The 72089-nt window shown below is 38.1% G+C and overlaps 1 long non-coding RNA gene and 1 pseudogene across 1 annotated transcript; one reads left to right on the top strand and one right to left on the bottom strand.

The window, feature by feature from the left end:
- Window positions 1–40198: 40198 nt before the first annotated feature.
- Window positions 40199–53350, bottom strand: LOC138425477 (uncharacterized). Its single transcript, XR_011251230.1, has 2 exons — window positions 53067–53350; window positions 40199–42653 (listed from the first exon to the last, which is right to left on the bottom strand). It is a non-coding gene; the product is annotated as an uncharacterized lncRNA (long non-coding RNA).
- Window positions 42833–44611, top strand: LOC138425892 (regulator of nonsense transcripts 3B pseudogene; annotated as a pseudogene).
- Window positions 53351–72089: the final 18739 nt, after the last annotated feature.

Here is a 72089-nt window from a genome sequence, read left to right as displayed (position 1 = left end):
CACCTGCCCATGCAGGAGACATAAGAAATGCGGGTTCTATCGCTGGATCAGGAAGATCCTTTAGAGGAGGACATGGCAACCCATTCCAGTATCCTGGCCTAAAGAATCCCCATGGACAGAGGAGCCTGATGGCTACAGTCCATAGGATCGCAGAGAGTCAAACACGATTGAAGTGACTTAGCATGCATGCATTCACAATTTTCCACAACAGGATTTCCAATACTAATTTCTTTCTCTGATTGCTGTAGGACTGGGATTTTGTTAGGATCAAAAAATTACTAGTCTCCCATTTCACAGAGACTATCTTGCTTTCCAATCCTATTAATATATCTGTATCCTCTTGCATGTTTTCCTCCTGTTCTAACATCTTACAATGAGAAGTTCTTCCTTCATCCAAAATTCATCACTGCGCCTGAAACCTGGGGCTGTCAATGCCTTCCTTCATAACTCATTGACTATCTCTTCTCTCATCTAAAATAACAACTTCTCTATTTCTCTCTCCCCCCAGCTATCTCCTTCAGCATATAATCGTACTCAAACCACTTCCAAATTAAAATTTTGCTCTGATTTTTCTTTGTAACGAGCACACATTTCTCTCCTTTGAATTACAAAGCTATTAGAAAGAGTAATTTTAACTTGATACTTCCAACTCTAATCTTCTCTTATTTTCTCATTCGATGCAAGGTAATTTCTGCATCCATCATCCTATAGAATCTGACCTTGTCAAAATCATCAAAGATTCTAGCTGCTAAGTGCCACGGACACTTCAAAGTCATTATCTTGAACTTTCTGAGGTATTAATACTGTAAAACATTTCCCCATTTTAGAATCTCTTTCTAGTCTTCTAGTTCACCACTCTTTCCTGAATTTGCTCTTCTCTCTGACCACCTTGTTATAGTTTACTTTTTTTTTTTTTTCTGAGAAATTCGCAATAGGCATTTCAGGCACTCCAGGGCTTCCCTGGCAGTTCAGCTGGTAAAGAATCCACCTGCAATGCAGGAGACCCCAGTTCAAATCCTGGGTTGGGACTATCTGGTGGAGAAGGGATAGGCTACCCACCCCAGTATTCTTGGGCTTCCCTGGTGGCTCAGCTGGTAAAGAATCCACCTGCAATGTGAGAGATCTGGGTTCTATCCCTGAGTTGGGAAGGTCCCTTGAAGAAGGGAATGGCTACCCACTCCAGTATTCTGGCCTGGAGAATTCAATGGACTATGTAGTCCATGGGGTTGCAAAGAGTCAAACACGACTGAGTGACTTTCACTTCCACTCACTTTCAGTGTGATACAAATAGATTACAGTTGTGCCAGAGATAGTGATGCTACAGAATAAGAATCTCAAGGGAGCTGACTCTGGGCATGTGCCATGTAAACAATTGCTCCTTTTCACTGTAAGACATAATGTTGAAAAGTTTGACAATCAGTGATCCAAACTTTAAGAAGCTGCTGGTCATGAGGGTTTGAGTTCGGTCTTCTTTAAGATCCTCTCTTCATTCTGCTAACTCCTTCTCAGTGATCTTCCAACCCTAACATGTGGATGATTTCCATATGTAGTTGTGAGTCATGTTCCAGACATGCAGATTCAACTATTTCTTCTTCAAACTAATCTGCTGGTGTTTTAGGCATCTCAAATATTTTGAAATGTCCCAAACTGAACCCATTATACTTTCCCCCCAAGTAGATATTCAGCTAAATTTTGAATATTGAGCTTGACCCAATTCCCTAGCCAGTTGTCCAAAGATTGAGAATTATCCTTTCCACTGTTTCCTTTCTCTCCATCATATCTATTGGTCATTATATCCTAGTCATTTTTATTTCCTTAATAACTCTCACATCTAACCCTGCACATATTTTATGCCAATCTCTATATTACATATCTATCTATAATTTCCTACCATAGGCAAGCAAATATAAATTCCTTTTAATGAGGCACAAGACCCTTCCCAGTTGTATCCCCCATGAGTTCAATTTTATTTCTCATCACATCTATTCTTCTCTTATCTGTATCCACTCCCTAAATTCCAGCCACACACAACTTCTTGAAAGTTTCCTGGTATATCATGTTCACTCACTCTCACTTTTTGTCTTTTTGTATTATTTTTCACTTGTTAGATCATCTTTATCTTTCATGACTTACCTAGGCATTCTTCAGCTTGTCTTTCTTGACAAATTTTGTAAAGCCTTCAAAGTATGCTGAACTTCACTTAACCAAAGTATTTGACACCTTATCGTATAATTTCCATCTACTTTTATAGCTATTCAATTAATGATGAGATGCTTAATAGCATGAAAGTTATCCAATTCATCTTTATATCACTTTCCTTTACCACAATACCAAGCGTTATGGTTGAATTGCATCTCCATTCCCATCCCGAACTAAAAACCATGGTGATGTCCTCATCACCATACTCCTAATGTGGTGACTTAAAAGCATGCACAATATGAGAGTTGTGAGTCAGGTTTTATTTGGGGCAAAATGAGGACTATAGCCTGTGAGACAGAATGTCAGGTAGCTCTGAGAAACAGAGTCGGGGGGAAGGTCAGTGTATTTGTGATTTTGTTGAAGGGGTAGTACATGCAATTAAGCACATATTGTTTGCAGAAGTTTCTGCTATGCCTCTGAAGGTTACTGCTACTTATGAGGAACAGATATCACCATGAAGGATTTTAGTGCTTTTCTAGATATGAGGAGATACAAGAATTAGGGTAGATGGCAAGTGCCAATGGCAAATGCCAATTTGTAGTTGACATTTGTAAACAGAATCTTTGCATATTTAACCAAGTTAAGATGAGGTCATTAAGTGAAAGTGTGCTCAGTCGTGTCTGACTCTTTGCGACCCCATGGACTATAGCCTACCAGGTTCCTCTGTCCATGGGATTTCCCAGGCAGTAGTACTGGAGTGGATTGCCATTTCCTTCTCCAGGGGATATTCCCAACCCAGGGATCGAACCCAGGTCTCCCGCATTGTAGACAGATGCTTTACCACCTGAGCCACCAGGGAAGCTGAGGTCATTAAGGTGGGTGCTAATCCAGATATGACTGGATTATATTTCCCTTTGAAAGGGAGGAATGGACACTGGCACACAGAGAAGAAAGACTATGTGAAGACAAACAGAAAGAATGCCACGTAATGATGGAGACAGATCAGAGTGATGCCTCTGCAAGGCAAGGAATGTTAAAGGCTGCTGACAACCCAACAGAGCTAGAAGAGATAAGGAAGGATTCCCTTCAGGTCTCACAGGGAGCATAGAACTACCTACACTTTGATTTCAGAGTCCTGACCTCCAAAGTTCTGACATAGGAGGTTTCTGTATTTTTAAGTCTCCCAGTTAGTGGTACTTCCTAGTCATGGTAATAAAGATACAACACCAATATCCTGAATAAATTTGTGGGCAGCCTCTCCCCCAACACACACACAATATTCAGAAGTACTGAATGTTTGCAGCCTCTATTTCTGTAATTTGGTCAGAACATGCTATGACATTTTTTTTGGTAAAATGCAAGTGACAACCGTCATAATACTTTCCTGAAGAAACTGTTGCAATCAAATACATACAAAACACTTAAGCAGAATATGAATGCTCAAAAATAGTACTACTATTGCTATTACTATCTTCATTATTGCTAGTGTTATTGCTCCATATGGCACCTAGGAGGGCATATTCATCTTCAAATATTCAGGTCTGGGACACGGGTCCCCCAAGATCCCAGCCCTTGCACTCTCTGCATGCTTTCCTATGAGCTAATCCATCTTGAGACTTTCCTTCTGCCAGAGGCCAGGCACACGCTGTCAGCCACCCTTATGTTTGGCTTTGGATCACATTTTTCTTTTTTTTCTGTCAAGGAATAAGTCCTAAAATTGTATGTGAGGAATGGAAAACAAAACAAATACAGGATCCACCTGATATAAATGTTTGCTTTATAAATAGCTCCTCAAGAATGACTTGTTTCATTAAACAAAATTGTCAAGAAAAATCCAGATTTCAGGACATAAATAAGAGCTAGTTATTCACATCATATACACACATTCATTTTCTAGATTTTCCTTAACAAGATATAGCAGTTAATGTTGTATAAGTATGAGTCTTTTTAGAATTTCTTGGTCAGCTAACTCATCTACAGAGAGAGTACAGTGTGAACATTTATTCCAGGCCATAGATAACAATGCTGATGATCTTGCAGATTTCTCTCTCTCCTTAGAAGTATATCTCTTTCTTCCTTTTAGGATCCTATCTGGAGGTTCCCAACTGCTGCGATCTAATGCCTAATGATCTGAGGTGGAGCTGATGTAAGAGTAACAGAAATAGAGTGCACAATAAATGTAATGTGCTTCAATCATCCCGAAACCATCTCCCACTGCCACCCCACTCCACATACACAAGTGATGGAAAAACTTTCTTCCAGATAACTGGTCTCTGTTGTCAAAAAGGCTGGAGATTGTTGCTGTAGCCTGATACTCTTCTGGTCTCTAACTCCTCAGTAAATCCTGACTACAGGACTGACTCTAATGATATAAAATTCTAAGTTATGAATGACAAGTAAATTTAAAATTTTGGTCACTTCCATGAATGGTGAAGATGGGTGACCATCACATGGTTCATCAGATATCTTCACGCATGTCAGAAGTGGACATTAAGGTGACCTTGACATTAAGCTCACTTATATTGATAGCAATGAATGAAATGCTACCAAGGCAAATGACATCATCTTGGCTTGGAGCACTTTATACAGTTCTCCAAGACTCTATCAGACACAAGTGGATAATCCAATTCACTAATTTCTACATATTCTTGATGATTTGAAAGTGTTAAGAGAGGAATTTTATTTACTACCTGATATCAAGGCAACCCACTCCAGTGTGATTGCCTTGAGAATCCCAGGGATGGGGGAGCCTGGTGGGCTGCCGTCTATGGGGTCGCACAGAGTCGGACACGACTGAAGCGACTTAGGAGGAGGATCAAGGCTATGGTTTTTCCAGTAGTCATGTATGGATGTGGGAGTTGGACTGTGAAGAAAGCTGAGTGCTGAAGAATTGATGCTTTTGAACTGTGGTGTTGGAGAAGACTCTCGAGAGTCCCTTGGACTGCAAGGAGATCCAACCAGTCTATTCTAAAGGATATCAGTCCTGGCTGTTCTTTGGAAAGACTGATGCTAAAGCTGAAACTCCAGTACTTTGGCCACCTCATATGAAGAGTCGACTCATTAGAAAAGACTCTGATGCTGGGAGGGACTGGGGGGTAGGAGGAAAAGGGGACGACAGACGATGAGATGGCTGGATGGCATCACCGACTCGATGGGCATGAGTTTGGGTAAACTCTGGGAGTTGGTGATGGACAGGGAGGCCTGGCGTGCTGCAATTCGTGAGGCTACAGAGTCAGACACGACTGAGCGACTGAACTGAACTGAACTGATTTTCACTTTTTCACTTTCAGTAAAGCTAGAGAACAGGCAGGGATAAAAATGCTTTATAGACATAATTTAAGAGTCATAAAGAAAAACAAGAGAAAAAAATTTAAAAAAAGGCAAAAGAGAAAATCCTCACTGAAAAACAGATTAGAGGGTTGGCAGTAATTTGCTGAAGATATTCTGTGAGTTGGAGTAGCCTGGCTCTGGAACTATTCATGAAGTGTGGTGAAATCTTTTATATCAAATAAATATAGTTTGGTGGGGAAAAAAAGATAAAGAAAATAAGAGAAAACACCTTCCAGCTGGCTGGTTTTATTGGCAGCCTGCAAAGGGTAAATTGGTGGTGTATGAACCAGGAAAGAGTGTTTGTGAAAGGAAAGAGAAATGAAGTAAATGATTAGAAATTTCAAGTTGATCTCACACCATTCCCTTTCCTATATTCTCACCAGCACTCTTCCTTTTCAAGGTCTGTCTGAAATTATCAATAAGGCTGCCAAATGGGAGGGCACCTGTCCCCATATGCAGGATGATATTCTACTTTCTTTCTTTTCTTTTTTTTTTTGATATTCTACTTTCTTTGGGGTTGGATCTATATTATTTTATGGATAATTGAACTACTACATATCACTTCTACATATCATTATGCATCGTTCGACTGTTTTCCCACAAAAATATTAAATGAAGATGGTCATTTACAAACAATGCTGTGTATTGGCAAGAAGCTTACCTTTTGGAAGGGTCAGCTGAGCCACAAATTATCTTTTCTGGAAGAAAGGTAATGTCTTCAAGGGAGAAACATTCTATTTCCTGAAGACTATTCCAATCACTGAGAATATTGGATTGATAGCAGTAGCAATAATAATAGCAGATCCCTGAGGTTAACTGATTCATTGGGGAAGAAAATACCATAAATCCTTTCTATTTTTTACATATTTGTGTTATATTACCACCAATAAGATCACAGATATGTGATATTTTCTCTCTCCATATTTGCAACAGTAATGCTAAAGTTGTCATTCCAGTTCAATGTTTACATAAAATAAATACCCTCCAATGCTGGAGATAAGGGTTTCTGACTGAGGTGATGGAGTAGAGGTGGTACTGTTGACATGTTGGGTGGACAGTTTGGTACAACCCAGGAAAATCAGCATCCCTGACTCCTGCCCACAAAATGCCAGGAATATCCCTACCCTGATGCACTAGGGAAACCAAGCACAACCTCCCCTCCCAAAACACACACACACAAATGCACACACACATGCACGCACGCACACACACTTGCAACCATTCCCTGGGTAAACAGTGCTACTCTGGTTTAGGGGCACAGATCTGAAATTATTTTTTAAAAGTATATTTTCTTAAAAGAGGAAACAGAAGTATCAAGAAGAGTACATATCTTCCTTTGCCCACCTCAACGTTCTATCAGGCTAAGAAAAATCCCTGTTTCCTAGTATCAACCACTTTATCAGAACAGGACAATTTGTATAATATCTGACACAGATTATGTGTACAATGAGCACTGCATTTCTTTCCTCATGTTCCTTTTTCCAAGAAGAGGAAGTGAAGTAAGGAAACATTTCATGTTGAAACCTTTTGGTTATGACTTTGTTGCTCATTTGGAAAGGGTATGTCATTTTCTTACCCATTTGCTTATCAAAAGCAGGCTGTCCATTCTTGTTTTGTCATCTCGATGGACAAGGCATAATTTGTTTCATGTTCTTAGCACAGAGCCAGTCTTTTCTAGACAAGTTGCAGGCAAATTTCAACTGCAAGAGTTATCAGCTATTAAAAGAGGCCATGTACAGCAAGGCACCAGCTCTTTGCTGACTGATACTGCCTGCTATTTTATTTTTGGAAAGTAGCCTAAAGCTATTATGGCTCTGGGTTTTTGACAGGCATCATATATCAGTATTTCAGAAGAAAATTTAACTTCAAAAATCAAGTAGCCTGAGGGTTTGGAATCAAATTTAAATTTTTAATAAGTTGTCAAAATATACTTCGCAGTATTCATTTATAACTGGACTCAACCCTCTGCAAATTAATATGCAAACCTTCTCACTTCGCTTACAGTTTGTTATGCAAAAAAAAGTTAAAGGACCAGTTATCACGTACACTACTAAGAGAAGTAGGAGGTGCTATTTGTTTATATTTTGTGTGTTTGACAGGGACATACTAGCCTGAATATATTTCTGTCTAGAACTAAATTGGTGACTAATATCAGTTCTTTTGATTGACTTCAATTTGAATATGCAATTGAAGTTTTCAGATTCAGTTCAGCTCAGTTGCTTAATTGGGTCTGACTCTTTGGACTGACTCCATAGACTGCAGCACACCAGGCTTCCCTGTCCATCACCAGCCCCTGGAGCTTGCTCAAACTCATGTCCATTGAGTCAGTGATGCCATCCAACCATCTTATCCTCCGTTGTCCCCTTCTCCTCCTGCCTTCAATCTTCCCCAGTGTCGTTTCCAATGAGGCAGTTCTGATCAGGTGGCTAAAGCACTGGAGTTTCAGCTTCAGCATCAGTCCTTCCAATGAATATTCAGGACTGATTTCCTTTAAGATTGACTACAGTGATCTCCTTGCAGTGCATGGAACTCTCGAGTCTTCTCCAACACCGCAGTTCAAAAGCATCAGTTCTTTGATGCTCAGCTTTCTTTATAGTCCAGCTCTCACATCCATACATGACTACTGGAAAAACCATAGCTTTGACTATTGTTGGCAAAGTAATGTCTCTGCTTTTTAATATGTTGTCTAGGTTAGTCACAGTTTTTCTTCCAAGGAGCAAGTGTCTTTTATTTTCATGGCTGCAGTCACCATTTGTGGTGATTTTGGAGCCCTTCAAAATAAAGTCTGTCACTGTTTCCATTGTTCCCCCATCTATTTGCCATGAAGTGATAGGACTGGATGCCATGGTTTTAGCTTTCTGAACGTTGAATTTTAAGCCAACTTTTTCACTCTCCTCTTTCACTTTCATCAAGACGCTCTTTAGTTTTTCTTCACTTTCTGCAATAAGGGTGCTGTCATACTCATATCTGAGGTTATTGACATTTCTCCCAGCCATCTTGGTTCCAGCTTGTGCTTCATTCAGTCAGGTGTTTCACATGATGTGCTCTGCATAGAAGTTAAATAAGCAGGTTGACAATATATAGCCTTAAAGTACTCCTTTCCTCATTTGGAACCAGTCAGTTGTTCCATGTCCAGTTCTAACTGTAGCTTCTTGACCTGCATACAAATTTCTCAGAAGGCAGGTCAGGTGGTCTGGTATTCCCATCTCTTTCAGAATTTTCCACAGTTTGTTGTGATCTGCACCGTCAAAGGCTTTGGCATAGTCAACAAAGAATAAATAGATGTTTTTCTGGAACTCTCTTGCTTTTTTGATGATCCAACAGATAATGGCAATTTGATCTCAGGATGAACCCTACAATAAGGACTGTAACCACCCATGGATCACTGAGAAACCTATTTAGCATCTGAAAAGAGAATCTTATAGTTTAAGTGGTGATATCAATCAATGATTTAGTCGTCTACAAAGCAGGCATCAGAACGGATTATCTTATCTCTGTCATCTGATAATATGGTGAGCTAATTAAAATACTGATTATTTGGCTATTATTGACCTGGAAAGTAGGTCTGGGATAGAATGAAGGGATTATAGGTGGTTTGGATTTAGTTTAGGAGAAATGTATGTTGTCATCTCAGCATCTGTGATGACTAATGGTGTTAATGAAACAAGGGAGACTGCTTTTAATCAGATAGAGCTGGTTTTAAAGTCTTCATCTCCCTCTTATAAGTTATGTAACTTTGTATAGGACTTTTATTCTTTCTGTCAGTCTCTTTATATAAAAATTTCTAACATCAATCATGACAAAAATAATGAAGATAACAAAAATAATACCTGTCTTATTACACTGTGATGGGGATTAACAAAATGTATTGGAAATAAGCTCTGCAATTGTTTCTGCCTTGAATGGCCATTATTTTTTTCTTCTTTACTCATATTTGGGACCAAAAGCAAATAAGAGGCTCAAGTAAACCTTTAGAACTTATTTAGGCTATTCAGGCTAACAAGCATATGGGAAAAATACCCATGGAGTGATACTTGGCCAGTACAGGTTAGCCTGTATTCAACTTGCCAGAAAACAGAAAGTGGACATAAAGCCAACTTCTTTCTGACTTTCTAGAATAAAGCCTTCAAGGATATTTTCTAAGATTTCTAAAAGACTATCTAAAATGCATATTTAGCCTTTTACAGTTGTACTGTCAGAATGACAAATATATATGCAAAATATATGAGTATCTGAGAACTTCATAGCACTCAGAGCCCTTCCAGCTCTCTGAGATAGTTTGCAAAGGCACAATGAGATTTCAGTTATATTTTGAGAAGTGGTTAAATTTAGACGAAAAGCCTAGAATAAAGACATTTTAAGGAGTCCTAGATAATTCTAGTCCTAAACATGCAAATATTTAAGATCTATTCCAGGGATCACACAAATTGTTTGGAATGAGGTTCTAGAGTATTCCCATGAGAGAAAATGGAAAGATTATTTGGAAGTGGCTTTAGAAGTTTCAGATGCTCAATAAGCCCTGTATCTTCAAAGTTTTTGATAGTGATGAGAATGGAACATTCAAAAAACTCAGCAGTGATGCACTGAATGATGGGAAGGCAGAGAAGCTAGAGATAAGAGCTAAAGCACAATCTATTATGCATTATGAATAGCACATATTATTTTCTTTAAAACACAATACAAAATCAGAGAGTAGTAAGGAACAGATAACAAAATAAAATTGACAAAATGTTAATATAAACCAATACAGTATTATAAAGTAAAATAGAGTAACATAAAAAAATTTTAAAAAAATTAAAGCAAAAAAAATAAAGTTAGGTGATAGCTACTTTATGAAATTCCTCATAATAAAGGATTATAAATAAATATATAATATTAATATTTCTTAAACTTATTTGTGTATTGCCACTTTCAATAGCTGAAGAAAGCAGTTGATAATCTGTCCAGAAATCTGCATTCATTCAAAAATACTTATACACATACATTTGCAGAAGTTCATAGTTCTCTCTTCTCCCTTAACCTCTCTGTGAAGTCCATCCATGTGCCTCCTGAGTTCAACAGATTTCTTTTGTATATACAGAAATATCTCCAAGTCAAGACTCTTGGAGACTTTAGACTGGGACTTTGGATCTTCAAGTGCAGTTCATGGCTCTGATTCCTCAAACCTTGGCTTTAACTCAGTTCTGTTTTACTTTTCATTCTTTCCAAGCCCCATCTGTTCTTTGTCACACAGAACTTTTCAAGGGTGATAGTTTTTCTCTCATTCACATGCTGTTTAAAGAAAGACAGGGAGCCAAGACCAATTCAAAGAAAGAAGTGGTTTATGATACCATACCACAAGGTCACAGAAATGTTTATGATAACAGAGGCATTTTCTAAACTCTGGTGAAAGGAATTCAGTAGATCTCTCAACAGCTAATTGGTATTACACATATCCAAACTGATTACTATTCCATCAAATGGAAGGTATGTTGGTAAAATATAGGAAAGGAGGCAAAACACCCTATCAGTTAATAACTCATATTTTGAAGTGACAAGAACCAAAACTCAGTTACATACATTTCTTATCTTTGAAAAGATAAAATTACTTATTTTCATTAATCACTTATTACATGAAAATTACTTATTTCCATGAGCTTTCATTTTTTTCATCTGTAAACTATGTGACACATAACTCTCAAAAAGATTAAAGTGCAAAAGTATTGATAATACTTCCAATTAATAGTGACAATGAGCTGGTAATTTACAACCAGGGTTTAACCAAGTCTTTATGTAGTATTCAAGATTATATTATTTTATCTGAACAAAGCCCTGAAGCATATGATATCAAGCATTTCCAATGTGTTTCTGTAACATCACTCCTTTTCAGAACTCCTTAGGATCACTCCTTTCTGTACTTTTCTTTTTCCCCCTTTCTAAATACATACCCTGATTATCATCCTGGATCTTTGCAATCATCTTACTCTGTAAATGAATCTTCAGGATTCCATGCAATGTTATGGTTTTAATTACTACCCATACAAGGATGATTCCCAATTGGAAAAAAAAAAAAAACAAACCCACAGCTTCAACCCTTTATTATCCTCAAGCTCTAGATTTGGAAATGAAAATGTTGAGAAGTCAGCATTTCCAGAACTGAGCTTCTTTTCCTTATCTACTCCCATCCCTATAACTATTATTGCTCTTCAATTTTCCATCTCAGTTAAGGTTACTGCTAACCAATTTAGAAATCCTATAAATCTTCCTCCCTCACCATCCCAATTCAAACAACTCTTGAATCGTCTTAATTTTTTGTGCTTTCTTCCCTTGTTTTCCTCCCTGTTGCTACTTCCTCAATTCAGAAGTCATTGTCTTCCCATTAGATTTCAGAAATAACCTGCTGGCTGGCTTCCCAAACTCTTGTTTTCCCTTTTCCAGTTAGACATAGCTCCTCAAGAACAGTCAAAAAATATGTACTAGCTATGGCAAGCTGTATTATTTTTCCAGTTGGTGGAATTATTTATAATTATGGAAAAAAAAAAAAAAACCAGGTAGTTGAAACTAGAATCATCACAAAAAGCCTGGAGTATATTGTTGCTTATTTTTATGTAGAAAAGTTTTATCGATTTATCTACTAAAACCATTTTACATTTTATTTGTCCTTTTTAATATAATGCAGTCCAACTTTACAGGACCAAACAGGTTTTTAAACAGAAGATAATGGCTTTGTGTTTTGAAGTTTAAAAACCAGTGTCAGTGAAGAAAATAAGAACATGTGATGACTGATTTGTCTTGAGCTCTTGGGCCTAGATGAATTAATAATCAGAAAGATACCTTTTAAATAATGAATGGCTTTAAGCCAGCCCCTCATATAAAATTACTTTTATTGTTCTTTTCTATCTTCTAAGAGTCAAAAATAAGTTTGGCTGAATGTTAAGGAGCTGGAAAATGTCTGCCCAATGCAAAGTCCAGATAGTTTATAGGTTTTTCTGAGAAAGTTTATCACAACTGTTGTTTAGCCATTGTTATTGTTGTTTAGTTGATCAGTTGTGTCCAACTGTTTGCAACCTTGCAGACTGTAGCTCACCAGGTTCCTCTGTGGGATTTCTTGGCAAGGATACTGGGTTAAGTGGGTTGCCATTTCCTTCTTCAGGGTACCTTCCCAAGCCAGGGATCAAACCCACGTCTTCTGCTTGTCAGGCGGATTCTTTACTGATGAACCACTAAGGAAGCCCTCCACAACTACAGCATCCATGAAAGCAAACAAATAGTCTATCCTCACTATTGAAATAATTTTGAAATGAAGTATTTTGGAATTGTATGCTTCTTCCTCAGACCTGCCTTCAACAATTTAGTTAGGGAATATGATAATAAGAAATAGTGTCAGAAAAATTTGGACTTGAGAGAGACTTTCTGTTATTTACTTTAAAATATACCAAAATAAACTTAGAAGGGAAAAAATGTTCAATAATAAGAAATAAGAGAAAACATAGCTAGAAGAAAAGAAACCAGAGAGACATTAATATTTTGGGGAATTCAACATTCCCAATGCTCTGCTCTATATTTAGGTGAGATAAATGTATTCAGAAGGGGGAAAAAAAAGGACATTCTGGACTTTTTTAAAAGGCTAAATAGAGCTATTTAAAGAACCATTTCATCAACGGGCTAGTTCCCAACCAATCTGGTTCTTCTGAGACAAGCTGCTGGTCAAAACATTTCATCAGCAGCTAATCAAGAGAGCTAATGGTCTATGTAGTTAGGCACTTCATGACCTGGGGTTGTTTAAATTAATCTTATGTAACTGATGGCTGTCAACTTTCATCTAGCTTGTGGGTTAAGAACAAAAATAAGAAACTAAAAGTTAAAAATTCTTAACTTGCAATACTATGCCACTTTGCTTTCTAGGGTATTTTAAATACTAGCTTTTCAAGAATTTAGAAGAGGAGATTCAACTGACTCATTCTTCAGTTCAACTTTTCCAACAATTTTAATGGATTATTTCTGTAGCATTGTGTTCTGAGGTATAATAATCTGAATACATATTTAAAATGAACACAAAAGTTGACACACATATTTATTGGAGTCAAAGTCAAGTTTAAGAAACATTATAGCTAAAGAGACTGTTGGGTAAATTAGATGACCAAGGTCATTTCCTAAAGGACACATCCAGGATCGGAAGTTACAAAGTGTGACTTTAGTTCTTTACTCTGTTTCTGAGTACTGTGAGTTACATTAAGCCATTTAAACTCTATTTTCTTATTAAATTTGTTGAATGAAATAAGCTGTAAAGTCCATTCAAGCTTGATGATTCTTCAATCAACTATTAAATAGACCCTAATTATGAGTACACAAATGATTTACATTTCAAGAAATTTGCATCCCTTACCCAAGGATCAGAACCCAATTTACATTTGTCAGATATACTTCTGTCTGAGGCAGACCGTTTCATATAGGTTGGCATTTTTCTGGTTTTCCATTAGGAAAATACAGGATATGTTTAGCCTAAAACTAAAACTTAGCTCTAGAACAAAGCTTTTCACAAAGGATACAATAGGCATTAATATATGCTATTGAATTAATGAATATACATGATATACTTCATGATATACATGAAGTAACAACTGTTTTGAATCATCAATATTATTAGTTTAATCCTCCAATGCGTATTATCACTTAAGGTATTCCTAACCTGTATTGGTTAGCAAAATCAGTCCCTTTGTTTATCAAGTCTTAACTCTAAGTTGTCTTTATTCATGTGGATGAGGAGAAAGGTACTTTTTACTTCCCATAATTCCCCTCAAAAAGACCTGGATCCAAAAAGGGAAGTGTCCATCCACTGAAATTTTGATGCTGAAGCTGAAGCTCCAGTACTTTGGCCACCTGATGCAAAGAGCTGACTCATTGGAAAAGACCCTGATGCTGGAGAAGATTGAAGGCAAAAGGAGAAGTGGGTAGCATAGGATGAGATGGTAAGATAGCATCGCGGATTCAGTGGACATGAATCGGAGCAAACTCCAGGAGACAGTGGAGGACAGAAGAGCCTGGCGTGTGCAGTTCATGGGGTCGTAATGAGTCAGACATGATTTAAGCAACTGAACAACACCAACAAAAACTTCACTTCAAGCTTAATGTGACTTTTCGGTCATCAGTTTACAATATGCATAATGAAAATGCATTAGGCTGAGGAACCTAGCAATCTTTATTATTCACAGAAGTAGGAGAAGATAATGATATTTTATTTAAAGTCTTAATAGTCTTTTTTCTGTTTTTAAAAAAATGTGTTTTGTTGAAGATTAGTTGATTTACAATATTGTGTTAATTTCTGATGTACAACAAAGTGACTCATATATATATTCTTTATATATATATATATATTCTTATATATATATTCTTTTCCACTATGATTTATTATTGGATAGTGAATATAGTTCCCATACAGTAGGACCTTGTTGATCATCTATTCTATATTTAGCAGTTTGCATTGGCTAATCCCAAACTCCCAGACAATCCCCCTTTATATGTCTATGCCATGACAGTAGTAATCATTATGTTCAACTGACATAGTACTTGGAGTATAATCTTGAAACTATTTTGTTTTTGTTTCTTACCATCCTTTTGGTATTCAGAATCCTAGTTCTTCTCCTCTTTGCCGTACAGTAGAAATGAACACAATATTGTAAGACAACAATATTTCAACAAAAATTAATTTAAAAAAAAGATTCTAATTCTTCTCTTGTCCTTGGATAGAAACTTGCAGAGGTTCTTAAACCTTAGTCATTGCTTTCAGCTGCAAAATAAAACTTTTCTTCATGAATAAAATATCCCATCTATTATCAGAAACAAATTTGCAAACTTGATTTGGTTTGAAAATGTCTCCCGTGCCCCCAGCTCAGGCCTCCACACATGGGAAAGATTGCCATGAAGGGAAGAACAAGTGGGCTTCTTCCACCTCTCCACTACCTCCAGAGCTTCCCTGTCTTCAGGTGGTTCTGCAGTGAGCCCTGGGGTTGGGACACAGGAGAAGCAGTGAAGAAAGGATGGCAGGAAACCCTCAAATCATCAAAAACTCTCCTGCGCTTGTGTTACTGTTCTAGGGGCATGCAGGGGTTAAATTCATTTGCCCTGAGATTTGTGACTTCTTTGTGTGTCTCCCCCACACCCCACTTCCACTCATCTAAGGAAGTTTCGAGTCTCCTTCCCTTGAGTATGGTAAATGTCTTAGAAATACCGTGACACTTGAGTGTCCTTCTGCCAGGCGGTTCTCTTGCATTCAAGAGTTTACCTAAGGGAAGTTTTTTTTTCTAGATCCTTCACTTAACAGTCCCTGGGGATACAATTAGTTCACAAACAGCTACTATCTCTCTGCCAATCCTTTTCACCTTTGGGATGACATGGTCACCAGGCTTCTGCCATTTCCTTGGGTTCAGTTGGTGGGGGTGGGGTGGGGTTTCTGAAGATGCAGGAGCCATTTTGGTGATTTCTTTTAAAACCCTATTCTCATGACTCATGGGCACCATGGGGGAAGGAAAGGGTGGGATGAACCGAGAGAGTGACATTGACTTATTCACACTAGCATGTGTCAGACAGATAGCTAGTGGGACGCTGCTGTATAACACAGAGGCTCAGCTCTGTTCTCTGTGATGACTAGAGGAGTGGGATGGGAGGGTAGGTGGGAGGGAGGCTCAAGAGGGAGCAGATAATGTATACATATAGTTGCTATGCCTTGCTGTACAGCACAAATTAGCGCAGCCTCGTAAAGCAATTATACAACTTTTTTTTTTTTTTTCTTTTTAAGCCTTGTTCCAGACATGGGATAAGGAACAGATGAAAGATTTCTTCCCTTCCCTTTGGGAGAGTTTCAAAGCCTCACTCTCTCCTAAGAAAATGTCCTCAAGAGTATTTTCAATTACCTAAAACCAAATACTTTTCTACCCTCCATGTACAAGAGGAGTTTCAGAATAGTCCAACTTATTCTAACTATTTTAAAAAAATTTCCCAAAATGTGTTAGCACTGTCTTTAAAATGTGGTTCACCTGAGACTTTGAATTAAGCACCTCCTTCCAGAAATAACACTAGGAAATTTTCCTCTCTACCTATCCTCATTTACCTAGAGGTGACTAGTGTCTGAGAATTGATGCAAACAACTTTTTGAAACATTATTATGTCTGCCAATATTTGATTATAACATTGTATATGGTTTATACTTATGTCAAAAAAAAATAAGTGGGAAGTAAAATGATATATCTATAGATTACCTTTGGAATTTCAGATTGAAAGATCCTACATTAGACTTCTCATAGATTATATTTAAGAACTGTTAAAATGTTCTTATCACCCCAGTCTGAGGAGAGAGGCTTATTATTACTGTTTGCATTTAGCAAAATAAGGATCAGAATTGCTGCTACTTATTTAAATATACTTTAAGGAGTTCAAGACTAGAAAGTGCATTCTGGGGAATTTTGAAGAGGCATTGTTCACTGTGGTAGTCACTAGACACAGGTAGCCATATAAATGTAAATGTAAATTAATTAGCTTATATAAAATTTAAAATTCTAGTTTTTAGGTACACTAGCCATGTTTCAAGTATGTGAGAGTTATAATTGGCTAGAGACTACCCTGTTAAACAATGCAAATATTATGCAGGATACAGGATGCTTTGGGCTGGTACACGGGGATGACCCAGAGAGATGTTATGGGGAGGGAGGTGGGAGGGGGGTTCATGTTTGGGAACGCATGTACACTCGTGGTGGATTCATGTCAATGTATGGTAAAACCAACACAGTATTATAAAGTAAAATAAAGTAAAAATAAAAATTAAAAACAAATAACATTTAAAAAAAACTAAAAAAAACGCACTGTTTTAGACATTTCAATTGAATAGCAGGGCTCCGAATATGAATGCCACAGGTAAACCCATACACATGGAATCAAATACTCTTCTTGTCAGGGGAGGTAGAGGAACATTCTAGAATTATTCAGGATGGCCTTCTAAGGTAGGACTGAGAATTTGTCCTACCATACAAATGATGAAATGTCTTTCTTGGGACAGCTAAGCTGGTTTTGGTGATATGATTGAGAAAGCTTCCATGTTGGGCAGGGCATTAAAAATCGGTTCTTCTCAATTATGAGGTTATAGCCCTGGGGAAATTGCCTTTGTATTACTAGATGTAGACTTCATTACTCAGAAGAGCTGAAAGAGGGTCTTAAAAGAGGCCGAGTCGCAGGATTTGACATTGTGCAAATTGAACTCACTGCTGAATGTTAACATTTTTGAGAGAAACTCACTTGGCTTACAGGTGTGAGATATTTCCATTTTCTCTTCCTGTGTCTTTAAAATAATTATAATTTAGACCCACAGTCACTTATTGGGATAATATCTTCATTCCTGTGTGTAAGAAAGATGTCACTGGAACTTTACTAGGAAAATCGTAATGCACCTTCTCTTTATACAATTTATTTATTCTTTTTTGCTTTTTAAAACTGATTTATTTTATTTCAAAGACCAGGAAAAGATGAGATAAAACTTGGGGACAATGAAAAAAATATATCCTGTTTGTTTTCTGTACAAAACAAAAGGTTAAGCCTATTTTTTTTTTCTTTTCAAAATAAAGCAAATAATTCTTTGGTCATCTATAATAGGACAGAGCTATTTTGAACAGTTTGATGTCATATCTACATCCCTCAAGGAAACAAAGGGGAAAGTCACAGGAAAGGGAAAAGGCAGCTTTGATAAGTTCTGCCAGCCACTGGGCCCTGAGAGTGAAGCATCCTGTTTTTATCATGTGGCCGAAAACAGTGGAAAAAAATTTACTGCGATCAATGGTACCATTCTTTTGTTATTTCACAGTTACCTGCCATAATTCCCTAAATAATCCCACCAAATGAGGGCCTTTTTAGTGACAACTGTGAAACAATGGGCCAGTCTGTATAAAGGTCATTGGAAAATTACAGTCTGAGATGGAGAAAGAATGGTGACAAACCAGAGACACTTCGTGATATGAATAGCATTCTGAGTCCTGACTGTCTGTTGCCACTAGGTTTTCTGACAGTCCTATCCATGCCATCAATTAATACTCCCAATTACTGTAAAAGTCAGTGGGATACACTATACAGAAAAAGTAATAGCAAATATAATCCTCATAAAAATAAAGTATTCCTTTCAAACAATAAATGGCTTCTAAATAGACTTTTTGCAGTTCCTAGGATTGCTCTATCTATTAAACAGTCAATCATTTTAAGGGACTTCAAGCAAAATGACCTCAGAGATTGCTACCACTTGGAATTCATATCCTTTCAGTCGTCTTATCTCTGGGTATCCAGGTGCAATCCTATAGCATTTATCAGCACAGCAACTATAGGATGTCACTGCAGCACAAGTGCACTCCCAGAAATTACAGAAGAAACAGTTCTTCATTCATCTGTTTATTAGACTGGCTTTCTAGGGTATCCTTCATGGTGGGGCAAAAAGAGGAGAGAACAGCCTCTCTGCATTTTAGTATATTTAGGAATAATTTTGGAGCAAAGTTCTAAGGTTTTTTCTTTGTGGATATGGTTCTTTAATTAATAGAAGATCCTTAAACCTGAAATTATTTGGTAACTGACTTTCATCTTTACTGTCTTTGTCAGGACTTGTAAGAAATATTTAAAAATCTAACCAATTACCTGCGGGTTTGTTTTACTTGCTGCCAAACATCTGGGTAATTTAAACATATCCAGACAAAATGATATTTTTCAATGATTTTATATGAGTTGTATAGACACAGCCTCAGATTGCAGGCGAGATGAACTGGTATAATCCCGAACAGCTATTTATACAATTAAGCCTCTATTAAGAAAGAATGTGATTTCAACCTCTGTCCTTTGGAAAACATGATTTATATGAAATTGATTTACTATTTTAGAATTTCTAAATATTGTTTTCTTCCAGTATGGCTTCCAGCCTCCCAGTGAATTGAAAATATTCGAGTACTCGGAATCCCAATGGATTGCCACTGGGAATGAACAGGTCTCTCTCCCTCCCCTTCCCCCCTCCTTTTCCTGTTTTCAAGTTCCAGAGCCAGATATATGGCTGTGAGACAACACAGAAGCAGTGTCAAGAAAACCATTTTGCTCAAGGGACCTGGCAGTTGAACTCTCCCCAAAAGCTTTTAAAAAGAAAAAATACATATATATTAAATGCCAATTTAAAACAAATCCAAAGATTTGTGGAGCCCTTGTTCACCTCGTGATGTTGCTGGAGATATGAATATACACCAAATGAGCTAACAGATTATGAAAAGTCAATGCTTAAAATCTCTTGAGTTTTCTAACAAGAGATCTGGGAAGTTTAAAAGCCTATCAGGTTTCCCAGAGATTATTAACTCTGGCTTGCATTTCAAAGTATATCAAGTGCCGTCTGCTTTATACCAAACAGAAGGGAATGTACTACCAGACGGAGCAGACAGAACTAATAAGAGCTGTAATAAATCAAATTAAGAAATATTTATTGAACATCTCTGCATCTCCAGCATTGAGATGTTAGGTGTGTGATAAATATAAAATATAAATGAAAAGGTCTGTGGTCTCAAAAAGCTTAAATGAATTTGGAGAGATAAGATAATTGCACAGAAAATAAATAATAAAGCAGAATTTGAAAAGCAATTCCAAAGGAATAACTCAAAAAATATCATAAATAGTAAAAATGAGCCAAACCAGGAACATAAAAAATGTTATCATTTGAATTAAGCTTAACAGGCAACTTCATGAAAACTTTTCTGTGGAGAATAATGTTGCCCTTCAAGGTATATATATTTATACTTCTTCAGAGACCCACTCTTTGGCTGAATTCTAGGATTGTTCTGTTTGCAAGGGGGTTGGATAGCCAAAAAGGCTATAGCCAATAGACTCACAGAATGATGTTAAATTTAAATTATCAAATAAAAAACATTCCATAGTCACGTCACTGAATTGCACTGTAGGGAAATATGGATCATTATTCTTGAAAATATCATAATATGACAATAATCACAGCTTTTATTTAAATTGCTAGACTTATGTGAATGATCTACCAGATCCTTCAAAAGTCTCTGAAAGGCCAAGCTTTATAGCAATTTCATCTTATTTCTTCTTTCTTGTGTGAGTGTACATGCTAAGTCACTTAAGTTGTGTCTAACTCTTTGTGAACCAATGGACTGTAGCCTTCAAGCTTCTCTGTCCATGGGATTCTCCAGGCAAGAATACCAGAGCGGGCTCCATGTCCTCCTCCAGGGGCCTTCCTGACCCAGAGATTACACACAAGCCTCCTGCATTCACAGGCAGCTTCTTCACCATTAGCGCCACCTGGTTATGCTTACTAAGAAACCCCAAATTATTTTAACTATGGTAAATTAAGCATGTTCGCATTCTCTTTGACCTGAAAGCACCTAAACACCCTCTGATGTAAATGAACTAGTTTCGATTGACATTCAGACAGTGTTACTACATCATCTGGGTTTTGACAAAGACTTGAAACAAAGAATAATAAATAGCCATGAGACCCAGTACAAAGTAAATAAACAAAGGAAATGTTTTTAAATGAAGAAAGAATTTACAAACTCAGAATAAATTAACTAACACAGAGAAAGAAAGAGAGGTAAGGAAAAAGCCAAATCCCTTATCTTGAAGAAAGAGAAAAATATATATTTTTTAATAGATTTTGGTCCTTTAACATGGTTCAAAGAATGGTCTTAAGATATTCAGCTAATCTCAAATAGAACTAAAAATAGAATGCTTACCTTGAAAGTCCCTGCTGAAAACAAAGCTGAAAAAGCCCCTACTGCAAAATAGAAGAAACTGAAAAAGCAAAGAAACTGGAATTAAATCATATACTGAGATGAAAAAGTTTTAAACCAGGTACATCAACAAGGTGGCAGGAGATGGTAAAAGCAGGTGAGTCAATAAAAGTGCTGTTTAAAATGTATGAACAGGAGATTTCCCCCATGGTCCAGTGGTTAAGATTTTCCCTTCCAATGCAGGAGGTGTGGGTTCAATCCCTAGTCAGAAAACTATGATCCCACATGCCTTGGGGTCAAAAAAACAAAACATGAAACAGAAGCAGTTATTGAACAAATTCAATAAAGACTTTAAAAAAAGGTTCACATTAAAAAAAATTCTTTAAAAGAAACATACGGACAGATTTAGGGACATCAGCAAGATAAAATTAGGTCCTGGAGCTAGCAACATCAGGGATCTTTTCCACTCATAGGCCTAAAAAGCAATGGGAGGAAACAGTTAACCAGAATGAAAGAAATCAGGTCTGCAAAGAGAGACACTATCAGGCTGTGGCACTTGCTAGAGAGACAGCAATCACTGAGACCCAGCAGGAATGAACTAGGATAATAGCTCCTCTACCTCCCTCTTTTCCTGTCTGTCAACCTCTGTCAGAGTCTTCCACCAGCGGACTCAACAGGCAGCTAGCGGGCAGGGAGTCCTTGATGCTGTCCATATAATTCAGCCTCTTGGAGCATAGAGCAGTAGAAATCATAGAGAGTTGATCTTGAGGAGCATAAACCTCCAAGAGATCCAATGATACAATGATTACAGAAATAAGCATAACATGATACAAGGTGTTTTAGAAAAAAAAAGTAAAAAAGTGAAAGTGTGAGTCACTCAGTCATATCCAACTCATTGCAAACCAATGGACTGTAGCCCACTAGGCTCCTCTGTCCATGGAACTCTCCAGGCAAGAATACTGGAGTGGGTAGCCATTCCCTTCTCCAGGGGATCTTCCCAACCCAGAGGTCAAACTGGGCCTCCTGCATTGCAGGCAGGTTCTTTACCATCTGAACCACCAGGGAAGCCCAGAAAAGACATTGATCTACATACAATTGAGTGTTTAAAAAATTGCTTCATTGAGATGTATTTCATATATTATAAAATTCACTCTTTTAAAGTACACTATTAGTATCAATGCTTAAGACATTGCCTTTCAATTCCGGGAGTGCAGGGTCAATCCCTGGTCAGGAAGCTAAGATACCACATGCCTCACAGCCAAAAAACAAAAACAGAAAACAAACTATATCATAACAAAATCAATAAAGACTTTAAAAATGGTTCACATTTTTAAAAAAGGACACAATTCAGTTATTATAATACATTCAGAGTTATATAACACCACTCTATGTATAACTTAAATATTTTCATCACCTGCAAATGAAATTCCATGCTTAATAGCAGTTATGGCAGTTATTTTTTCATTTCTCTCTCCTCCCAATCCCTGGCAAACACTAACATATTAATATTTTCTTTCTCTATAGACATGTTCTGGAGATGTTCTATACATGAAATCTGATGCTTTTGAACTGTGGTGTTGGAGAAGACTCTTGAGGGTCCCTTGGACTGCAAGCAGATCCAACCAGTCCATTCTGAAGGAGATCAACCCTGGGATTTCTTTGGAAGAAATGATGCTAAAGCTGAAACTCCAGTACTTTGGCCACCTCATGCGAAGAGTTGACTCATTGGAAAAGACTCTGATGCTGGGAGGGATTGGGGGCAGGAGGAGAAGGGGACGACCAAGGATGAGATGGCTGGATGGCATCATGGACTCGATGGACGTGAGTCTGAGTGAACTCTGGGAGATGATGATGAACAGGGAGGCCTGGCGTGCTGCGATTCATGGGGTCGCAACAAGTCGGACACGACTGAGAGACTGAACTGAACTGAATGTAACAGGAGAGATCAAGAAGAGATGGAAAGAATACACAGAAGAACTGTACAAAAAAAAAGATCTTAGTGACTGGGATAATCATGATGGTATTGTCTTTCACTCAGAGCCAGACATTCTGGAATGTGAAGTGAAGTGGGCCTTAGGAAGTGCTGCTTCTGATGAAACTAGTGGAAGTGAAGAAATTCCAGCAGAGCTATTTAAAATCCTAAAAGATAATGCTATAAAAGTGCTGCAATCAATATGTCAGCAAATTTGGAAAACCCAGCAGTGGCCACAGGACTGAAAAATGTCTTTCCTTATCCCGGTTCCCAAGAAGGGCAGTATTAAAAATGTTCAAGCAACTGAACAGTTGCATTCATCTCCCATGCTAGTAAGGTGGCTAGGCTTCAGCATTCTGTGAGCCAAGAGCTTCCAGATGCTGAACCTGGGTCTATAAAAGGCCGAGGAACCAGAGATCAAATTACCAACACTCACTGGACCATAGAGAAAGCAAGGGAATTCCAGAAAAAAATCTACCTCTGTGTCATTGACTATGCTCTTTTGACTGTGTGGATCATAACAAACTATGGAAAACTCTTAAAGACATGGGAATATCAGACCATCTTACCTGTCTCCTGAGAAACCTGTATGTAGGTTAAGAAGCAACAGTTAGAACCCTGAATGGAACAACTGACTGGTTCGGGATTGAGAAAGGAGTACAACAAGACTGTTTATTGTCTCCTTGTTTATTTAACTTATATGCAGAACACATCATTCAAAATGCTGGGCTGGATGAGTTACAAGCTGGAATCAAGATTGCCAGGAGAAATATCAGCAACCTCAGATACGTTATGATACCACTCTAATGGCAGAAAGTGAAGAGGAATTAAAGAGCCTTTTGATTAGGTTGAAGGAGGAGAGTAAAAGGCTGGCTTAAAACTCAATATTAAAAAAACTAAGATCATGGCATCCAGCCCCAACACTTCATGGCAAATAGAAGGGGAAAATGTAGAAGCATTGACAGATTTCCTCTTCCTGGGCTCTAAATTCACTGTGAATGGTGACTGCAGTCATGAAATTAGAAGATGATTGCTCCTTGGCAGGAAAGCTATGACAAGCCAAGATAGCATGTTTAAAAGCAGACATCACATTGTTGACAAAGTTCATTTAGTCAAGGCTATGGTCTTTCCCTTAGACCTCTACTGATGTGAGAGCTGGACAACAAAGAAGGCAGACAGCCACAGAATTGATGCTTTCAAACTGTGACACTGAAGACAATTTTTGAGAGTCCATAGGAAAGCAAGGAGATCAAACCAGTCAATCTTAAAGGAAATTGGACTGATGCTGAAGCTGAAGCTCTAATACTTTGGACACCTGATGGGAAGAGCTGGACTCAATGGAAAAGATCTTGATGCTGGGAAAGATTGAAGGTTGAAGGAGAAGAGGGTGACAAAGGATGAGATGGTTGGATGGCATCACTGATTCAACCGGCATGAACTTGAGCAAACTCTGGGAGATGGTGAGGGACAGGGAAGCCTAGAGTGTTGCAGTCCACAGGGTTGCAAAAAGTTAAACAGGGCTTGGCAACTGAACAACAACAACATTCTGTTTACAAGATATATACATGAGGAAGAAGGAATCGTTATCTCATTCTTTCCTATGGATGAATTATACTTCATGATATGAATATATCACATTTTGTTTTTCTATTCTTCATTTGATGAATATTTCATTGTTTCCTCTTTTGACTATTATGAATAACAGGTTGCTATGGACTTGCATGTGCAAGTTTTCTTTTCATGTGGACATACATTTTTAATTCTCTTGGGTAACTCTTTGGAGTGAAATTTCTGGGTCATATGGTTTAACATTTTGAGGAAGCACCAAAAAGCTTTCCAAAGAGCTGTGCCATTTACATGTCTGCTAACAGCACATGTGGATTCCAGTTTGGCCACATTCTTGCCAATACTTGTTATTATCTGTTTGTTTTTAAACTTTTGCCATTTTAGTGAGTATGAAGATGTATTTCATGTGGTTTTCATTTCCATTAATGACTACAATTGTGTATTTCTTAATGTGTGTCTTGACCATTAGTATATCAATGACAAATTGACACTTTCCAAGGGCATTTGCCATCTGTCTCTCCAGAGATTGAATTTTGGATTGCTGCAGTTTATGGCCTTCAACATGCTCTAAAGGGAATTCAGGGAGAGTGAGGCACTTTCTGCTCCAGAAAAACTGGTGGAACAGGTCTTTAGATAGATATTTTCAGGGACTAATTTCACAATCCTCATCCTTGCATCTTCTCATATCTAGAAAAGCACTAAATCCCTTCATGTGACATCAGCTCCTTGGGTTTAGCAGAAAACATTTTGCAAGATAAGTGCTTGATTGTATGAACTCCCCCTTTACCAAAATCACATATATTGATCTCCCCCCCAGCCACTACACCTTTGGAGCAGTTTCTCAGAGCTATCTGTGGTATTGTCCCTAAGGCTACAATCCTCATTTCGCCCCAAATAAAACTTAACTCACAGCTTTCACGTTGTACATCTTTTTTTAGTCAACAAATATATCTATTTTTTAATTTTTGGAAACCTCTCTGTTCAAGTCTTTTATCCCTTTTAAAATTGGGTTATTGCCTTTTTATTCTTGTGCCTTTAGACTTCTTGTATTGTGGTTACAAGTCCCTGATTAGATATTTGATGTTCAATTATCTCCTCCCATCCTATGAGTTTTCTTTCCTCCTTCTTGATGGTGTCCTTTAAAGCACAAAACATTTTAATTTAGATAAGGTCTAATTTTCCTAAATTTTTCTTTTGAATTTTGTTGTTTAGATGTCCTTGGATGTCTAATCCAAAGTCATGAAAACTTACTCTTGTATTTTCTTCTGAGAATTGTGTCATTTTATCTCTTTAATTTCAGTGGATGGTCCAATTTGAGTTAAGTTATGTGTGTGGTGTGAAGTAAAAGTCTTAATTTCATTCTTTGCATGTGAATATCTAGGCATCTTAGTGCCATCTATTAAAGGGATTTTTCTCCCTTGAATTGTTCTGGGACTCGTCAAAATTAATTAATGATAAATGTGTAACTTTATTTTTAGATTTTCAATTCTATTCCTCTGATGAATTTATCTATCAATCAATCGATCAATCATTCTGTCATGAATCTATTATTTATCTTTTTGTCAGTACTACACTGGCTCAATTACTATAGCTAGTAAGTTTTGAAGTCAAAAAGTGTGAATCTTCTTTTTCCTTTTTCGAATAGTTTAGTTGTTCTGGGTTTCTGACTTTGGATATGAATTTTAGAATCACTTTGTCAATTTCTTAAATAAAAAGAAAAATTGGGATTTTACAAGGAATTGTATTGAACCAGTATATCAATTTGGAGAGTATTATCTTGGCAATGTTGTCTTCCAATCTCTGAGGACTGGATATTGTTTCAGTGGTTTATGTTTTCTTTAATTGTTTCCCATGTTGGTGGGAGAAGTGGGTGATGGGGTTGAAAGGTATAAACTTCTAGTTTGTTGTTGTGTAGTTACTAAGTCGTGTCTGACTCTTTTTATGACCCCACAGACTGTAGCCCATCAGGCTCCTCTGTCCATGGGATTTTCCAGGCAAGAATACTGGAACAGATTGCCATTTCCTTTTCCAGGGATCTTCCTGACCCAGAGAACCAACCTGAATCTCCCATATTGTGAGTGGATTCTTTACTACTGAGCCATCTGCGAAGTCAAACTTCCAGTGGTGAAATAAACAAATCATGGGGAAGAAATGTATAATATGGTGACTATAGCTAGAAAATACTGTATTGCATATTTGAAAGTTGCTGAGAGAGTAGATCTTAAAAGTTCTCATCACAAGAAAATAACTTATTTATAACAATGTAAAGTGTGATGGATATTAACTAGACTTATTATAGTGATGATTTCACAATATATAATTATCAGTGGGACAATGCAGGGGTTGGAGTGCCAACCCCACACCATGTAAAATCCACATATAACTATACAGTTGGCTTTCTGAACCCACATTTCTGCATCTTTGGGTTTAAGCAATCATGGATTGTGCAGTATTGTGGTACCTATTTGTTAGAAAAAAAAAGTTTGGGTGGGATTGGCAAACTTCTTGAACCATGATAGTCTTCAAAAAGCAGAAATATAAACAAAACATATAATATATATGTACACACACACACACATTAAAAAAAAATAACAGCAACCACGAGGGGGAAGAAAAGACATAATGGGGTTTACACTGAGGTCAAAATTGCTGTACAAGTGAGAATGTGCTATTTGGAACTGTATTTTCCAGAGAAAGCAGATCTTGTACAAGATCTGCCAGAAAGAAGTGATTTTTAAATACTCCTTCCTGCATTTGCTGCCTGGGAGTGTTTAACTCAAGCTCTAAAAGACCCTGTCTCTTAAGGAGTAGGAATCATTTCTGGAAGTGTACAGAAGATTGATGGTAGCCAAGCTTGGATTAATTCAAAGTTTCTAGTTCCATGAGTGAAATTAGATCCCTGAGGACTTGGAAATTGCTGTGGGATTTTCAAATAAACAGGTTTTGAAACCACTGATACAGGCTAATGGCTAACAGAAACTTGAGAAGCTGGCAGAAAGAGCTATGCCAATGACTTGTCAAAAATATTTGGTTTGAGCAAGATTTTTAATGGCAAAAAATAGAAAGTCTCAGAGACTAGGATGTTCTGCTGATTAACTTATTCTGCAGTCTGCCCAAAGGTCTTATCAGTGGATTAAGCCATCCTTATGTCCAATTCTCAGCTGGGCTTTCCTATGCTTTAGAGCAAATATAAGAACTGATGACTTGCTGAATTTAAAATGATTCTTCACTAAAAAAGAAAAACATTATTCATGTTTACATTAGAGGACAGTTTCTGCTGAAGTGATTTGGCTAGGACCAGTGAAGTAAAGCTTAGAGATTCCTACAGAGTTGGACACGATTCATGAAAGAGGGATCTTTGAGCCATGTTTGCTAAACACTCTTGAATTTCACAATAAAACCCAAGGGATCATTTGAATATTCACTGTTAGTTGAATTCATCAAAGTTCAGAAGGAAAAGGCTGTTATTTTAACTGCCCTCTGGAAGCTGGATTGAGCAATGACATTTGGATTTGAGATGCTGGGGCAGCTTTGAAACTCAGAAGTTACTTGGGCATTCCTCTAACTCTTATATTTGGAGCCTTTCGTTGGACCCTGCTGGTTGTGGAAAGTAGGTCAATTGCTCAATGTGGATTAGTGTATTCCCTAGAGCTAGGTGAGTGGCTCATGTGGTAAAGAATCTGCCTGTCAAACAGGAGACATGCATTCGATCCCTGGTCTGGAAAGATCCCCTGGAAAAAGAAACAGCAACCCACTCCAGTATGCTTGCCTGGGAAATCCCAAGGACAGAGGAGCCTGGTGAGTTATAGTCCATAGGATCACAAAAGGATTGGACCCAATTTAGCAACTGAACAACTACAGAGCTGGCCCAGGACACAAACTGGACCTATGTCTCTTCATTTGAACCTAGTATGAGACATTGACTCATAACTATTTTATGTATAGGTAGTCATTCAGTCATATCCGACTCTTTGTGACATAGGTTACATGGACTGTAACCTACCACACTCCTCTGTCCATGGGATTTTCCAGGCAAGAGTACTGGAGTGGGTTGCCATTTCCTTCTCCAGAGGATCTTCCTAACCCAGGGATTAAACCCGGGTCTCCTGTTTGGCAGGAGATGCTTGTAGGCAGATACATTACCATCTGAGCCACCAGCAAAGTTATCTATGTTTGGGAGGAAATGTAATCAAATGAGTGATGAATTTGTTGTAGGGAATGAGAAAGGAAGATGTTACATTTTTAATGTGAATGGGAATGGTTATGAGTGGTATGGCCATATTTCAAAATGGAGATGAAAAAACAAAGACAAGTATTGACAAAGAATATTATCAGCACAATTTTAAATTGACTGGGCTTTAGCCATCATTTAACCCAATTTGCTGTCTTTACTGATTAAGAAATCTCTGAAGTCTGTAATATTAAGTAATCCATAGACTTAGCAGAAGAGCCAATCTTAGAACCCAGACTTACTAAAACTTAAGTCCCTAGGTAATGTTTCTCAGAGATGAAATAACTAGGCTCTTGATGAGATGGTCCAAATGGCAAATTAATATTGTAGAATAATTGTAGGACTAAGGGGAAAGATGACAGAATGGGGAGGCATTTGCCCAGGTTTCAGTGAGGATGAAGAGCTAACCTAGAACTTAAAAAGCAGAAGAGAAATGTTGATTAGGTGGTGAAGTATGTGGTTATATATGATGAAACTCAAGTTAAATGCTTTTATAATATGAAATAGGTTTGCTGTAGAAATGGCACTGGATAGTACACAGAGCCATTCATATAGAATAGTGCTAGTCATCAATTCCTTGTTGTTGTTTACTCGTTAAGTTGTGTCTGACTCTTTGCAACCCTGTGGACTGTAGCCTGCCAGGCTCTTCTGTCCGTGGGATTTCCCAGGCAAGAATACTGGAGTGGGCTGCCATTTCCTTCCCCAGGAGATCTTCCCACCCAGAGATCAAATATTGCAGGCGGATTCTTTACCTCTGAGCCACTGTATACTCAATTACCAGTAATCATAATCTACCTGTGACTGCTAGCATATCCAAAGCTGATAGTCACTACTTCAGCCGATACAAAGATAAGCAATAGTGAATGAGAATTTGGACATAATGCAGAAAAAGAAAAGATTGAGGGCAAATACTGAAGCCAACGCTTGTTACTAATGGAATTTTTTCCTACTGCCTTGATAGATTACCTTCTCTATATGCACATTTTAATTTATCTCCCATCTTCCTCATGCTTGATCTGCTTTCCCAAAATAATTTCTTTATTTTGATTTAAAAACTATTTGCTCAAGCCTCTCCTGAAGACCCCTAAGCCAATAGAATACGGATTTGTTCTTTTTCCCCCCTTTCAATTGTGTGCCATGTGTGGCCACAGGACTGGAAAAGGTCAGATTTCCTTCCAATCCCAAAGAAAGGCAATGCCAAAGAATGCTCAAACTACCACACAATTACCCTCATCTCACACGCTAGTAAAGTAATGCTCAAAATTCTCCAAGCCAGGCTTCAGCAATACGTGAACTGTGAACTTCCAGAATGTTCAAGCTGATTTTAGAAAAGGCAGACGAACCAGAGATCAAATTGCCAACATCCGCTGGATCATGGAAAAAGCAATATTTCTGCTTTACTGACTATGCCAAAGCCTTTGACTGTGTGGATCACAATAAACTGTGGAAAATTCTGAACGAGATGGGAATGCCAGACCACCTAAACTGCCTCTTGAGAAACCTATATGCAGGTCAGGAAGCCACAGTTAGAACTGGACACGGAACAACAGACTGGTTCCAAATAGGAAAAGGAGGACATCAAGGCTGTATGTTGTCACTCTGCTTATTTAACTTCTATGCAGAGTACATCATGAAAAATGCTGGAGGAAGCACAAGCTGGAATCAAGATTGCCAGGAGAAATATCAATAACCTCAGATATGCAGATGACACCACCCTTATGGCAGAAAGTGAAGAGGAACTAAAACGCCTCTTGATGAAAGTGCAAGAGGAGAGTGAAAAAGTTGGCTTAAAGCTCAGCATTCAGAAAACGAAAATCATGGCAAATGGTCCCATCACTTCATTGGAAATAGATGGGGAAACAGTGGGAACAGTGTCAGACTTTATTTTTGGGGGCTCCAAAATCACTGCAGATGGTGATTGCAGCCATGAAATTAAAAGATGCTTACTTCTTGGAAGGAAAGTTATGACCAACCTAGATAGCATATTCAAAAGCAGAGACATTACTTTGCCAACAAAGGTCTGTCTAGTCAAGGCTATGGTTTTTCCAGTGGTCATGTATGGATATAAGAGTTGAACTGTGAAGAAACCTGAGTGCCAAAGAATTGATGCTTTTGAATTGTGGTGTTGGAGAAGACTCTTGAGAATCCCTTGGACTGCAAGGAGATCCAACCAGTCCGTTCTAAAGGAGATCAGCCCTGGGTGTTCTTTGCAAGAGATGATGCTAAAGCTGAAACCTCAGTACTTTGGCCACCTTATGTGAAGAGTTGACTCGTTGGAAAAGACTCTGATGCTGGGAGGAATTGGGGGAAGGAGGAGAAGGGGACGACCAAGGATGACATGGCTGGATGGCATCACCGACACGATGGACGTGAGTTTGAGTGAACTCTGGGAGTTGGTGATGGACAGGGAGGCCTGGCGTGCTGCAATTCATGGGGTCACAAAGAATCGGACACGACTGAGCGACTGAACTGAACTGAACCGAATCAATACAAATTCAGTATGCAAAGCATACAATACTTGTGGATTTGATTGTTTCTGGCAGTCAGTGGCTAAAACTTCATATTGTAACATGTTTGTGATTGTCAGTATACAGACATTGTATTTACTCCAAGGAACATAAGACAGAAAAGCAAGCAACTCTAAGGTCAGTATGCACAAAGTCAAAAATAGATATAAAACCTTATGCTTCCTGGTTTAATATTTTAGCACAATCTTTAAGTTTATTTTTACACATCTGCAGCATTTGGTATGATTCAGATTGCTTGAAAAGATGGTGCAAAGTGACCCTCTCCTTTAAGTTTTGCTTAATATAGTTCTATATGGATAGCAGAAATTGTAAAACAAGATGAGGTGTTCTCTTAAGGAAACACTGTACATGCTACATATGGAGAGATTTAATAAAAATTAGTCCCAGAACTGAAAAATCAGTAGTGTCTATAACATCTTATGCTTTAATCCTGTTATCTTGAGCATTTTAATATAATTTACAAAAAAAACTGTTATTCTCAATAAAAATGTAGAAAATAATGGATTTATGTAGTATGAAATAACACATTGAAATAAAACTGTCACCGTACTTTCATTTCTCTAAGATGTGCTCTAGTTTTCACTCAAATATGGAACTCAAGTACTGTGGCTTTACAAATGGAGAGTCAAAGAGCCTTTAATGTTGTTTGATGCAAATTCTAAATATATACATTTTGATGAATGCAAAAATCTATTTAATAAAAAGATGTAAGATGTTCAAAAAGGGTCTTGTACAAAGCTAAAACAAGCTTTCTTCGAAAAATTGAATTTGTTTGTTTTTAAAAAATGACATCATCCAAGATGTGTTTTTAATCAATTATCATTGTAGATAATTCTGAGGGCAACATGGTTGGAAAAACAATGGTGTGATTAACTAGGCATTGACCTGGTGTCATGGCACTGGTCCAGGGAGAGCTTATTAGTTTGCACTAGCAGTAAATATAAAACCCAGGACATTGTAAATCACAACTGTAGGATTAATCTGAGAGTGAATCAGATACCCGGGTAAAACTCAGACATTCCCAGTTAGTTCAAAAACAGCTACAGGAGGTCAGTGGAGAGAAAATAACAGTTTTCATACACAGGCGTCTTCTTAATTTTTTCCATTTTATCTATAATTTTCAATTCAAAAAATTCATCCTTATACTTAATAATGTTCCTTAATAAAATAAATAAAAAACAGGGACACTTAGACTTTCTGGCTATGATGGTCAGGGCAAAATCTTTTTTTGAGGGGTGGCAGTAGTCCTGTATTTTGTCTCTCAAAGTGTTTTGTCCAGTCATATGTTCAAAACTTGGTGAATCAGCACACCTTAAGGCCATAATTTCAGCACCATAAACTCATTTTGTTTAGTTTGTCCATCTCATCACAGAAGTTTTCACTCTTAGGAAACGATTCTGACCCTTCTTCCTTGTGACAGGCAATTAATTGGCTGGGCCACATTAAACAGTGATAGAAAATTTATTGGAAGAATGCTGTACCTTGTTTTCATCCGTCCCTAATTTGCATACATATGCTTAATCAGGATGTTAAAAAGAGCCTTGAGTAATGATATTCTGAAATGTATATACCACTGAAACAATTTTATTGTTGCTGTTTTACCATAAGGTCAAATAATTACCTTGCACATATTTTCCCTCTTCTCATTTCCCTCTGAAATTTCTTTTTAAGAGCACACTCAATAAACCCAGTTGTGTATGGTGCTGTGTGTGTGCTTAGTTGATCAGTCATGTCCGACTCTTTGTAACCCCATCCATGGACTGTAGCCCACCAAGTGCCCCGTCCATGGGATTTTCCAAGCAAGGGGTTGCCATGTCCTGCCCCCGAGGATCTTCCTGACCCAGGGATTCAACCCATGTCTCTTGCATCTCCTTCACTGGCAGTGGATTCTTTATCACCGTGCCACCTGGGAAGCCCTAACTGTGTATGGAAACACAGCCAATTCAGTGTACTAAATTAGTAATGTAAGCTAATCAGAAACAAACATGTGCTTCATACTCCTTTGGGGTTTCTACATGAGTATTCTTCCATTTATATATATTTATTTTTCAACCAGACATACTGAGTGTATGTAAAAAATATATTTCCCTACTGTTGTCTGCTTATAAGCCAGCTGCTGTTGTTGCTTTGATAGGTTCCATTAAGACCTACTTGTTCTTTCCCAGAGGCACTGAAAATGTTCACTGTGGTATGAGTCATACTTATGGCTGCTTTCTGTCAGAGGATGAATCAGTGTAGGATGCCTAATTCCAGAAGAGTCTAGGACAGCAGAAGAGACAGCTTGTGTCTATCCTCTTAAAGCTCACTCCATTCTAGAAATGTACACACAAAAAAAAGCCCTTTCAATCAAGACCGAAGACTTCTTTAACACTTTGATTGTCTCAGATCTACTATAGAAGCAAAGCATGAATAGAATGGCAGACATAAAATTATATTGCACGTGTGATTATTATCCTGGGATGATAATACACCCTTTTTTCAACCTGTTTAAGAGAGAGGTAAATTAACCTAGTAAATTAAAAGATGATATGAAAGGACTTTAAAAGAATCTATTTTTATGACTATAGAAAATAAAAAAGTATATAGGGGAGGTGAAATTTTTATGTCATTCAATTTTATTAGCATATAGCAAGCCAATTATATAAAATTAAATTTCAAGCCTGATTGATTTTTTAAATATTCATTTTAAGCACTGCTTTTGGTGTTTATTATATTATCCAGGAAATATAAAAAAAAATGTCTGCTGCCTTCAGGAATTAAATGCAACCTATACTGTCAATAGCCTAGATAGGGCTTTTGATAATGTATTATGACATTCCTATATTATGTAGCACCATAAAATGCTAAACATACACAGAACACAGCACTATAAGTTTCAAAAAGCACGTGCTGGAAACTAGAGTGTTTGACATTTATTGCTGGCTAGCATGGGAAGATAATGAGAAGTTTGATACCTTGGAAATCATAACTATGAAATATAATATAACAATAGTTTCCCATCAAGATTGATCATATATCATACAATATTGGAGGATAAATCAAGTCTGCAATACAATCTGCTTTTCATTTCAAGTGGAGGGTGATGTGAGCCATAATTTACCCAGGTAGTACTTATGTGAGAAATAATGACAAATGGAGAGCAACGCATGGAAAAAAAAAAAATAGGAAAAACGTGAAAGATTTGATGTCCTTCGGCTCCCAATTTTTCCCCCCTACTTTTCTTAACCTTCTCCTTCAGTGGAAAATTTTTGTGTTAATATGGATTTGTGATGAAATATAAATATTTCTTTAAAAATATAAGGGGACATAACACAATGACTGGGTAGTATTACCCAATAATTGTTGATTGATATAAAATAAAATAAATCATTTACATAATAGATCACTGTGGGTATCTAGGTCTCCAGGAAAGTCTCAATTTAAATAATTATTAAAATCACTTTCCATGTTAAGATGTGCAATGACTCCTCTTAGAAAGAAAGAAAGAAAGAGAAGTCGCTCAGTCGTGTCCGACTCTTTGCGACCCCATGAACTGTAGCCTATCAGGCTTCTCTGTCCATGGGATTCTCCAGGCAAGAATACTGGAGTGGGTTACCATTTCCTTCTCCAGGGGATCTTCCCGACCCAGGGATCGAACCTGGGTTTCCCACATTGGAGGCAGATGCTTTAACCTCTGAGCCACCAGGGAAGCTCCTTTTATACAACAATCATTTCTATATCAAAAAATTCATTTATGTCATATACAAATGGAGTTGAGGTGGCATAGGAGCAGCATGTCTGGATTTTGAAAAGAGCTAAATGACTGATACTCTGCTTTGATTTTTCTTTTCAGCATTTAATGAACTATCATGAGATAGTAGGAAGACAGAGGAATTGTTAGTGAACAATAAAATAATTTTTTGTGTTCTAACAAAATAGCGGAATCCTATGGCTTTTTCTTATTGTCTACATAGGCTTTGTAGACAGTTGTCACTCAAGTTCTCCATCTTGTATCTACTGCTAAATGAAAATATGTCTAGTAAAGAGAGGGTCAGTGGGAGTTTGTGGTGTGGATCTGAGTTTTAGCCCCATCTCTGCCCTTACTTTCCTTTTTTAAAATATAATATGAAAATATCGCTCTGCTTTTGACTTTGGTCCTAAAATCTATAGACACTGTATAAACAATGGAGCCATTTTTCTTTTTTTTTTTCCTACATAGGCTAAAGTTTGCATCACCATTACATTCATCTTCCTGAAAACCAAGAAAACAAAAATCAGTTTCAACCAATAGTCAAGAGACAGGTCTACCTTTTTCATATCTGATGACAGTGGAATCATTTTAACACTTTAACTCTGTGTATCAGTTTTATGATTCATTTGTACTTATATGCTGTGCTAAGTCACTTCAGTCATATCTAACTCTGTGATGCTATGGACCATAGCCCACCAGGCTCCTCTGACATGGGATTCTCCAGGAAAGAACACTGGTGTGAGTTGCCATGCCCTTCTTCAGGGGATCTACTCAGGAATTGAACCCATTTCTCTTATATATCTTGCATTGGCAGGTGGGTTCTTGACAAGTAGCACCACCTGGGAAGCCATATAGATACGGTCATAATGGTAGCAAAACATACTCTTTCCTTTCAATTATCAATGGTAACATGAGAAAAAAACAAAAATGAGGTTAATATAAATTTTCTTGATCATTTTAGTTAGGTGTTAAAATGTTTACTTTTGCAAATTTGTATTTTTTTTTAATTCTGGGGAAAGACATTGTTTTAATTGATTTGGGTTCCTAGATAACTTTCACAGATAGCACAGAAGGTAACATAAATTCTTGCATAAAGTTCTCAAGAAGAAAATGAACTTGAGATTAACAAGGGCTAAGGGTAGTGGGGAGGGATAGATTGGGAGTTTAGGACTGACATATACACACTACTCTCTTTAAAATAGATACTACTATATAGCATAGGGAACTCTACTCAACATTCTGTAATAAGCTAAATGGGAGGCGATTTTGAGAAAGAATAGTTACATGTATATGACTGAATCACTTTGCTGTACACCTGAAGCTAACACAACATTGTTAATCAACTATGTTCTGATATAAAATAAAAATGCTTTAACATATATATTTTTAAGCACATAGACCCTTTTAATAGCGTTCTTTTCAAATTTTTAAACTTAATTCCTCTTATTTTTCCTTAGGGATTGTTTTCTAAAGAGGTAAAGAAAAAAAATAAAAACAGTTGTCAAAATGGTTATTTTGAATATTGTATTTTAATTTTATTATCATCATTTCCCCCCTTTAGTCAAGTAAACTTAACTTCTTTTACATTCTTTTTTGCCCTCTTTGCCAATTATGTAATCATTTCAGATGTTCTAGTCAAGTATCTTTGTACATATTCAAAACCATTTACTTCATCTTACTCACTTTAAACAATTTTTTGAATGCAATTAAAAAGCTGTATAAAAAAAAGAAAAAAGCTGTATGGTATACAAGTTATACCAAAAATTAAATGTTCTAGGAAAGTTCTTATATAGCAAAATTCATGGAGAAGGTTTAGGTTACATAGACTAACACTTCAACAGCAGGGCTTAACTTAGATTTACTTATTTACGCACTGACAAACAACCTGATTTATATCACAAATGAATTGTCAGAGCTTAAAGAAATAAACAACAACAAAAAAAAGAAAAAAAATAGTTGAGAGAGAGAAAGACAGAGTAAAGCAAATATGAGGGCCGCATTTAAACAAACGCCTGCTGCTGCTGCTAAGTCGCTTCAGTCCTGTCCGACTCTGTGCGACCCCATAGACGGCAGCCCACCAGGCTCCCCCATCCCTGGGATTCTCCAGGCAAGAACACTGGAGTGGGTTGCCATTTCCTTCTCCAGTGCATGAAAGTGAAAAGTGAAAGTGAAGTTGCTCAGTCGTGTCCGACTCTTCAGAACCCCATGGACTGCAGCCTACCAGGCTCCTCCATCCATGGGATTTTCCAGGCAAGAGTGCTGGAGTGGGTTGCCATTGCCTTCTCCTAAACTCCTAGACATATAGAACTAAAGAGCCTCTTGATGAAAGTGAAAGAAGAGAGTGAAAATGTTGGCTTAAAACTCAACATTCAGAAAACTAAGATATGCCATCCCGTCCCATCACTTCATTGAAAATAGATGGGGAAACAATGGAAACAGTGACAAACTTTATTTTGGGGGGCTCCAAAATCAGTGCAGATGGTGACTGCACCCATGAAATTAAAAGATGCTTACTCCTTGGAAGAAAAGCTATGACCAACCTTGACAGCATATTAAAAAGCAGAGATATTACTTTGCCAACAAAGGTCCATCTAGTCAAGGCTATGGTTTTCCCAGTAGTCATGTGTGGATGTGAGAGGTGGACTCTAAAGAAAGCTGAGTGCTGAAAAATTTATGCTTTTGAACTGTGATGTTGGAGAAGACTCTTGGGAGTCCCTTGGACTTCAAGGAGATCCAACTGGTCCATCCTAAAGGAGATCAGTTCTGAATATTCATTGGAAGGACTGATGCTCAATCTGAAACTCCAATACTTTGGCCACCTGATATAAAGAACTGACACATTAATAAAGACCCTGATGCTGGGAAAGATTGAAGGCTGGAAGAGAAGGATACAACAAGGATGAGATGTTTAGATGGCATCACCAACTCGATGGACATGAGTTTGAGTAGGCTCTGAGAGTTGGTGATAGGGAAGCTTGGTGTGCTGCAGTCCATGGGGTCGCAAAGAGTCAGACACGACTGAGCAACTAAACTGAAGTGAACTGGAGACATATAGAAGTGTAAATATATGTATTAGATATAGTGTAGTTAAAAAAGTAGGCCACAAATTTTGCCTCAAAACTTTTAGCAGCTTAAGTAAAAAGGGAACTAGTATCAATTATAAGAATCACAGTGTTCCTAAGATTTCAGAATGAAAAAGAAATATAAAACAGTAATTGAGGAAAAAATAATACAAAAGTAGAAATCTGAGGTTTTTCTCTCATAACTTCTCATAAAGTATTGAATAATGTAATAGAAATATGCCTATGGTAAGTATAATGGTAATTTGATTGGACTGTTTCTGATGGTGCTTCTTAATACAGACAACTGATATAAAGTTATGGACAATTAAGTGAAAATCAATAAAAATATCAAATATTGTGGCTGAACGCCCAGCTCTTTAGTCTGATACAAGTGTTTTAGTCGCTCAGTCGTGTCCAACTCTCTGCGAGCCCGTGGACTGTGGCCCATGAGGTTCCTCTGTCTATGGAATTTTCCAGGCAAGAATACTGGAGTGGGTTGCTATTTCCTTCTGCAGGGGATCTTACCTGACCCAGAAATTGAACCTGGGTATCCCGCATTGCAGGCAGACTCTTTACTATCCAAGCCGCTAGGGAAAATAGTTAAAATATATAAAAGAATAAATGTTTAGCATGCTCATCAAACATATTTCTGTTGTTTACTTGGTCAGTCATGTCTCTTTTGCAATCCCATGGGCGGGAGCCTACCAGGCTCCTCTGTGCATGTGATTTCCCAGGCAAGAATACTGGAGTGGGTTGCCATTTCCTTTCTCCAGGGGATCTTTGTGACCCAGGAATTGAACCCTCATGTCCTGCATTGCAGATGATTCTTTACCACAGAACCACCAGGGAATCTCTCAGTCTATATCTAGAAACAATTAGCTATCACTCATGTTTTGAAAAGGAATAAATAATAAAGACTTAAACACTGTCACCTGCCTGAAAAGACATGTAGTGCAGCTATTGTGCACTGCAGATTAAATGCTGAATCATATTCCTCAAAACTATTAACAAAGATAGAGTCTTCTCCTGCCTCTTATCAGATCTACAATCAGACCTAATCTTAAGAAAAAGTGAAAATCTAAAGAAAAGGTGAAAGTGAAAGTCATTCTATTGTGTCCTACTCTCTGCAATCCCAGGGACTATACAGTCCATGGACTTTTCCAGGCAAAAATACTGGAGTGGGTAGCCATTTCCTTCTCCAGGGGATCTTCCCAACTCAGGGATCAAACCCAGGTCTCCAGGATTGCAGGCGGATTCTTTACCAGCTGAGCCAGCCAGGAAGCCTTAAGAAAAGGTATGGAGAAGAAACAAATCATCAGCCCAAAGGAATAACCAAAATCCCTCTTTTCAATTTAGAGACTATCAAACTTAAAAACATGTAGTTCTACTGTACTTGTTTGGAAATTCTCTCTGGGGTTAGCCGCAGATTTCTTTAGAGAGATAAACTCAAATTCCAGTAGAATCAGTACCACTGATGTTAACGAAAGGTAGACACAGACGCTGATATTCACGGCAAGATGTGTTTCAATAGAAATAGCTGTTTTTATATATTTGAGCTCCGAGCACCAATCACAATTAATAACCTGAAAGTGATTTGAAACACACACAATGGTCTATAAATACAGTTTTGATTTGTTTGGCCCAACTCAAAATAAAAAATGAAATACTACTACTCATTTGCCAAACACTTCAACTATTTGGTCAGATTCATTTTGAGAGAATCTGGAAGATGTTCCATTACTTTACATGTTGCCTTTTTAGAAGAAAGCGTAGGCTTGCTCCCCACCCCCATGCCCCAAGAGAGATATAGTTTAGAATAGAATTCTCCTGGAAAAGATTTCCACGTCTGTATTCTCAAAGAAATGTCATGTCTTATTTGCCCCCTCAGCTCCATTCCAGGGCCACACAGCAGTTTGGTTCAATTGCTTATTTTATTCCCTCCTCCTGTAACCTCTCATTCTCACAGCACTGAAAGAGTTTAAACAAAAATGACTTTGTTTGGTTCTGCAGAATTAACACGACACTCGGGCTTATTTCTAATTGACTGCAGATGTTCTTTAAGCAGAGAAAAGCCTCAGCCTTGCATGCATAATTCTTTCACGGCCCTAATGGAGAGAAGTGAGTCCAAATTTAGGAACTTTTTAAAGTCAAATCTGGCTATCTGTTGCATAGACTTTGTTTTTTGGTGTTGCTTTTTGTTTTGTTTTCAATTTTCTAAGGGCATCCAGACAGATCTTTCAAGATCTTTACAGGGAGGGCCACTATGTTTCTAAGAAACTTACAAAAGAAAGAAATCCAAACCAATCATTGCGGCAGTGCATTTATGTCTCCCCTCTGCTCTGAGGTTGTCTTAATAATAAGACACTGTCCTTGAGAATTCTTGCTGCTCAGAAACAGGACTTTTAAAAAAACTCACCAAAAAATGTTGATCTCTGTGCAGCAGAGTGGCAAGTTTTGAAGAGAATGAGGTCAACCCAAGGGTTCTGTTTTGACTGTCTCCAGTCTGAGTTGCTGACATGGATAAACTTGTGAAAACCAGCTGAAGAAAGGGACGCTCTGTGTTCTTTCGACTCCTGGCTTCAACAATTTGCCTCACAATATGTTACAACCTCATTGTTTCTTCCAGATCCAAGGCCATGTGTTTATGTGTCCAAACAACAGGGTTTGAGGCTGCTTATGTTGCTTTTAAAAATATCACTTTAAATATTGAGAACCTCAGAACTGGACTGTTAGTGTACCATGTCTCTGCTCCAGAGAACTGACCATGGGGCCCACTAGGGAAAAAATGCACGGCCCAAAGAAATTCATGTTTTAGGCAGAGGAGGTGTGTGTCCTGTTTTCTTTTTCATAAAAATTTCAGGATAGATAAGCAAACTTTCAGAATGTGTGATTATATCTAATGTGAAAATACATAAAACCTCAAAATTACACGTTAATAATTGAAAACAAAATGTTTGAGTGTGGTTGTTATGTAACTAAGTTGTGTCTGACTCTTTGTGACTCCATGGAGTGCAGCATGCTAGGCTTCCCTATCCATCACCGTCTCCCAGAATTTGCTCAAATTCATGTCCATCGAGTCGGTGATGCCCTCCAACCATCTCATTTCCCCCTTCTTCTCCTCTTCTTAATCTTCCTAGCTTCAGAGTTTGATGATAGAGTTCAGTTCAGTTCAGTGGCATAGTTGAGTCCAACTCTTTGCGACCCAATGGACTGTAACACGCCAGGCTTCCCTGTCCATAACCAACTCCCAGAGTTTACTCAAACTCATGTCCGTTGAATCAGTGATGCCATCCAGTCATCTCATCCTCTCTTGTCCCCTTCTCCTCCAGCCTTCAATCTTTCCCAGCATCAGGGTCTTTTCCAATTAGTCAGTTCTTCACATCAGGTGGCCAAAGTACTGGAGCTTCAGCTTCAGCATCAGTCTTTCCAGTGAATATTCAGGACTGATTTCCTTTAGGACTGACTGTTTGGATCTCCTTACTGTCCAAGGGACTCTCAAGAGTCTTCTCCAACACACAGTTCAAAAGCATCAATTCTTCAACATTAGGCCTTCTTTATGGTCCAACTCTCATATCCATACGCTACTGGAAAAACCATAGCTTTGACTAGACAGACCTTGTTGGCAAAGTAATGTCTCTGCTTTTTAATATGCTGTCTAGGTTGGTTATAGATTTTCTTCCAAGGAGTAAGCGCCATTTAATTTCATGGCCATAGTCACCATCTGCAGTGATTTTGGAGCCCCCCCCCCAATAAAGTCTGCCACTGTTTCCACTATTTCTCCTTCTATTTGCCATGAAGTGATGGGACCAGATGCCATGACTTCAGTTTTCTGAGTATTGAATTTTAAGCCAACTTTTTCACTCTCCTCTTTTACTTTCATCAAGAGGCTTTTTAGTTCTTCTTTGCTTTCTGCCATAAGGGTGGTGTCATCTGCATATCTGAAGTTATTGATATTTCTCCCAGCAATCTTGATTCCAGCTTGTGCTTCATAGAGCCTGGCGTTTCGCATGATGTACTTTGCATATAAGTTAAATAAAGCAAGGTAACAATATACAGCCTTGATGTACTCCTTTACCGATTTGGAATCAGTCTGTTGTTCCATGTCCAGTTCAAACTGTTGCGTCTTGATCTGCATATAGATTTCTCAGGAGGCAGGTCAGGTGGTCTTGTATTCCCATCTCTTGTAGAATTTTCCAGTTTAGTCAAATGCTTTGGTGTAATCAATAAAGCAGAAGTAGATATTTTTCTGGAACTCTCTTGTTTTTTCACCAATCTAACGGATGTTGGCAATTTGATCTCTGGTTCCTCTGGCTTTTCTAAATCCAGCTTGAACATCTGGAAGTTCATGGTTCACGTACTGTTGAAGCCTGGCTTGGAGAATAGAGGGAGGGGATTATAATGTTAATGAACATAGAGGTCAGCCCTGGGTTTATGTTTTATTTTTTAAATATTTATTTATTTACTTGTCTGCACCAGGTCTTAGCTATGGCCTATGAGATCTAGTTCCATGACCGGGAATAGAACCCAGACCCCAAGCACTGGAAGCATGGAGTATGAGACCCTGGACAACCAGAGCAGTCCTCGTCCCTGCTTTAGGTTTAGGATTAGAGTCAGATAGGTATTCCTATAAAGAAGGGGATTCCTGAATTCACCAGCGTCTTCAGCTCCTCCCCCAACCTGTTGACACAAGAATATCTACCCTGGAATCTTTCTGCTGCCCTGCAGTCACTGGGTTCTTATTGATTTCAATACTACGCTTGCATTTTGCAAAAGTTCACCTGCAAGTATAGCATGAACATTAGGTTTTAGTGACCTAGAAAACATGGTTTTGCCATGGATTTTGCCTCCATAGAATTATGTTCAAGGATTCAGTTATACAGTACTTCAGATCTTAATTTAGGTAGAGGAAGCATCCTCTGGCATATGGTTTAAAATAAGACTTCTCAGCAGAGGCTGGGAGGCATAGGTGACTGGCATAGCCAGTGTTTAGGCCGAGCTGCCACAGTGCTACTGGCAGCAGTGGTGGGGCTTCAGGAGACAGCGCTAAAGGGAAGATAAGCAAGATTGGAACAAGGAGAAGAAAGGCATTGAGCAAGGTGGTAATTCAGAGATTACCACCTACTTTGACCAAGGAGCAACTTCAGGAACATCTTCAGCCTACGCCTGAGCATGATTATTTTGAGTTTTTTTCTAATGATATTAGTATGTATCTTCATGTTTGCAAGAGCATACATCAGCTTTTAAAGCCAAGAGGACATTCTTTTGTTCAGGGATCATTTTGATGATTATGATGGTTATTCCTTGACAATAAAGGTCAGGAATATCCTGCCATCATAGAATTTGCAAATTTTCAAAAAGCTGCAAAAAAGAAGACTAAGAAAAGAGATACTAAAATTGGGACTATTGATGATAATCCAGAATATAGAAAATTTTTAGAGAGCTATGATGCAGATAATGAGAAAATGACATCTACTCCAGAGACACTGCTAGAGGAAATAGAAGCAAAAAATAGAGAACTAACACCTAAAAAAGGCATCTCCACTTTTGAGCTTCCTGAAAAACAAGCAGAAGATAAGAGAAGAAAAGAGCTGGCGAGAAATAGAAGGAAAAAGACAAAGAGGAGAGAGGAAGAAGTGGAAAGAAGAAGAGAAACAAAAGCAGAAAGATATAGAAAAGCTAAAGAAGATAGACAGAGTTCCAGAAAGGGACAAATGAAAGGATGAACCAAAGATTAAGCTGCTCAAGAAGCCAGAAGAAGGAGATGAAAGTGCACTGGACAAAAAAGCTCAAGAAATTGGACAAAGAGAATCTGAGTGATGAAAGAGCCAGTGGGCAAAGCTGTACACTGCCCAGGAGTTCTGAGGGTGAATTTAAAGATGAAAAGCCTAAGAGACCTGAAGATAAGAGTGGCAGAGAATACAGGGAGAGCGAGCGGGATTATGAATGAGACCAAGAGCTCATCCTGCGGGAGAGAGAGAGGCTGAAGTGGCCGGAAGAAGAGATCCACAGGCAGAAGGAGCGCTATGAGAAGGAGAAGGCTTGCAAGAGAAAGGAAAAAGAAATGAAGAAAGAGAAAGAAGCACTTTGGGATAAAGGAAAGAAGCCTGATGGCAACTCAGGAAAAAAAAAAAATGACAAGAAAGAAGTGGTTAAGAGATATTGCATAAGAAACAAGGATCGCCCAGCAATGCAGCTTTACCAGCCAGGAGCTAGAAGCCGAAATCGACTCTGTCCCTCTGAGACCAGCACCAGGACTGGAGATTCAACCATAGAAATAAAGCAGGAAAGTGGTATTAACCATAGAAAAGAAGGAAGCGCGGAGTGATAAGTCCAAATGGCCTTAGGTGTCCTGACTGTCTGCAGCCAAAGAGCATGGAATTAAGCAATCCTGAAGTGCCTTCGGGGCAAAGGAATAGAGAGAGAGAGAGAAAAGGCGTTGCTGTGCTGGTGGGGAACACTGAAGAGGAGTATGTTTTGTGTGAAGGCAGGAAGCCGATTGCAGGTTCAGACTGGAAGTACAATTTTCATGTTTTTATGCAGTTTCTACAAATTAAATTTAAAATGTCAGATAAAGCTGATGGAGACAGGACATGCATCACAGTTTGCAGGCGAGAAATGTCATGAGAGGACTTATTTAAGTATGACATGAGAAGAAGACATGAGAACTGGCTTTAAAATCCAAAGGTTTTGTTAATCCTTGATTGAATTTTCTTAAATTTCAATGGAGCAGAGTCACTGTGAAGTCTCATTCAGATCTAGTTATAGTCGTTGGTGATAACAGTTGACTTTGTGTAGTGTAGAAGCAAGAAGCATGTAATACAAGTACAGTGAAGGATATAACACATTTTCATTTATGCAGAAATTTAAACAGTCATGTCATGTCAATATCTTATGTCCTAAAGTTTTAGGATTAGTTTCGGTACTGCTACCCACTCCAGTATTCTGGCCTGGAGAATTCCATGGACTGTGTAGCCCATGGGGTCGCAAACAGTTGGACACCATTGAGCAACTTTCACTTTCAGTTTAGTTCTTCATTTGATTACTTGAGATTAGTATACATTTTTTTTAAAAACCATAACCTTTTGCCTTTAGCAATTTTTATATTCATGAAGTTTAACCCTTAGTTGGTGCTTGACAATCCAATCTTTGTTTGACCTTAGTTTCATGAGCTGAGTGTCTACTTTCTCCAGGAGGGAAATTGCACCAGTATTTGTTTCAGTTAAATAGTAACTTAGCTTGTCTTGCATTGATGTCAATAAATATCAACAGCACTCAAAAAAAAGAAAGAAAGAAAGAAAGACATCTCAGCAAAACTTAACACTTTGGGGAGAAAGGAGAAAAATATATATTAATCTCCTTTTGTTGATAATTTATGATACATCTTCCAGAAAGGCTCTATTACAGAATCAAAGTAGGTTACAGCTTTGAGAAGCTGGAAGTGGAGTCTGACTTCTAGAGAATGAGTTCTTCTCTTTCTCAAATGTTATGAAAACAGAATGTATCCTACTGCTTTTTTGCCACGTTGTCTGATGATGTTATTAATAAATTACTTATCTCATGAAACATTAAACACGTAAGAATGTCTGAATTTGCCAGTGATAAGATACTACCCTGGAGAGTTGGAAAGTTTCAAAGGATTTAGCCTATCTCCATAAATATAAGAAGATTTGGGGCTTTAATGATAAATAATTAGTATGTTATCTGAAAGCAGTTATCTGAAATTAGTATGTTATCAGAAAGTGTTATCTGAAATAATAATATGAAAGTTTAAGAAAAAAGAATTTGTTGGTGACAAAAGTCTTTATAATATCATCCACTCAAGATTTCTTACAGATTAAGAGATGTTAAGCTTCAATATGCCAAGTATCATATCTGTCTAACCTGTTATTTTACCAAGCAAAGGCCAAGATGAGTTGATTATGTGTGTGTGCCTGCCAAGTCTCTTCAGTAGTATCCGACTCTTTGTGACCCTATGAACTGTAGCCCGCCAGGCAACTCTAGTCATGGGATTCTCCAGGCAGGAATTGTGAGTGAGTTGCCATGCCTCCTCCAGGGGTTCTTCCTAACCCAGGAACCTGCATCTCTTACACCTCCTATATTGGGCACTCCTGTACTAGCGCCACCTGGGAAACCCCTGAGTTGAATATAGGTGCTAACAAATTATAAAGTCTATATAACATTTAGAAAGAGAAAAAGAAAACCATCAAAAACACTAGAAAACCAACCAAAACATGCTTCCTTCAAATCTTGAAGGAAAAGGGGATTATTTTGGATGCATTTTCATCTTCTAATAGCAGTAGAGAAAGACTTGATTATCCATAATCAAGGAAGACCTTTTAAAACAATTTCAGCTAGGAATGCTAACTCAAAATATTGTAACTAGTGAATCATTTTTGTTTTTGCCATGCAATACCAGAGCTTGAGCATACTGACACTCATGGATTTATACCCATGGAGCAAAGATTTTCTCCAATGCCTTAGCTGTTCAATATTAAGCAGTTCCAAATGCACTTAATTTTTGGTTTCCTTTTCTTCAAGCTTCAGACTCTATTTGTTACCTGCTCTATTTACTTACTTCTAAAACACATAGCTAATAGCTTTTTGCAGAGTAACATCTGCTTTTAAAGAGAACTCATAGTGTGCTATTCTCAGGTTATCTTGTAACTGATTGTTTTTAATGGATGGGTCTTTTTGTTTAACTAAGGATTTCTGACCTTTAAGACTGTTAGTATTTCCAGGTGATATTTACTCTGTTCATCTCTGGCTTTCATTGTTTCTTTGCACTCCTTGTGTGTAGTGTCTGTGTTTAAACTGGTGATTTCATGTGTTTTTAAACTAAACACTCAATCTCTTTGGTTTGTATACTTTCTGGTCTGGGCCTATGGAAAGACTCTCCCAATGCATTAGAGAGATTTTGAAATTTTGGTTTCAGATAAACTCTAGAGCTCCTTGTTGGAGGAGAGGAGCTCTTTGACGTAGCTTAACAACTGTGCTTTATTTTCGGTTTTGATTTTTGTTCTTTATAGCTAATAATATCAGCCTAATAACTAGTAATATTGGCATTTCAGAAAGGAGAAAACAATTTTTTGACAAGACCTCCACACTATGGATTATTTGCTACTTTCTGGGAATGATAAGGCTAAAATGGTACAGTTAAAGTAATGCTATGTATTTCCCCAAGGATAAGATTAGGTTACAAATGATTTACTAGATGGTCTGAGATCAAGTCTCGTAGGCTGTGGATAAGACAGAGGATATGCCCACAGTTAAGGTCCGTCTAGTCAAGGCTATGGTTTTTCCAGTGGTCATGTATGGATGTGAGAGTTGGACTGTGAAGAAGGCTGAGCGCCGAAGAATTGATGCTTTTGAACTGTGGTGTTGGAGAAGACTCTTGAGAGTCCCTTGGACTGCAAGGAGATCCAACCAGTCCATTCTGAAGGAGATCAGCCCTGGAATTTCTTTGGAAGGACTGATGCTAAAGCTGAAACCCCAGTACTTTGGCCGCCTCATGCGAAGAGTTGACTCATTGGAAAAGACTCTGATGCTGGGAGGGATTGGGGGCAGGAGGAGAAGGGGATGACAGAGGATGAGATGGCTGGATGTGAGTCTGAGTGAACTCCGGGAGTTGGTGATGGACAGGGAGGCCTGGCGTGCTGCGATTCATGGGGTTGCAGAGTTGAACACGACTGAGAGACAACTGAACTGAACTGACTGAGCAGTGAAATAAAGTTTAAAAATGCTTAAGGAGGTTCTAAAGGAAATAATCAAATAAAGGGTGTGTTAACATAAAAAGGGTCAGTGGAATGAATGCTTTTTATCTTAATGATTTGTTCCACCCTTATGGGCTCATAAACCCATAAGCAAGGTTGAACCTCCAGTGTCCATTACCTGGAATTCTGAGACTAATGCCTCCTGCTCCCAGCCCATCTGCCTGGATTCAGGCCTGTCTAATGGCATGGCCCCCAGAGTGAAGAGCCGAAATGGGAGTAGCACCATGACTCTGACTCGGTGCACCAAAGTGGATGCCATCCAGTATTCCCCCATGACTGCTATGTTAGCTACGCAATGTTCATGGAGAATTTGGAAATCTCTCAGGAGGGGTCTTTGAAGAATAAAAGCAGTAATCAAAGTGAGGTACTTAAACTGTCCCCGCAAACAAGAAAATGCAACAAATACCATTCCATTTCCTGGCTTTCAAAACTTGAGGAAAAAAAAAAATAAGAGGTTTAGCACTAAAGCGCATTTAAGAAAGTAAAATCAAGACAGTATAGCTGAAGCTGGGGGAGGAGGGAACACATGGAGTAAAAATTCCCTCAGAGCCCACGGAAAGCAATAAGAGTTCTCATTTAACCTCAGAAAATGACTTGAGAATCACTTGTACTTTGAAACGATTCTAAATTGCAAACTAATTTCCCAGTGGGATATGTTGATGGCCTACTGTACACAGCATAAATAATGAGTTTGCAACCAGGACCCCAAATAAAGCAGTGCATGTTTGTGGAATTTATGAACAATTTTTTTTTCCCCATCTGACATTGCAATGTTAATGCTTCCAGTTAGGAGTTTTACTGTGTCAGCAGGTGAATTCCCTGGCAGTAAGTCAAGCTTTAATGGAACATGCTGGTAGGAATGATTATGCTGCTGTAGTGTAAAACTCCAGCCTTGGTATTAGGCTTCTAGAACACATGGGCACAGCCTGCTACCTACACTGATTGCAGATGTTCTTGGCTGTTTGACTTTAATGCTACACTTCAAATTGACCACGAGGAAGTAAGATTTCTCTCTTATAAAGAATCTTAGAACTGGAAAATGTAATATATAGTCAAACCTTCTTTTCTATATAAGAAAGAAATCTGAGGCTTGAGAAGTTACATGGCTGATGAGATGATATCCACTGTAAATGGGAGAACTGGGATGCTAAATTAGACTTCAGTTCTCAGTTTGTGTCTCTTTCAAGGATACTGCCTTTTGCTGAAAAAGAAAAAGGTGAGTGTAATACATTTTATAAATGTGCTTAAGAAAAGCAGACAAAAATACAAATTTGAAGTATAACTTCATAACAAAAAATGAAGTGTACAACCCGGTGTATATGAGTATTCAGACATCTCTGACTAGAAGACTGATACACAGTGAAAAACGATTTTTTACAAAGCTTCATCCTCAAAGTTAAAATATTACTAGACCAGAGTTAATATGATGCTGATAAACAACTCGGTGAGGTGAAGATCAAATGGTCCTTACCTACGTGTAGAAACAATGGATATTTCCTAAGAAAAGCTTGTGTGCCATGTGTCTTAGGAGGGGGTGGCCAGGTTATACTCAGCCATAACTCTTCTGAGATCATTTGAGTGTGTCTCTACTGTGGAAGACACATGGTTTCCTCCACAGGAGCCATGTTCAAATTCTTAACCACTTATCCCAGGGTGTTTCCTCTGCTACATGGTATGGTATGGATTCTGCCCCTCAGAACAGTTCCAAGCATCTTGACATTCACATAAATTGACAAATAGTGTTGCTCTATTACATCTTCATTAGACCCCTCCCCAAACCTAAACGTAAGATCTGAGTTCTAGCCTAGCCTGAGAATTCTATGCCTAGCCACCATTCTAAGGCATCCCACCTGGACTTGGGTGTCAATGAGCAGTCCTCTCCTCATCAGCTCCTTTTCTTCTTCTTTCCATCAACTAGTCAACCTCTTTTCAAATCTTCTACTTGACTCCTTCATTGTCATTCTTTATAGATAAACATCCTTTTCCATTTTCATAAAAAAATTCAAGAACACCTCAAACTGGGACTTTCATTGTGGTCCAGTGGTTAAGACTCTGCACTCTCAGTGCAGGGCTGTGGGTTCAATCTCTGGTCGGGGAACTAAGACCCTACACTCCACACTGTTGTTTACTGGCTAAGTCATGTCCAATTCTTTTGTCACCTCATGGACTGTAGCCTGCCAGGCCCCTCTCTCCATGGGAGACCCAGAGATAGAACCCACAACTCCTGTGGCTCCTGCATTGGCAGGCCGATTCTTTACCACTGAGCCACCTGAAAAGCCCTTCAGATGCTTTCCCTTTATACATTTTTAGTACACTCTTTAGAACTTAATTTTCATAGATTCAAGCATCAATAATAATACTCTTCCCAACTTGAAGATTATGCTTGTTCCCAAGACCAGCCTATTCTTATTTCTAGCAGTCTATAATATGTACATAGGTAGAACTGTTTATATATAAAGTGCAAAGAGAGGATTTAAAAAACAACCATATATGAATCATAAAAACTATTAAAATCTAAAAATGCTTAAACATTTCCTTCAGAATCCAAAGGCAGTAAATATATTTAAAATATATTTAGAGCATCTGTCCAAAGACTGCCATAAAAGGTATCTACTGGTGCTGGAGATTTCTTTTGCACTTGTTTTGGTATTTGTGGACTGAACTGTGAGTGAGACATAAGCCAGTCAGTGCCCATGATGTGAAGAGCTCTCAATATGTTCATATACCTCCAGAGTCACACGTTTCACAAACCTCCAAGTATTATAAAATCCTTAAAGATAAGGTTTAATATGATTATTCTAAAATACATGCTTCAAGTGCTAAGTTCTTCATGGAGCATTATGTCTTATGTCTGGGTACTGGTGACAGAAGGACCAAATCTGCTCATTTATGTCCACAGTTGGAAACAAAGCTAGTATCAGCCAACATAACTCAGCTGACATTATTCTAAAATGTCCTCCTCCCACTTGAAGTAGGATTTCATATTTGCAGAAAATATTTCTCCCAAGCTGCAAGCAATATTACATTGACTCTTTGTTTCAAACTATTCATCACCATATTTAGATAGGTTTAAATGCCAAGTCAGGTATCTTTCAACACATTGTAAGAATGAGGAAAATGGTGGAAAAGATTAGACATTCTTTAAAAATGCACTGATTTAATCAATGCAATGTAAATGCTATCAGTGGGACAGCAGCGTACCCTGTGCTTACCAACTTTTGACCAAGCAGATGGTCATTTTGTCACTGGTTCACTTGGATGGGTCTGTGTAGATCCATGGCAGTGTGATCTGGACAATTTTGTCAGGAGCTGAGGGAAGTGGGGCATTCGGTCATCTAGGCTTCACATTTGCTTGAATGCCAGGTAGAAAATATGAAGACATTTTATTTTCTGAACTGTGTCTGTGTCCTGAGCCCTACAGTGATATTCAAAGTCAAATTGCTTTCTCTTATCTTTCATCACAGCATGATTTTTAAATTAAAAATAAGCGTTTGCCCTTTCCCTTTTAGTTGCTAATTATCCCTTAGGTAAAAGGGATGAAAAGTTAAGCTGCAAAACCCAGCTCTCTCTCTCTCTCTCTCTCTCTCTCTCTCTCTCTCTATATATATATATATATATATATATATATATATATATATATACTTTTTATGCAGGAAGCAATGTTTTCAATTAACTCATTTATTTCTTTTATAAGTCCTATTACTGATACCTACAATGTATCTGTAGAACTGGGCAAAAGGAAGGCAAATACAGAGTTATCCCCTCTGCTTTCAAGAAGGGTATAAATTAGTGGACAAAATAAAAGTGAAATGTTAGTTGCTCAGTCGTGGCTGACTCCTTGCAACCCCATGGACTGTAGCCTGCTAGCCTCCTCTGTCCTTGGTATTCTCCAGGCAAGAATATTGGAGTGGGTTGCCATGCCCTTCTCCAGGGATCTTCCCGACTGACTCAGGGATTGAAATTGGGTCTCCTGGATTGCAGGCAGATTCTTTACTATCTGAGCCACCAAGATTCAGGAAGGTATAATTTCTTAAAGAAGACACACAGAATCAGATAACAGTGGAATATGGTAAGTACTTTAGTAGTAATATGAATAAATACTATGAAAGTGAAAATGTTAGTTGCTCAGTTGTGTCTGACTCTTTGTGACCCCATGAACTGTATGACCTGTAGCTTGCCAGGCTTCTCCGTCCATGGAATTCTCACCCAAGAATACAAGAGTGGGTTGCCATTTCCTTCTCCAATAAATGTTATGGAAAACATATCTTAAAAATTTACACATTTTGGGGTTTAGCTGATAGCCTTATAGAGAAGAAATCTTTTGCCTTAATTAGTGAATAGAAACTGACCTGAGAAGGGGGCTTGCTTTATATATAAGTACAAAAGCATTGTTTCAAGATGGTCTGGTCTTTTAACTTCAACTGCAGCTGCAGTTGAAGAAGACTATGGAATTGGGAAGCAGTGAAGAAGGAAGTGACCTTTCTACTGGATCAAAGGAAAACCATGTGATAAATGACCTTGAGCTTTCATCTCAAGAGTTATTTTTATTTCATCTTAATTTTAGGAGATTTATAAATCTCTACACATCACAGACTTGAAGTTGGGATGCTTATACAGACATTTCAAAATACAGAAAAGATTTTGTAACTCTCAGTGGTTACCGACATGCCTTAGATATAAGGCAGAATCAATTAGGAATCAAAAGATTTACCACAATGATACGAGTGAGGAATTGTGACTAATAGAGGTATAAAGGTTATAGGAATGACAGTTGACAAACTGCAGTTGCAGAGATTAAGAGTTTTCCAGTATTATCATGGAGGATTTCACACCCTAATAGAGCCAGTGTTTCACAGACAACAAGAGAAGTCAAAGTCATAGAATTATAATGATGAAGAAAGATCAGAATGAAGACCCCTTCATCCCATTGCTTCTAGATAAGGTTAAAAATACCATGGGGAAGAAGCAATCCCATTTAGTAGGTTACAATTATAGGCGCATATTACTTACTTTTCATGTGACGTGCGGCCCAAAGGTGAATGTTGTATTGTTTAACTGCAAATTTCTTGACATGTGAATGGCTGTCCATAAATATTTACAGAACAAATGCTGCCCTGTTAATTGTTCATTCCACAAAGTAGCTTTCTTTCTCCCATACTAATCCTTTATTGGTTATGATAAAGTTCATGTTAAAAGAAGCTCTTCTGTTTCTCCTAAAATGCAAGTCTTAGAAGGAAAAGGATACACCAGACTTGTATAGCTACTGCTAAGCTATTTCAGTTCCATAGACCATGGGAAGTCATGTTGAAACAGGGTTTCTTCAGTTGAAGAGATCCTCCCTGTGGGATAGCTTTCTTTTTAACCTACAGTGCTTGCTGCTCTATAAATAAGCTTAAATTGACAAAAAACATAGCAATCTGAGTTTGGTAGATTCTCATGACGTGTGTGAGATTGATAACTCTTTTGGTGAGACAGGAATTTATAGGGGACCCAAATAGCTGTCACAAGTGATATATCTATAATAACTCTTGTGGAAAAAGTTGCTTCATATGTCTCTGTCTTTATTAATTACTGATAGAGATGTTTCTCAAAGCCCAGACCATGTTTAAAAAAAAAAAAAGGCATTTTAAAGGAAAATGAAGAAAATTCAAAAAGTTTCTAAGGCTTTTAAAAAACTATCACAAGATAACTTACAATTTAGAAATATCTATCAAGAATCCAAATAATCAAAAGCCAAAATAATCCAAATCTGGCATTGTAACTATTATAGTTCACACTGTCAAGGCAGGACTAGAAATCACATCCTAACACTTCCAGAATCACAGAATAAAAAATAAACAGAACAATATTATTTGTATGTATATTTCACAATGTTCTGTGTATATATGAATATTAGTTAATCATATAAATATCATGCATTCATTCAAAAAAGCAATTCTCTTTTACTATTTGAAAGACAGTATATTAGATACTGGAGGTACAAATAAAATTGACTGGTCCCTGCCCTCAAGAAGCTTATAATCTAGTATATTAAAAGTGGAACTTTGTTTGGTCACATCACTCTGGCCTGTTGACTGTCACATTTGACTAAGATGATGGACTTGCAGCCATTGTGCAAAAAAAGTGTATAAAAAGGGCATCAGGAAGAACGGAAGGATAACAAAGACCTTGTATCATTTATACTAATGATGGCACCTTATTATTTTTATTTTTTACAAAAACAAACTTTTTTCATCAAATTGAAAACCTACTTTTAGGATACTTCAGGCCAAAACTCATTCAAGAAGTAACCACAGCCTCATGGTAATAAAGAAAATTCAGGATTTAAGGCAACCAAAATTATAAATAGCTCATTGCTCAACTTAATTTTCTTTCTCCTCTCAATATTGCCTGTTAAAATTTTGCAATTGGAATGTTTTCCATCTGTGTCTTTACTTGAACTGTGTGAACATCATTGATGAAAACTATTATCGCTCTTTTAGTCTTCAAGTTGCTTTGTGGTGACATACTAACAACCTGAAAACACTAGCTAAGCCACACACTTAAATGTTATACATGCTTTATGTCCCATGTTCAAATGCACACACAGAAATATTATCCATAGGCAGTTATTGGTAATTGTGTTGGGTTCTTTTAAATATTCAGAATCATACTAAATATAAAGACTCTAGTGTATTAATAAATAAAAACAATTGGGCATATTAATTTAGCAAATGCTGGTTCTTTATATTTATTCTTTCAATTAAGTATTTTACTCAGTCTTCTCTCTCATGTGTTAAAATGTTCTTCTCACAAGGTTACCATGATGACCAAGGACTGATCTAGAGGGGACCATTCACATAATTATATATTCAGTTATTATATTCTTCATTTCTGAGTGAGACCTCTTTTATCTTTCTTCGAGTTCATTGTTAAAATTCTCAGTGAGTTCATTTATTCCCTTCCCTAATTCAGTTCACATTTTGATTACCAATGCTTTGACTTCTTTATCTGATAAATTGTTTGTTTCATTATTTTTTTCCCCAGGGTTTTTCTCTTGTTATTTCAACTGAGAATGGTTCTGCCTTTTCATGTTGTTTAACTTTCTCTGCCTCTATGAATTTAGGTGAAGCAGTTACCTAACATGGTCTTGAAAGGGTGTCCTGACACGGACTGTGTGTGTTCATGCTTCTGGTGGGAGAGCTACGTTGACATGGATGCAAGTCACATCTTTTCGCAGGGTATCCTGGCAGGTATCATCTTGGCAGGTGGTGGGGCTGGAGATGGAGGGGCTAGAGCAGAGACAGGTGTAAGGTGGAACTTCCCCACTGCTCAGTGGCTCTCACTACCCTTTTGGGGTGGGGTCTGATCCCAAGCTGCTGGAGAAGAAGCCCTGAGGGTGGAGCCCATGCACGGTGGCTCTGTTCCCTTTAAGTATATGCCTTTCCCTTTCCTAGCGCTGGGGCCTTTGCCCCAGATGTGGGATAACCTCAGCAAGGAGGCCTATGCAGGTTATCTGCTCATATCAGCCACAGATAGAGGCCTGAGCACTTTCTGATGCAACTGCCTGTGCGGGTGCCCCGAGCTGTTTCTCAGCTTTTTCTCAGACAGAGCCTTGAGTGCAAGTTCCCTTTGCTCCTTGCAGCCAATCTTTGAGCCCAGCCTCTACCACCCTTGCCCTGTTGTGGAGCCATGCTGTAAGGCAGGTGGGGCTCCCATCAACTCTTGGCATACATTGGGGGATCAGTCGCAGTAGAGTCCTGGGCTGCTTCGAATGACTTTTCTGAATAAGCACCAACAATGGCCATAGCTGCTCTTCCTGGGCTTAGCCCCCAAGAAATCAAGTTGCCCCTGAGAAAGCCCATGAGCTTGCTTTCTCCCCAGTCTGGCCACCCTAGATCCAGTGCTGCGCTAGGATGCAGAATGAGCAGGGCTGCAGCATTTACTTGGCTTTGGATGGGGCTTCTGTTGAGGTGGTAGGCAGAAACCAGGGAGTCTCTAGAGCAGTCCTCTCTCTACCCGCCTCTCTGCTCTGCCTCAGCAGCAAACCAGCCCCACACACACTCCTCCAGCTTCCCACAGCCCTCCTGTTAGTCCTCTAGCCAAAAAATGTGACTCCTCTCCCAAGTGTAGGAACCCAGGATGGAAGCACCCAATCTGTGGCTCTCATTGTTCACTCCTACAGGGAGGTGAGGGTAGCGGGGATGGGGGGAGGGTGAGAGGGGCATCTCCACTCACTAACTCTCTCTTTTCTTTAGATTTCCTCCCAGGGGCACAGGTCCTGTCTGTATTGCCTTTCTTCTCTTCATACCTGATTATGTGTGAATCTTTCTTGCAGCTTTCAATGTACAAGAGTCTTTCTGACAGTTTCTAGTTAACTTTCAGTGAAAATTGTTCCACATGCAGATGTATTTTTAAAGTTGTTCATGGAAGCAGGTGAATCCCATGTCCTGTTACTCCACCTTGACTGATCTCCTACTGTGCTTTAAAAAAATATTTGGAGCTAATTATATTTATGATGTCCTTTCTTAAAGCCTGCCTTTCTAAAACAACTCTCATACACATAAGTGTCTTTATCGTGATTATTGCTCACACATTTCCTTGATGTCTGTAGTCTCCATGTAAAAAATGAACTATATAAGATACCAAAACTTATAATCAAATGGACCATTATCTATCTGGTCTTCCACTGTATAACAGGTTTTTCAGTTTCTCTCCCTAATTGTTATTTTTTTCCAAAGGAGATAACAAAGCATTTTTAGTAGACAACACAGATACTTCTAAACCCAAATGATCTAAATAGTCTGTGTCAATATCCAGTCATTTGGATAGAATATTTGTGCAGCTCAATCAGTGGACTATAAGCCATTTCTATGCTTCAGTAGATTTATAGCCGATTACATTTATAGTAGACAGTATCTCTTCCTGGAAAATGTTGACTTCATATAGGTATTTTATGATGATGGTGTGTAAGCATGCACAAGTGTATATTCGTGTGTGTGTGTGTATGTGTGCGTGCATCCGTGCACGCTTTCAACACATGCCTCCTATTTCTCTGGGATTATCCAGGAAAGCATTTCCCAGAGAGCTTTATTTCTAAGCTTCACATGAATCAAGTTTTCAAGGTGAAAATGATTCCTTGTGGATTGGTTTCAAAACAAGGTGGGCAGCACAAACTGAAAGGGATTAAGGCAGCCAATGTGACCACACAACAATTTCCTCCCTTATAAACCTTTTAAATCACTGATCAGAATTTTAATTCCATTGGCTGAGTAAATGCAGGTCCCCAGGGCAGAGGTTATGCCTGCAGCCACAGGTTTGAGTCTTCAGCTGCTTTTCCATTACATAGTGCACTATAATTTCTGTGGCCCTCTTTGGTGATGAAGCAAGGAAAATGAGAGTTAGATGGTTAATCATTTTATTTATTTTTTCAATAGGAAAAGAATCCTTGATTTTGAAGACATTTGCCCATTGCTGGATAAGGACAGCCCTATAAAACTTAGACCCAAATATTCTTAACTTATCAATTGACACATTTCAGAACAGTCTCTGCTTCTTTCTACTATACTATTTTGGAATGATTTAAGTTACTGTATTTACATATAATTCTTGGAAGAAAGTTGATCTTTCCTCAACAAAGCTGGAATACTCATTGGCAGGCAGTAAAGATGGGCTGTGTGAATGTCAATTTCTCTAGTTTTTATAAATGCCACCTGTGTTACCAGCATTGATTTGAAGGTGATGTAATTTTCTTGCAAATCCATTAGTTTTATAGGTTTTTGGCAAGCCCTGCTGCTGTGTTGATTAGATATAGCAACTGTGTCTATTTAAACAGGGTTTTAAATGCTTGGCTCGACTTTCTGTATTGGCTGGATAACAAGACATACAGTAGATGCTTTAACTTAAGGTTGTGTGAAGCAATGATTTGACACATAGCTTAGTGTTTAGCCATTTGTGATAATAAGCATGTTAATTGTGGAGTTAATTGTAGGTACCTGCAAGACATACAGTTAAGTGATCCTGACAAATAAGATACAGACTCTCTGCCCTCTTTACGTAGATTTTTCTAACAGTGTTTCTCAAAGCTCAATCCTCAGACGAGGAGCAAATCAGTATCATTTGGGAATATGTTCAAAATGCAAATTCTTGGCCCAGCACAGACGCAGTGAATCAGAAATTCTAGGGATGGAGTCAGGCAATCTATGCTTTAAAAGGTCCCTCTGGTGATTCTTCTCTTGCTAGTTTGAGAATCACTGGTTATAAGAGAATGCCTGACACACATCCCTGCTTTGTTTTGGCACCAAACAATTCATCATGAGTCACTTTTATAATTATTCTTAATGAATTAACCTTCTATATCCAAATTGGCAAATGCTGGGAAATCATTTAATATTAATGAAAAATGATAACTTATCTCTTAATTTTGAATTTTATCTTTACCCTGATAGATGGTGGATTATTATAAATGTATTAGAATTGAGGCTCAGGGTGAGGGAAAGCAGCTAATCTTTATTTTCTTTATCTCTCCTTGCCTCCTCGTTTTCATTATCTGAAGAAGTTAACATCACATGCTCCATTACACAAGATGCAGCCTTTATTATCTTTTATCTCTTCCTGAACCCTTTATATAAATGCTACTTGATTACTCTTGCATGTTGAGATAGACATTTAGAATAATCAAAACATCAGGAAAGTGATGCCTGGTTAATCTAGGGCAGTACTGCTTCCATGACATAGATAAATGAGTTGAGGCTGTTGGAAACATAAGTTCTAGTGAATGGGCTGAGATGATGTTTAATGGAAGATAAAAGGTGAGAGACTTGATGCTAGCAAATAAAAAAAATAGTAATAAGTACATTTTCCAGCAAAGGAGATATTAAATTCCCTAGGGAAAAGAAGAGCCCTGACAATTCAGCTATCTGAAATTCATGGCAGTTAATTCTTAAAGGTGATTAATTTGATTTTTCATTTGTTCACTCATTCATCAAATATTGTCTGTTTTCTTTTTGTCTGTTTTAAGCTGAGCTGAAACTGTGTTTCCAGAAATCCCGTCCTGAAATAGTTCCAGATGAGTGTGGGCCACAAGGCAAGAAGCATTTTGCCATGAGATTTGGAAAACAGAAGTGAAGCATAGCTGGGGCATTTCAAGGCGCTGTGTCACTTACACCTTGGCTCGCCTTATTGAAACGGGACAACAAATAATCCAAAGATTATTTCTAAGTGCTTCCATTGTGTTCACATGTGGTTAAGAAACTACAGTGTAAACATTTGAGAAAAACTCATGGTAGTCAGTTTTATTGTGCTAAGAATTGTGGAGATTCAGCCAGAGACCCATCAATATATATTCCTGGGTCAAAGCCCAAAGTTTCTGGGTTGTTCCTGTCTTCTTTTTTCAGTCTACATTTCACCCAGGCCCCAGAGGTCACTCTAGTAGTAAAAGTACAGTTTCCTCACCCCTGTGAAACCGCTGGCTGAGGCTTTTGCCATAACACTGCAGAAGAACATGGATACGTGTGCTCTGCTGCTGCTGCTGCTGCTGCTAAGTCGCTTCAGTCGTGTCCGACTCTGGACACTGGAGTGGATTGCCATTTCCTTCTCCAATGCATGAAAGTGAAAAGTGAAAGTGAAGTCGCTCAGTTGTGTCTGATTCTTAGAGACCCCATGGACTGCAGCCCACCAGTCTCCTCCATCCATGGGATTTTCCAGGCACGAGTACTGGAGTGGGGTGCCATTGCCTTCTCTGGATATGTGTGTTCACTAACCCAGAAATGCAAAGTTAGTATAAAATCTCAAGTAAATGACAAAGAGGCCAAGGCTGGCAGACTTTAGTGAGTTTTAAGGAAAACTGTGACTTTGCTCTGGTGAAATTTAGAGGTCAAAAATCACATGAACATGACCCCATGATGAAATATTTAATCAGCTTGTGGAGAATAACAAACTTGGTCTGGATTCCACTCAATTTAGAGTGAAAACTAGAACTTGATTCAGAAGGTTAAGAGGAAAGACCAAACACATTAATGTGAAAGATTGAACAGAATTTGTTTTGTCCTTTCTTGACAAAGATATAATATACAAATATATATATATATAGCAAAGGTTATTTGTATTATTTTTTATCTTTGTCAAGAAAGGACAAATATATACAAACACACATTATATATATTATATATATGTTTATTTATATAAATTATATGTATATATAAAATAGTATACAAAAGGGCATATATAGAGTTTTAGAGATTTTCTAAATTTCTCACTTGTGGCAACAGGTGGATTCTGAGGATCCACAAAACTTTGCAATTGAGACTCACATCGTGTGATGTTTTCAAATGTACTTTCCTAAAAAGTGATGTCAACCATGGGTCAACCCCAGTTGGCAGACACAAAGTCAGTAAACCGCAGGTCAGAGTTTATTTGGTGCTTCTAGTTGGAAAAACTGAAGTTGATATGTTTGTCAAAGCACAAAGATATTTTGAGTGCATTTTACATCAGAGTCAGGTGGAAATGCCCACATTCTGAAGGAACCATCTGAGAAAACTGGTGACAGATGGATCTGAGGACAGGAAAGGAGAAGTGAGTGAGCAAAAGGTGACTCTAAAATCTTGAGCCTTTAGCTGTGTATTCACTCAACTAAGCTTACAGAACCCTTTCCTTTTCTACTGCTACAAAAGAGTAGGAAAGAAAACAGCCCAAGTCAGCCTGCTTTCTTCTGCCAATCAGTCACTGAGCAGTTCAAGAAGGAACAATTTTAGGGGATGCAATTTCATTTTGCTGGGAGTTGGGAGTTTCCCTATAGTCTATACTGTGTCTAAAGGGACTAACTAAGAGTAAAGTTAAAGAACTTGATCAAAATCTCTGAAGCACTTTTGGAGCTTAAGAAGAAATGAAACGCAGGTCTAGTAACCAAGATTTAGTCACAGATGGGTCAGATCCAGAATCATTTTGATAAAGATCAGTGTATCATGTCTGCTCAATGTAGAGTATCCTCACTTTCCAAACAAATAACTGTGTGGTATTATTTAAGATCCACAATTCAGTTTTTCTGTCAGTCTGTCATATGAACTTTGACATGCTAACTTTGACATGAACTTTGACTGTGTTGGAAAAAAGATCCAAACAAGTAGATTTATCAGAGGGTGAATATCGAAATAAGAGCTACTGTTGCATAAGGAAAAATATTGCCTTGGCTAACTGCTAATGTAATGTCCAACAGGTTAAGGCAAAGTGAAGGTACAGATCAGACCTCATGATTCAACGATTCAATGTCTGGGTCTTTTGTTTTGAACTTTACATCCTGAACATGACTTCCATAATATTATAGTTTACCACCATCATTTCAGGAAAGAACACAAGGAAAAAAAGAGTTGTCGGTTTTTCTATTATTGAGCTACATATATATTTCAGAGATTAATCTTTGTCAGTTGCTTCATTTGCTATTATTTTCTCCCATTCTGAAGGCTTCCTTTTCACCTTTCTTATAGTTTCCTTGATTGTGCAAAAGCTTTTAAGTTGAATTAGGTCCCATTTGTTTATTTTTGCTTTTGTTTCCATTACTCTGGGAGGTGGATCATAGAGAATCTTTCTGTGATTTATGTCAGAGAGTGTTTTGCCTATGTTTTCCTCTAAGATTTTTATAGTTTCTGATCTTACATTTAGCTCCTTAATTCATTTTGAGTTTATTTTGGTGTATGGTGTTAGAAAGTGTTTTAGTTTCATTTTTTTTACATGTGGCTGAGCAGTTTTACCAGCACCACTTGTTAAATTGTCTTTTCTCCATTGTACATTTTTGCCTCTTTTACCAAAGTAAGGTGTCCAAAAGTACATGGATTTATCTCTGGGCTTTCTATTTTGTTCCACTGATCTGTGTTTCTGTCTTTGTGACAGTACCATACTGTCTTGAGGGCTTCCCTGGTGGCTCAGAGGTTAAAGTGCCTGCCTGCAATGTGGGAGACCTGGGTTCAATCCCTGGGTCGAGAAGATCCCCTGGAGAAGGAAATGGCAACCCACTCCAGTATTCTTGCCTGGAGAATCCCATGGACGGAGGAACCTGGTGGGCTGGTGGGCTACCATCCACGGGGTTGCAAAGAGTCGGACACGACTGAGCGACTTCACTTTCACTTTCACTATACTGTCTTGATGTCTGTGGCTTTGTAATATAGTCTAAAGTAGAGAAGGTTGATTCCTCCAGTTCCATTCTTCTTTCTCAAGTTGGTTTGACTACTTGAGGTTTTCATGTTTCCATACAAACCATGAAATTATTTGTTCTAGTTCTGTGAAAAATACCATTAGTAGCTTGATAGGGATTGCATTGAATCTATAGATTGCTTTGGGTAGTGTACTCATTTTCACTGTATTGATCCTTCCAATCCATGAACATGGTATATTTTCCCACCTATTTGTGCCATATTTGATGTCTTTCATCAATGTTTATAGTTTTCTATATATATATAGGTCTTCTGTTTCTTTAGGCAAATTTATTCCTAAGTATTTTATTATTTTCATTGCAATGGTGAATGGGATTATTTCCTTAATTTCTCTTTCTGCTTTTTCATTGTTAGTGGACAGGAATTCAAGAGATTTCTGTGTATTAATTTCATACCCTACAAATTTTCTATATTCATTGATTAGCTCTAATAATTTTCTGGTGATATATTTAGGGTTTTCTATGTAGAGGATCATGTCATCTGCAGACAGTGATAGTTTGACTTCTTTTCCAATTTGGATTCCTTTTATTTCTTTTTATTCTCTTATTACTGTGGCTAGGACTTCAAAAAACTATGTTGAATAGCAGTGGTGAGACTGGGTACCCTTGTCTTCTTCCTGATTTTCAAGGAAATACTTTCAAATTTTCACCATTGAGAAACAATCCAATCAAAAATTGTGCCAAAGAACTAAACAGACATTTCTCCAAAGAAGACATATAAATGGCTAATAAACACATGAAAAGATTCTCAACATCACTCATTATCAGAGAAATGTAAATCAAAACCACAATGAGGTATCATCTCACGCTGGTCAGAATAACTGCCATCAAAGTCTACAAACAATAAATGCTAGAGAGGGTGTGGGGAAAAGGGAACCCTCTTACACAGTAGGTGGGAATACAAACTGATGCAGCCACTGTGGAGAACAGTGTGGAGCTTCCTTAAATATCTGGAAATAGAATTGCCATATGACCCAGTAGTCTCACTGCTGGGCATACGCACTGAGGAAACCAGAATTGAAAAAGACACATGTACCCCAATGTTCTTTGCATCACTGTTTACAATAGCTAGGACTTGGAAGCAAACTAGATGTCCATCAGCAGACTAATAGATAAGGAAGTTGTGGTACATATACACAATGGAATATTACTCAGCTATAAAAAAGAATGCACTTGAATCAGTTCTAATGAGGTGGATAAAACTGAAGCCTAATATACAGAGTGAAGTAAGTCAGAAAGATAAACACCAATACAGTATATTAACACATACATATGGAATTTAGAAAGATGTAATGGCAATCCTATATGTGAAGCAGCAAAAGAGACACAGATGTAAAGAAAAGAATTTTGGACTATATGAGAGAAGGCAAGGGTGGGATGATTTGAGAGAATAGCTTTGAAACATGCATATTACCATATGTAAAATAGATGACCAGTGCAAGTTCAATGCATGAAGGAGGGCACTCAAAGCCATTGCTCTGGGACAACCCAGAGGGATGGGGTGGGGAGGGAGGTGGGAGAGGAGTTCAGGATGGGGGCACACATGTGTACCCATGGGTTATTCATGCCAATGTATGGCAAAAACCACCACTCTATCGTAAGGAATAATCCTCCAATTAAAATAAATTAATTAAAAGAAAAAAGAAAAAGTGAAACAAACAAGGTAAAAGTAAAAAAAAAAAGGAGTTGTCAGGATAGTTGATTTCATACAATCCTTTTATCATGATATGATTAATATTTAGTTTCTAGCAGATCAGATAATGTATGATGATGCACATGTCAAGTAAGTATTGATATAATACACTAAATCCATTGCATGCATAGAAGTACATGTAAGACTACTTGTTCTAATGTTATCATAAAGCATATTCAACATGCAAAAAATTATAGTCTAATCCCTAAAATATTTTATCACCTAAAGATACAATTATATTGTACCAAGAAGAATGGCAGACAGCCATACCATGGGTACTCAACAAATACTGTAACAGAAAAAATTGTATCAAAACAACCAATTTTCTGGGAATAAATATCTAAAGTGTTAATCCACAGTATCTCTGTTTCTCATTTTATATTCTTCTCTGAAATGCTATCCTTCCAAGAAAGTGTAAATAATTTGAATTCCAAAAGTGTGGGGTGGATGAAAGTTTGTCATCCTTGTAACTTAAGTGTACAAGATGATCACAGGTGCAGGCAATTAATAGGCAGATTGCCCTATGCCCAGAATTCTTGGGGACTCATCAAATAGAAATAAAAAGATCATTGAGATCTCAGCTCAGTTACAAATAGAATTAAGCAGAGAAAAATTATGCACCCTGTTTTCACTTTCTCCATTTTTTTTGAAACTGAAAACACACATAGGAGTCACTTTGAAGGTAGGGCCACTTGAATATGATATTCTTGATTTCAATAACACGTTTTTTGCTTTGCAGTGTGTATGTGCATTTTTCAAGCATATTATGCAAGCCTTTGATTTGACACGCTCTATAAGAACACTCCACAGAGGCTGAAAATCATTTCTATATAAGAGTTTGCTACTGAGAAGAAGGGATTCTCAGGTGGCGCTATGGTAAGGAACCCTTCTGCCAAGGCAGGAGACTTGAGACAAGGGTTTGATCCCTGGGTTGGGAAAGATTTGGTGGGCTGCAGTCCATAGGGTTACAGAAAGTTGGACACGACTGAAGCGGCTGAGGGGAAAACTGGTTTAGTTTGGAAGAGGTTGGAAATATCCCATCTGAAAGCTCTTTTCAGTCCTCCTCAGCCTAAACATTTTACTGAGGGGGGTCAAAGGTCACCAACAGCCAAAACAAAACCCAAATTACACAGTGCTCCTGCAAGGAAACTAAGCTGAGTGGAAACCAGAGCTCACCAGCTGGACTCCTTAATGGAGCATGGAGCAAACAGTAAAAATGCCTTTAAAAAGAAACAAGTGTATTCTAAATCCTACTGATTTTTACAAGTTGTCCAATAAGTTTAAAAGATTAGCTTCTTAGTTATCAATGTAGAAACTAAATCGAACTATTCAGTAAGAAGGAATGGTGGTGGTGGTGGCATGCTCGGTCCAAATTTTGAACTGTCAGAGCAACCAGCCTGCAAACTCCAAAGCACCAGATAGTTTCATAAACTGGAAGGTTCCTAAATCTTCTCTTAAAGTTTTCAATTTTTTTTTAAAAGGTTGTTTTCTTTTTAAGACTGGGGAGGGGGGTAAATTTTGCCATTGGGTATCTGACCCACAAACCCTAACAACATTTTCAGCTTTCTTGCTCTGCAGGAGAAAAACAGAACAGAGGCAAGGAGGATAAGTTCAGAGCACAGTGTCATCTGGCAGCTGCCTTACTGGGGAGAGAAGGCTGAGCTTCTCTTTCTCAACCCTGACTGTCTCACTGTAGTCATCACAGCTTAAGGAAGTTCTAAGATTTTAAACATTCAGGGACTGAGTTTATGGACTCCTCCTTCAGTCATAAACTTTATAAATAATTCTGATTTTCAAGTAGAACCCCAAATATCCAGCTTTTAAATCCTATTCAGAAATGACCATAAAAAAGAGGGAGTGATGGGGGAAAGAATTCTCTGATGTTGTTGTTGTTTGGTTGCTAATCTTATCTGACTCTTTATGACCCCATGGACTGCAGCACACCCCGCTCCTCTGTCCATAGTAGTTCCCAGGCAAGAATCCTGAAGTGGTTGCCACTTCCTTCTCCAGGGGATCTTCCCAATCCAGGGATGGAACCCTTATCTCCTGCTTTGGTAGGCGGTTTCTTTACTGCTGAATCACCAGTGTGACTTTAACTTTTAATGGAGCCAATGTTATCCCTAGGCTTTTAATGTATGAGTCTGTTTGAGTTCCTCATTTTCCACATCCAACCCAGTAGAACATGCAAGAAGAGTACAGAAAGTTGAGGGGAAAGAGGGGAAGACGAAAAAGTGATTGGTAGCCACAATTCAAATAACTGGTTCATTTCACATGTTGAGGTCTGTGTGCATACCTGTATGTTGAGCATTTGTGTGCCAATGTAGTCAGGATGGGATTCAGACAAGAATCTGCAAAAAATAAGAGGTTTTGATTTTGTTATGAAAATTAGTGAATCAGAAAAGGGAAACTGTTCTCAGCAGACCCATCAATCTTACATAGCTTGGCCACTGAATTATGTAAGCATGCCATTAATTCAAGTTCTTACATCCATCTCCTGTTCTATCTGACCCTTCATTGCTCATTAGCATAACTTCCTCCCCCAGATTTCTTCCTTCAGTATCTAGTGTATTAAACACTTGTCTCTTTGTGTATCACAATGTTCTTCAGAGAGCCAAGAAAAAGACAGCATGAATAAAAGGGTGCTTTGTAAACTATGAAGCTTTGTAATACTTTCAACTATGATTATTTATTCATATGTTGAAATATACAAAAGATAGGGTAGAAAGGAAGACATGAGAAATGGTAAATGCTTAAGAATGCTTACCTTTTTTTTAAAGGTAATTTTGATTATGTTCAAGATCATTTAATAATCACATTTAAGTACATTAGGAATTATAAGACTAAGGAGGCTTCAAATTAAATGTAAAACAGGAAAGAAATTGAAATGACCTCAATAATAAGAAATTTCAGTAGTCTGGGTTGTTGAGTTCTGAGATGAATGAATCATTAAAGGAGACCTTGGACTGACTTCCCAGGAATTGTATCAGGAGCAGAATGGTCACCCTCTAAAGTGGTTCACATTTTGTAACCAAGCAAAAGGAATGAGAAAAATTTGTTTTCCAGCTCCAAAATTTGGTCAAAATATTAATTTTTTAAAAACTCTTATGCAAAGTCCCTACAACTTTAATATAAACATCCACATTTTAAAAACCAAAATCTCCTACAGATTGGAAAATCAGTTTAAAATCCAAACTATTATGCTAACAAACAATAAAAATATTTTTCAAATAAAACACGCACTATACAATACATCGAATTTTCCACAGTGGCCATTTCAGATGAGACTTCTGTTTATAAGACACCCCAAGAGGTTCAGAAAATCAGAGGTGGAAGTAGCAGCACAAGAGCAAGTTTCTTGGTTTTTGTTTACATTCCCAAGAAGTCTTTATGATCTGAAGTGTCCAGGAAAAAAAAATATTCAGCCATATCAAAAACATCCAACCTTTCAGTGACTGGTCATCATAAACACTGTCAGAGACATTCCACACACAAGTTAATGACATCCTTGTTAAATGATCCTTTAGCTACCCTTTATGCACATCTGTATGAATATGTTGATGAGCATGTATGTGCATTTTTTAGTTGTTAATTTTATATTTTTAAATATTCTTATTTTAAGAAAATGAAGGAGGAAAGTTAAGAATCTCTTCTGATTTCAAGGTTTTGTGGTGTGGTATTTTCACTTCATTCAGATTTTACTCTGAAAAGAAAAGAATTAAAGTAACCAGACAAGAAGTCTAAATTTTTGTTCACTGCTCACTGGAAATTGGTATCCTGACTTTTCTTTGCATGCCCATAGTTGTATTATGTGGGGTATGTGTATGTAGGTGTGTGTGTGAGGAGCATATGTATGCATGCATAAGACTACCACTGCTGCTCAAGCAGCCTAAAAAATTTCATGTACCACCACTCTAGTCTTGATAGGAGGAGTCCAGCTTGGAAAACAAAACCTCTCCTTCAGCACTGCTTCAGCCTTTTGGATCTTCTCAAAAACACAAGTGATACAGGTGTGTGCATGCTAAGTCCCTTCATTTGTGTCCAACTCTTTGTGACACTATGGACAATAGGCTGCCAGGCTCCTCTGTCCATGGGATTATCCAGACAAGAACACTGGAGTGCATTGCCATGTCCTCCTCCAACGGATTGGAGAAGCTTTTATTCCCCGCAAGCTGTTTCAAGTGATAAAGGACTTTGTCACCTCTGGGGACCAGGCACATAGTTAAATTTGTATGGAGGCAGTCCTGTTAATTGGTGCTTACTTTTGTTGTTTTGGAAGGAAAAGCTTCCTGTGTTTCTCATCTATAGTCTAATTTCAGATTTATCAAAAGAAAGAGTAATCTTTATATACTCATTCAAAAATTTGGGTTGCTTTTTTGCTCTTTAGTTGTTTAAGTCTCATATATTTTTGATTATTGAGTGACATAAATCAGAAAAAGATAAATACTGTCATGCCCCAATTATTTGGAACCTAAAAAAAACTGGAACTCAGAGACAGAGTAGGATGCCAAATATGTGATTTGCAAATATTTTCTCTCATTCCATAGGTTGCCATTTGCCATTTGCTTTTGTTGATGTGTTTCTTTGCTGTTTAGAAGCTTTTGAGTTTGATATTATGCCACTTGTTTATTTTTACAGATATTGCCTTTGCTTTTGATGCCAAACCTAAGAACTTCTAGGAGTTTTATGGTTTAAGGTCTTGTGCTCAACTTTTAAATCCACTTTTAGTTGATTCTCATATATGATATAAAAGGGGATACAGTTTCAATTTTTTGCATAGGACTATCTAGTTTCCCCAGTACCACTTATTGAAGAGACTGTCTTTTCCCACCTGGATATTCTTGGCTTCTTTTGTCATAAGCTAACAGATAATACATGGTTGTGCATTGATTTCTGATTTCTCTTTTCTGGTCTGTTGATCTTTGTGTCTGTTTTTATATCAATACCTTTCTGTCTGATTACTGTAACTTTGTAATATAATTTGAAATCAGCAAGTGTGATAGCTCGAGCTTTGTTCTTCCTTCTCAAGATGGTCAAGAGGTATAAGACAAGATGCTCAGCATCACTAATTATCAGGGAAATGCAAATCAAACACACAAGGGATATAACCCCATACCTCTTATGATGGCTATTACCAAAAAGGCAAGAAATAATAAGAGTTGGTGAGGATGTGGAGAAAAATAAACACTTGTACACTGTTGGTGGGAATGTGCATAGGTCCAACTCCCATGGAAAACCGTTCTGGAAGTTTCTCAAGAAGTTTACGAGAGAACTGTTGTCTGACCATTAATCCCTCTTCTGGGTATGTATTCAAAAGAAATGAAATCATTATCTCAAAGTGAGATCTGTACTCCGATGTTCATTGTAGCATTATTCACAGTAGCCTAGGTATAGGAACAACCTAAGTGTCTGTCAATAGAACATATTAAAACAATGAAACATGACATATGTATGTGAATGTTATTTAGCCATTAAAAACAGAAAGATATACTGCCATTTGTAGCAACATGGATGAAAATGGAGGGTATTATGCTAAGTGAAATAAGTCAGAGCAAGACAAACAACACGTAATCTCAATTATATGGAATCTTAAAAAAAAAAAAAAAAGAACTCAGAAACAGAATAGGAAACTGATTGCCAAGGCCTGGAGGATGGGGGAAATAGAGGTTTGTTAAAGGTTACACATTTACACATACAAAATTAAGGATCTGTTATAAAGCAAGATTACTATAACTAATATAACTGTGCTGTGTAATTGAAATTGTCGAAGAAAGTGGAACATACCTGCATTCTCTTCAAAAAAGTAAAGGTAAACATGTGAGGTGATGACTGTGTTACTGAAGTCAACGGAATCTTTTATATTGCATACATAAATGGGGATCAGCAAGATGGTGGAGGGGTAGCTGGACAGGAAATACTTCAAGAATACATCTACGGATGCAGCAATTATCACAGAACACCAGCGGACTACTGGCAGTGGAAAGGAATACATGGATCCAGGCACAATTCAGAAGGATGAAAGAAAGAAGGAAGAAGGTGGAGGAGAGCTAGCTGGAAAGGACTTGCATCTGGTGGAGGGGGAGCTGAAACAAGGGAGAGATCCATGCCTTAGGGATAGGGTTAGGTGAGAAGGGAGCATCTGAGGTTGTCAGAGAGTGAAGCAGATAATCTGTGACAATCTGAATAGAGTGAGAACCACACAGAGAATCCGAGCCTTGGCCATATCTATCTCAGACAGGGTTGGGAGTCCAGTGGTGTGCATGGTGGCTGGGAGCTAGAGCCATGGGGATTGAAGAGCTATCTCGGGGTAAAGACAGCTGTTGACTGTGGCAAGATGGTCTGAGGGAAGGGGAGGGTGGAAATCCGTCATGGGGAATGCATTTGGAGGAACCCTGGGTGGCTGTGGAAACAGGGTGCTACTGCTGAGTCACTCCCAAGTTCGGAGTTATCACTGTAGCTTCCTTCTTTCCTCATGCAGGTGCCAGCAGCTGAGCAATAAAGACCCAAGTGAGAGTATTCCTTTTAATGCCTGATGTGGTGAGCAATAGCAAAGGAGCAACCAGGGAGGCACTTTGAGTACCAGCTGTTAGAAAATAAGCCTAATAGAGCCATATGTCCTGAACCTGTGGTAGCTAGCTTCCTCGAATTTGATGCAACTGGGGTCTCTGAAATCCCAGTAGGGGCATCACTTCCCATTTGGTACTCATGGAGGCAGACCCAAGTCCTCCAGGGGCAAACTCCTATTGATGATCCACAGGCTATTGTGGGAATGAAACCACAACTGAGACCCAGAGATGCAGTGACTAAGGAAGAGTATCAGAAATCTTTCCATCAGATGTATAAGCTACAGAAAAAAAACCCCAAATGACAACTAGGTAGACTCTTAGCCCATGGAATATATAAAAGGGCCATGAATGTTCCATTAAGGAAATGCTCTAGATTTAGCAGTTGTGGACATTGAAGGCAAAAACATATGGAGTAGGGCCAAATTAAAGTATGAGCTCTCCACACAGCAGGTCCAGAGAACCACAGTTCACGTCCACAGCTCAAAAGCATCAATTCTTCAGTGCTCAGACTACTTCATGGTCCAAATCTCACATTATACATGACTACTGGAAAAACCATAGCTTTGACTGCTGCTGCTAAGTCGCTTCAGTCATGTCAGACTCTGTGCAACCCCATAGATGGCTGCCCACTGGGCTCCCCCATTCCTGGGATTCTCCAAACATGAACACTGGAGTGGGTTGCCATTTCCTTCTCCAATGCATGAAAGTGAAAAGTGAAAGTGAAGTTGCTCAGTCGTGTCTGACTCTTAGTGATCCCATGGACTGCAGCCTACCAGGCTCCTCCTCCCATGGGATTTTCCAGGCAAGAGTACTGGTTGCCATTGCCTTCACCAATGCTTTGACTAGATGGAATTTTGTTGGAAATATAACGTCTCTGCTTTTTAATATGCTGGCTAAGATTGTCAAAGCTTTTCTTCCAAGGAGCAAGTGTCTTTTAATTTCATGGCTGCAATAACCATCCATAGTGATTTTGGAGTCCAAGAAAATAAAACTGGTCACTGTTTCCACTGTTTCCCCGTCTATTTGCCATGAAGTGATGGGACCAAATGCCATGATCTTAGTTTTTTTGAATGTTGAGTTTTAAGTCAGCTTTTTCACTCTCCTCTCTCATCTTCATCAAGAGGCTCTTAATTCCTCTTTGCTTTTTGCCATTAGGGTGATGTCATCTGCATATCTGAGGTTATTAATATTTCTCCTGGCAATCTTTATTCCAGCTTGAGTTTCATCCAGTCTGACACTTCACATGCATGATATACTCTGCATGTAAGTTAAATAAGCAGGGTGACAAAATACAGCCTCGATGTACTCCTTTTCTAATTTTGAACTAGTCTATTGTTCCATGTCCAGTTCTAACTGTTGCTTCTTGACCTGCATACAGGTTTCTCAGGAAGCAGGTAAGGGGGTCTGGTCTCATCTCTTTCAGAATTTTCCAGTTTGTTGTGATCCACACAGTCAAAGTCTTTAATGTAGTCAATGAAGCAGAAGTAGATTTATTTATTTATTTACTTGAAATCCCCTTGCTTTTTCTGTAATCCAAGAGATGTTGGCAACTTGATGTCTGGTTCCTCTGCCTTTTCTGAATCCAGCTGTACATC

Source organism: Ovis canadensis, chromosome 20, assembly GCF_042477335.2.
Source record: "Ovis canadensis isolate MfBH-ARS-UI-01 breed Bighorn chromosome 20, ARS-UI_OviCan_v2, whole genome shotgun sequence".
In the NCBI taxonomy this organism is placed as follows: Eukaryota; Metazoa; Chordata; class Mammalia; order Artiodactyla; family Bovidae; genus Ovis; species Ovis canadensis.
This window is presented reverse-complemented; position numbering and strand designations above follow the sequence as displayed.